This window comes from Schistocerca piceifrons, chromosome X (assembly GCF_021461385.2).
Source record: "Schistocerca piceifrons isolate TAMUIC-IGC-003096 chromosome X, iqSchPice1.1, whole genome shotgun sequence".
In the NCBI taxonomy this organism is placed as follows: Eukaryota; Metazoa; Arthropoda; class Insecta; order Orthoptera; family Acrididae; genus Schistocerca; species Schistocerca piceifrons.
Window position 1 is genome coordinate 300210391 of NC_060149.1, and position 72089 is coordinate 300282479.

Consider the following 72089-nt stretch of genomic DNA (forward strand, 5'->3'; position numbering starts at 1 on the left):
GTTCTAACTATGAACTCTCCTGAGAGCAAAGACAGCAAGTCCACCTGTACCAACAAAGCTGATACTGAGCAGCCGTCACACACGGTCGCTCAAAAACGGAAGGCCCTTTCTCTTCACTGCTGGCTTCCCAGCATGTCTCGGCTCCCCTCCTTTGTAACTGCAGAAGGCGAATTCTATTCTCAAAACCCTGGAATATTCTCCCTCTCTACAGATTCTTCTGAACGCCAACCAGCCATATTGTAGTCTTTTGTCGTCCAGCGCGGAAAGTTTGCGAGGGAATACCTATACTCATACAATGGTACGCTTCTGAGTGAAAATCCTTTGGAAATAACCCCGCCTGCGTGATTTCCGAGGTGACGCTTCCTCATTCCTCTCAGCTGCGTCCAAGATTTGCAGAGTTCCTGGTTATCCTTCTGATCCGGCTACATTACCGGCCGGCCACGTCTCTTTTGTGCTGCAGTGCTCAGGTGCCTAACGTCCGTATTGCTACTTCCTGTGTTTGAGCAGGAACAACACACTTGTGTGGGTCTTTCATCTCCACTGCCGTTTCATCTCCACTGGCATTCCAACCTCTACTAGTATAGGCAATGACTCATTACGCTGTTTTGATAATAAAGACACTGCGTAGCCATTCATGCAAAAGCATTAACAATTATTTACACAATGTACGTGACAATGTCAGTCTCTTTAAATATTCATACATATGATGTACAACCTATCAAATGATACCTAATTGTGGTATTAGATCACAGCAAAGTATGTAGATGAGTGCTTGTAAGGTGCGAAATCATAGCCACCTTACAATACTCCCACCTAATGAACTATTTTGTACTAGGATGGGGTAATTCTTACAGTATTATCTCATCCAGTATAAAATAAAATAATCATCAATTGCCTGTACAAGCGAACTAACAAGAATATGAGTGCAGTGGAACACTTGAATCATGATATGTTCTTCTACAGTCATTCTGCGTTCATTCATGGGTTTACTGCCATAAATTTACTTATTATATGTTTATTATAATCTGTCTGCCCCTTATGTTTGGAACATCAATGATGTGACAATTGGAATATACGATATCAAACGAAATTTAACTAACATTACAAAAAAATTATGCTCTTGCAAAAGTGGTAGTTCCCATCTTTCTTTAGACTTAAGGCCCATGCTCTCTGTCATTCATCCATCCCTAAGACATAGGTTGAGGCAAGAAATATTAAAGTAAAGTATCCTAATCTTTCCAAAGTGGTCGTCCAATAAATTACATGTTCTTCATTTAGCCCTGAATATGCAAAACAAACAGTTATGTCAATTATCCTAGAGGTTATCTATTGGTTATTATACAATGACACAACATTCTGTGAAACATCCTGCGTATTTTTTTTTACTTGGCCATGTTTATTCTCTTGGCTTGTATTAAAAAAAAAAAAAAAAGAAAGAAAGAAAAAAAAAACATCATTTCACGAACTGGTTGACCAAGTCTGGTGCTTACCTAAATATTTCAAAAATCTTAGGTTCTAAAGCGTTTTTTGACAAACTGCATTTACATTTACTGTGACAACTAGTATTTGTAATAAGAGTTCGGATCGATCATCAGTTTTAACAAATGTGTTTGTTCTCAGTATAAAGAATGTAATACATTAAAACATTAAAGCCCATAGACTCATTAACAAAGAAAATGACAAACAATAATTTTACATAAATACATACACAAATAAAATTCTGGAAATACACAAATATATAAAAGCAGTGGAGGACATCACATAATTATCATAGAGAATGATGTACAATAATTTTACATGAAGAAATACACAAATATTTTCTTAATACTACCCTGAAAAATAAGTACAAGATGTTTACAAACTGCTAAATATCGGAAACTGTTAGTTTGTGGGTGTAACTGTTCAGTGTTCACTAAATTTTGCGCCTTTTTTTTTATCAAGTGTCATACACTGATTCGGATTTCACAACACACTTTCATCTTCATTTGTGTATGGGGATGAAAGCTACAATTTTTTTTGTGAAGTTTAGGAAGCGACGATTGTTTGAGATCGGTCATGGTGGCTTTGCAAGTCAGTCTTCGGACCCTCAGCCCATTGTTGATCCCGTCAGGTTACGACTCTCTCGCAGAGTTGATGAGTTGGAAGGATCCCCAGAATATACATCCAGGTAAGTGGGTGTATGTTTTGAAACAGCCAAGTTTTCGTCGAGTTTGCACACAGTATGATAGAGGTACATTCAGGTAGGATCTTTATATGTCACCTAAATGTCTTCTGTGTTTGCTAAGATAAGTGTACTTGTATCTAGTCTCCAGTTCTTTGTGTTTCTTCTTTTACTGTGTTTGTGTTCCTACTCTTCTGTTCTTTATGTTGCTTCTTTCTCTTGATATAAATATAGTGTTTTGTATAAGGGTATTGGTAATTTTGGACGTAGGTTATCTGTTTAGTGACAGTATACATGGAGCTTAAGTCGTTGTCTGTGACTCAGATTCCGCAGCAGTCAGTGCCAGGTGACTGACTGTTTCACATTATGATATTTATCAGCCTCTGTCTGGCAGAGAACAGCCGAAGGAAAAGCAAATAGTTTACAGGCCCGTACAGCTATTATCATTTGCACTGTGGGCTTAACTGACTTTATTATGTGTGCAATTGGTTTATCTCGTCTCCATCGTGTACTCCAACAGTGGAGACAAGTCATTAGGGGCCATTTAAACACCATCTTGACTCGTCCCAGCAGGGTTGCTGCAGATGCCCGTTTGTTACCTGCTCCGCCACTGTCTGCTGCCCGAGGACTTCTGGTAGCCACATCAATAGGCTAGCTGTATGCCCATGTCCGCGACATGGTCGACGGCGTTCCTTGCTTCCAGTCCGTTCCAACACCACATCACGTTGTTGCTTCCAGTGTGTCTTGCAAAGTTTTTGGTGCATCCTGTGCCCACTGTTATCCACAATTAGTTTCTGGTTTACAAAAACACTATCAATGCATAACACAAAATCATTGACATTTCTCTGTTATGAAATATAAAAATTTTAGATGCATTTGCTAGTGAGGATATTTATCTTTACATTTATTATTGTTCTATTTGTACAATCAGCCAAGACGCTCACTTATTTATTATTACTATTTTGATCAAAATTTCATGTACAAAGTTAATGTTAATTAATTATTAAATATCTGTGGACACCCGTATACCTATGAAAAATACATGTTCATTATTTGTCCATACAACAACAGCATTATAATCCTCACCAAATCCCAATGTTAATATTTGCAAATACTACTTGTTAAACTATTTGTTAAGCTACTGGCCAGTAGGATCTTCATGCTAGTCTAACTACTACCCAATTCAAATTACTACTGTCGTTGGGTATCCCAAGATCGTCCAGTCTCATGGCTCTTGGTTTCATCGTGGATGTAGTTGTGAATATCTGTGGACAATAAAGTGTATGTCTGCACAAACATACACAAATGAATGATTAGACGGGCCTCTTCTTCATTTCATGCTTTGGCGTGCTTCCTGTGGAAAATCATAAACTACATAGCAAGTGTAGCACAAAATTCCTGATTCTTTCTTTATTCATATTTCACGTACCTTTTCTCATGGTTTTACTTAGTAATACCTTCTCTGTCGCTTTCCCCTTTTTCCGGAGCTGCTGTCATTACCTTTATCTGGTGTTCTCTTCTTCTCGTGTTTATAAGGTTACTTTTATTTTTACTAGTGTACCTGGAAAATTAAAGATTTTAGTGCATTATATAAAATCACTGCTCATCAACAAGACTGCCATTCCCTTATGTATTATCTACTATGTCATGTGCTTTGAAGTAGAGCATTATTATTTTCCTTTATTAAATTTTACGTGTCTATATCCCTTTATTACACTTCCATTTCATGTCGCTGTAACACTCAAACAATATTTCAGTGCGCTCATACGGTATTCCGCAGAACTGGCCACCACGTACACAATTATTCCGTCTCTCTGACAAGCATAAATACAACATTTCCATATACAAATAACGGTGCACTCTCGCGTAGCCACGTGGAGCAGGTCGCCTATTAAACTTTCGTTTCTCTTAATGGAGACAAATCATACTTGGATGACACACCTGCGTGTCACCACAAACCGCTACTAGCAACTCACTTATTTGTGATCCCATTGATAAACATGTAAAATAGACACTCATTTCACGAAGTAGTTCTAAAATTTCTTTTTCAAAATGCTGACGTTCTCTGCTAATACGTTCCACATCAATTGGGTAACCTATTCACACATCTTTACAACACTTTGCAGTACCACACGTTTCTCATTTTTTACTTTATTCCTTCACGGACAGATAGCACACCTTAAACTCTACACACCGTCTAAAATTGTGTGCTGAGCTTGCTGTGCACATAGTTATAGTATACACAAAGAAACATACACTAATTTTCTCACCCTCGACATCCTGCCCTTTTATGTACTGTAGTACCTCTTTTAACATGATAATAGCACAGAAAATATTTATAAATCTACATATCCGTTCGGTGTGATAACTTAACTCAATTGCTAACTATATAGATTATACTTTACTTTCGCCATACAAGCTAATTCTTCCGATTTATTCTATAAATGGCTTGAGATGGCTCATATGATGGAGTCCCAAAGATTTTCCTGGTTTCAGACACACAATTTCAACCGTATTTGCGTGCGCTAGTCTTCTTATACGTACAGTGCTGCTGTATCTCTTGAAGAACTTTTGACATAGCTTCATTTGTTTATTGGGCAACCTATAAGACTTACTAAGAATTTTTGTCCAACTACAAATTCCCTTACGTGCGCGTTTTGGTCTGTGCGCAGGTTGCGCTTCTCTCCAGCGACCCGAGTATTGCGCAAAGCCCCCTCCACTATGACTTCATGTTGTCCGCGCGTCCTTTGTGGGAAATCGATCAGTCCTCGAATTTTGTCTGGAGGGTCGCTATTCTTCAGAACAGTCATAGGTAGCATCAGTGTAGTACTGTGTGGGAGCTCGTTTATCACATCCTGAAAATCTTTAAGAAATACATCCCAGCTAGCATGATTCTTTCCACAGTATAGTCTACATAAATTACCCATCTCTTTCATTGTTCTCACCATGGGGTTCGAACCCGAATGAAATCTACTAATAAATATGGGCTTTATTTTATATCTTCTTAGTGTTCTTTTCCATACCTCAGGTTTATATTGAGGTCCATTATCTGAGATAATACAATCTACAATTCCCACTTGGTTTATGAAGTCTCTGCACAGGGCTCTACTCACAGTTGCACCAGTCGCCCTTTTTAGTGGTGTCAACGTCACAAATTTGGATGTCAGCTCCGGTACTACCAATATATATTGATAGCCCCTCGGTGTGTTGGGTACTGGTCCCATTAAATCCGTCGATGCCATATGCCATAGCTTCTCAGGAATAATAGGGTATAAAGGAGCCTGGGTACCTACAGTTGTGGATTTCGCGTTATGGCAGTTTTTACAGATGGCTGGTACTTTCCTCCTATGTTTCTCCATGTTTTAAAAATAGCAGACACTCCTCATTTTCATAAAACATTTTCGTGGACCGAAATGTGCGTAATTTAGGTGTGTATACCGTATAAGCTTATTTATTAACTCATTTGGTATGCACATCACCCACAACGAATCATTAACGCTTGTCCTATAAAACAGAGTCCCTTTTCTCAAGAGGTAGTGCTGTCTTATGCAGGCATCCGTCAGATCCTTCCATTCTTCTTTCATTTTGACTAAATCTGGGTCCTTGTCCTGCTCATTCTGGATATTCTGCATCATTACAGTAACGAAATTTTTAGATGCCATGCCTTTGAGGTAGAATAACTAAAAGTGCTCTTGATCTAATGCTTCAGCCGTCTCTTCTGTTATACCAATAGGTGAGCGGGACAAATGGCTCAAATGGCTCTGAGCACTATGGGTCTTAACTTCTGAGGTCATCAGTCCCCTAGAATTTAGAACTACTTAAACCTAACTAACCTAAGGACACCACACACATCCATGCCCGAGGCAGGATTCGAACCTGCGACCGCAGCGGTCTCGCGGTTCCAGACTGTAGCGCCTGAGCGGGACAGGGAGTCAGCAATGACATTTGTTGGACAGGCACATAGATCGTTGAAAACTGGTATTCCTGAAGCACAGCTACCCATCTCTCTAGTCTTCCATGCGGAAGTTTGGCGGCTAGGAGAAATTCTAGCGCCCTATGATCCGTATAGACTTCTGTTTTTCTACCGAACAGGAAGTATCTCAACTTTTTAAATCCCCACACTATTACAAGGGCTTCAAGTTCGGTAACAGAGTAATCACTTTCAGTTTTGGATAGTACCCTGCTACCAAAGGCGATTGTTCTGTGTACTAATTTGTCATCTTTTTCAAACTCCTGAAACAGCATAACTCCCAGACTGGTCTTCGCGTTGTCGGTGGCCATACAAAAATCCTGTGACAGTCACGATGTGATAAAATAGGTTCGATTCCCGGCGGGGTCAGGGATTTTCTCTGCCTCGTGATGACTGGATGTTGTGTGATGTCCTTAGGTTAGTTAGGTTTAAGTAGTTCTAAGTTCTAGGGGACTGATGACCATAGATGTTAAGTCCCATAGTGCTCAGAGCCATTTGATAAAATAGGAGCATTGACAAGTGCCGCCTTCAAATTATTGAATTCTCGATCTGCACACTCATCCCACACCCAGGATGTTCCTTTTCCCGTCAATTGGCAGAGTCCCCCGACGTGCTAATGTTTCCACATAAATAAACTTTTTATAAAAATTTATTATTCCTAGAAACCCTCTCAGTTGTTTTCTGGTTGTGGGAGTGGTAAACTTTGCAATTGCTGCCATCCTCTCTGGGTCGGGACTAATCCTTTCTCCTGTTATCACGTGTCCCAGAAAGTTAACCCAACTGATCCCAATACAGGATTTATCAATGTTTGCTGTCACCCCATACCTTTTCAAACTGCTTAACACTTCCTCTAAGAGTTTGTTATGTCTTTCACAGCTATTTTCTGCAATCAGTACATCGTCAGCATAACGCGTGAGCTTCTCTTTTAAATCTTCACTCAATATTTTGCTAAAACCCCTGATAAATGCAGCTGAAGATATATTCAATCCAAAAGGGAGCCTTTTGAATTGAAAACACCTTCAGAAAACAATAAAGGCCGTGTACTTTTGGCAGTCAGGATCGAGCTCTATCTGCCAAAAGCTCGATCGTAAATCAAGTGAGGAAAACACTGAAACCCTGTGAAATCTTTGAAGCAGCTCCTCAAGCCTTTCAGGGCGATCCGCCTCTGGCACAATAATGGTATTTACTTGGCGTGAGTCTAACACCAGCCGAATACCACCGTTCTTTTTGTCTACTATGCGTAGTGGACTATATTATACTCAAATCTCGCGGCCTCAATTACACCTTCGTCCTCCATTCTTCATATTTCACATAGAAACCTTTCCCGGTATGACCATGGGATGGCATAAGGAGGCACCCAAAATGGTCTATATTTCTTTACCTCAAATTTATATTGATACCCTTTAATGCATCCGGTTTTAGGTAAGAAGATCTCTGCGTCATTTTTGAGTGCAAGCTTCAACCCTTTCCTGTTCTTATTGTCTATCTTTTCTAGATTCTGGAGTTTCGAATCAAATGGTTCAAATGGCTCTGAGCACTATGGGACTTAACATCGGAGGTCATCAGTCCTCTAGAACTTAAAACTACTTAAACCTAACTAACCTAAGGACATCACACACATCCATGCCCGAGGCAGGATTCGAACCTGCGACCGTAGCAGTCGCGCGGTTCCGGACTGAAGTGCCTAGAACCGCTCGGCCACCGCGGCCGGCGTTTCGAATCAATCTTACTGTTAATTTCATTAATCTTCTCACGTTCTGACTTGAACTCTGCTCTATTCTCATTATTTTTTCTACACTCTTCCCTCTGAACTGCATGTTGGTCCGTGAATTGTAGTTTTAAACAGCCCGCCGGAATTTGAGTTTTTATTGCCTTCTCATAAACTCTGATTTTTATTTTATTCTCTTTCCCTAACGTTAACTCCTCTCTTCCTAGGTCAACGATAGCTTTCTGCGCTGAAAGAAAATCTACACCGATTATTATATCAGCTGTTAGTTTCGGTATTATGAACAGATTTGGAGTCATCTGGTGTCCTCGGCATTCAAAGTCTAGACGTGTTTGCTGCGATATTTCCATACCCCTTCCAACTAACGCGCCTTGTACCTTTGCTTTTTGTACTGTGAGCATAGGTGGGTTAACTGAATCCTTGCATTTAGCGAACAGCCTATCTGAAATAGCTGAGAGTTCGCTTCCACTATCTATTACAGCAGTACCCATAATCCTCCTATTAGTACTTTTACCACCGGATAGATTTTCTGTTTGGGCAACTTTTCCTTTTCATCAAGTAATATCTCCCTCGTGTCCTCATGTTGTATAATATTTATATTATCACTTCTGAGACGGTTTACGGGAGCATTTTCTCTAGTGCCCATCGTCTGGCCTAGTCATTGTTCATTTTCCATGGTATTCTGGCGTACTCTCCCAGGGTTAGGTGGTCTAATTTCAATCGATGGTTCCCGATTCCTGTTGTTATCCATCCCACCCCATCCTTGGTCAGACCGTTGACGAGTTTCTCTATTGTCGTCCCATGATGCTCCATTATTTTGTGACTCCCATCTGCATTCATTTTGTTGCGTATATTTTCTGCCATAGTTCCTCCACTGTACATTGTTCCCACTACGATATCGTGAGGCGGCCGATTTACATTGTTTTGCCACTTATGGCCTCTATTGTTCCCTCCGTTGTTCTCCCTTCTTTCACTTTGCACGTCTCTCAGATTACGTTTCTCCCGCGCCTGCTGCTCGTTGAAAGTGAACTCCGACTCTCTTAGGATACTCTTGAATCCTTCTGCATCACTTCCACATCGTCTGACGAGCGTTTGCTGGGGGGAAATTGGCAACTTCATGTAGCACAATCTTATGATTACAGCCGGTGTCCATGGATCGTCCAAATACTGATTTTTCTTGGTCAAGTTGTCGAAATACTTCACCGAGCTACGGAACCCTGAACCCTCCAAGTCTCTGTTCATCATTATTTCCTGCTTGATCCTGTCCTGTGTCTCTTTGAACCAGTATTTGTTTAAAAATGCGTCACGAAGCTCTTCATATGGCGTGCACGTTTCTGCAATGTTCCGCATGCATTCGGCCGATGTTCCGTCGATATGTGAACATACAAAGTCCAGTTTGCACATCAGAGATCAGTCATGAGGTAATGATAAACCAAATTGTCCAATGAAAGTTTCTGGGCGTAAAACATTACCCTCCTCTTTGTAATGCTGGAATTTTCGTACAGAAATAAAATGCTTAAAATCGAAAATTTCATTAGAATTTCTTCCTGCTCGGCCTACCACATTCTCACTTGGCGCTAAAGTTTTCGGTCTACCGCAACTTTGGCTATCCTCTTTTCTACTCCCTGTTAAACAGTGGAAACATGTCCCATGGTGCGCATTATCGGGAAACAATTATGCATATGAAATATCTCATTGCCGTTCTCTGTATTCGCAATTTGCGACCCAGTCGTGCGCTGTGTAGACGTGGGGGCCATATCTCTAGCGATATTTCGTTACTCTGCAGATACGCTACCAGTGTATAGTTGACGAGCAACTCTTACATTCGAGCACATTCTAATATCGTCTGGGCTTGGACATGATCCTGTTGAGTTTGAACTGGCTCTTTCGGTTTCTATTGTTTCCAAATCGCCTACTATTTCTTTTCTGAGATGATTTTTGACTTGGTTGCGACCTGACTTCCTGAGATAATTGTTTAATTTCGCTTTCTATGTGCTGTTTAAATTGGGAGAGCTCCGCGGTCAATGCCTTATTTGGTGCAATTTCTGTCTTTTGCAGATGTGTTATTTCTATTTGTTTCACGCGCCTCTGGAACTTCGTTAATGCACCTCTATCTATCTTTGTCGTGTTTTCTGTCTTCTCTAATGTTTCAAGAGCAATCTGCTTTGCGCCCCTCGCCAGTAATCGCGCCTCGTTGGCGGTTCTTCTGACCTCCGCAGTATCTCGTTCTGGTTTTGTTCGGAGCGTCATTACCTCATTTTTCACTTCCCCCGTTTCATGTTTTATCGACTTAATTTTGGCACTAACGTTTTGAATTTTACTTCTTATTTCAGAGCTTACTTCATCATTCCCCTTTTTTTATTTGATCTCCCAATTCAGCGCGTACTTTTTCATTCCCCCTTTTTATTTCGCTTCCCAAATCAGAGCTGACCTTTTGAATTTTATTTCACATTTCTGAGCTGATCTGTTGAATTTTCCTTCGCATTTCACTTCCCATAACTTTTAGGTATGCAAGGATTTCCGACACACCAGTGTTATCTAAATATTCTCTCCTATTGTGACTATCTCTTCCTCTACTCTGAGGCGATCTTCTTCCATTTTCCCTTACCATTTCTTGGTATTCAAGCAAGTCACTACTACACTACTTTAAAAGATGATCTGCAGTAGTGTGGAACCTCAGTGTTAATAAACTAGCGTGATCACAGCTGTTTAGCTTTATGGTCCTAATAAGCCGAAGCAGTTAGCAATATCACCATATGTACTACGTTCGGTTCGTCGGAGTGATGGTTTTTGTACACATCTGCGACGATGGAAGAACTCCAGCCACAAAATAAAACTCTTTCAAACAGTAGGATGGCAGAAGGCGGGTCCTCTGACTAATATACTCTAAAACTGTCTTCGTCTCTCTGTGTTGTACAGACGAGAAATGTGAACTCCCAGACACAAGGGCGGAGTTCAAATAATGTCTCGACGTAAGTATAGGCAGAAGAAGTGCTCTCAATCACTGAACGCCGCGTACTCAATGGTGCCTACCAACCTGGAGTCGAAGTCTACAATCGTGTAAGTTCGCAACAGTACAGTGCCTAACCGTTCTAACTATAAACTCTCCTGAGAGCAAAGACAGCAAGTCCACCTGTACCAACAAAGCTGATACTGAGCAGCCGTCACACACGGTCGCTCAAAAACGGAAGGCCCTTTCTCTTCACTGCTGGCTTCCCAGCATGTCTCGGCTCCCCTCCTTTGTAACTGCAGAAGGCGAATTCTATTCTCAAAACCCTGGAATATTCTCCCTCTCTACAGATTCTTCTGAACGCCAACCAGCCATATTGTAGTCTTTTGTCGTCCAGCGCGGAAAGTTTGCGAGGGAATACCTATACTCATACAATGGTACGCTTCTGAGTGAAAATCCTTGGAAATAACCCCGCCTGCGTGATTTCCGAGGTGACGCTTCCTCATTCCTCTCAGCTGCGTCCAAGATTTGCAGAGTTCCTGGTTATCCTTATGGTCCGGCTACAATACCGGCCAGCCACGACTCTATTGTGCGCCAGCGTTCAGGTGTCCCAACGTCTGTCTTTCTACTTCCTGTGTTTAAGCAGGACCAACACACCTGCGTGGGCCTTCCACCCAGGGCTGCCGTTTCATCTCCACTGGCATTCGAACCTCTACTAATAGAGGCAATCATTCATTACGCTGTTTTCATAATAAAGACACTCTATCACCTTTCATGCAAAAGCGATAACAATTATTTATACAGTGTACATGACAATTTGTTTCTTTAAATATTCATATATACGATGTACAACCTATCAAATGATACCTAATTGTGGTTGTAGATCATGGAAAAGTATGTAGATGAGTGCTTGTAATGTGCGAAATTATAGCCACCTTTCAAAGTGAGTCTGAACAATGAATCTGTGCGCTCTAAGCTTTACAATGGGAGTGCCGTCACAGGCTACATGTCTACATCAAGCATCCCTTTTTTTGTGACCTTGGACTTCATCCACTCAGCCAGCCTCTGATACATAATGCACTACAAATCTTCTCTACATACATAAATTGAAATCCTCTGCTCGCTTCTTTTTGTATATCAGGGCAAATGTTAGGAACTACGATAGTCATTGTGATACAGTTTATATTAATAGGTATACTGATTTATGAGGAAGGGTTTGTATGTAATTTATAAATATTTAATAGCTAATTGGCAGAACAATGTAGTAGTAATCAACAGGAGGTGTAAAAACCATTCTATTGCCGTCTAGCAGTGAATGGCAGAACTCTTGAAGCACATAGCTCTGTGCGGCATGATTCTTCCTTTGATGTACCGACAATAGATAGGACGTGTTTTGGTGCGTGAGCTCAGCATGTGCGCTCCATAATGTATTCAGATAGTATTTGTTTGGACATTTTTAAATTATTCAGAAGACTGGTAAACGAGTCTTCAGTGGCGAAAAATAGTTTTAGGTCATTTAAAGATCATAATGACATGGGAAAGATTCTCGTGAATGGGCAATTCACACTACTCATTCACTGCAAATTCTTCAAACAACAGGCGGTGAGCTACACAACTTTACAGTGTTGCAATGACCAATAACGGAAAGATAACCTCCTGTCATCAGGCTGTGATGTGAGACTAACAACTTGATAGAAACAAATAATTTTAAGAAATAATTTCCCTGCAATCACCTGAGAACAACTGCACAGCGAAAAACCATGGGAGTCCAAAATATGAGGTGTTTCATTTTTTTAATTTGCAAGCAAAACGTTTTCCGTAAAACTGCTTCAGCCACTTAACCAACTTTGCGTTGTTTACACACAATTTCTTCTTTCAGCAGCGCAGTAGATGAGTCAACTTTCAGCTTTCTGGTTTACTTCAATCAAACCTAGATGTGGACACGATCTTTGCGTGGCACCGCTGGGTCAGCGACAAAGAACTGTGGCAATGCGCCAACAATGTATTACAATGCGTACTAAGCTTCACAAGAGGAAAGCTGTAGCACGAGATAAACATGTAGAGCATAGGATTTTTTCTTTTTATTATTGTTATTTGTGCCAACTCAGCCAGCCTCTGATACATATCGAATCACTCACTCACTCACACACATTCACCCAGGATTCGGATGCCGTATGTTGTGCCGGCCGCGGTGACCGTGCGGTTCTGGCGCTGCAGTCCGGAACCGCTGGACTGCTACGGTCGCAGGTTCGAATCCTGCCTCGGGCATGGATGTGTGTGATGTCCTTAGGTTAGTTAGGTTTAAGTAGTTCTAAGTTCTGGGGGACTTATGACCGAAGATGTTGAGTCCCATAGTGCTCAGAGCCATTTGAACCATTTGCAGTATGTTGTAAACATATTACTTACATCTCGATATACTCCCATCATTGCCATGAAATGTCACTCCTAACGCCAATTCAGTATGGAATACATAACATTCATTCGTACAGACAACTTTCCAGGAGTGCGCTTACATCGCTTAAGTTATGTGAAAGTGGTGCAGGGCTGTTGCCAAGTGTTTTGTCGCCCTAAGCGAGAACTGAAAAATGACGCCCCCTCTTTTTTACTACCTTCGATCTCCTCTATATCTCCCGTCCCACCCCTTCAGCTAATTATTTGATGAAAGAAAGGCATGCAGTTAGGGTTCGGAGCATACGTAGCGAAGAATTCTTACATGTTCTAATATTCTTATTTGATATAAGATATAGTTACTTAAAACTGTAATGTAAATTATAATTTAATGATTAAATTAAAAAATACAGAAATTTTTTCTGCATTGTTATTGTACATGGTTAATTTGATTGAAACATGAATAATCAATAACTTCGTCAAATTTTCGAATGACGCAGCAACTAATTTATAACTATATCATGAAATACAACATCAAAGTTATTAATAATGCTTGTTTCAGTGTTCAAGATTACGAACGCTTCTAAGAGCAACTTGTCCTAACAGTGCACGAAGCTTAGTCTCTATACATTTTAAAGCAAAAAATGTCCTTTCACAAGGTGCTTGTGTTAATGCAACGGTCAGCAGAGTGGAGTATGCAACATAGAGATTGCAGTATGCTCTAATGTGTAAATTGTACTGAGACAACAGTTTGAAAGCACATGGCACACAATTTCTACAGTTATGTCCAGTCGATAAACAAGTCATTACACTCGCTTCCGAGTGTTATTTAAGAAAATGACTATTCATTTGTTTTAGAAAAGACAATGTACTTCTTTTCTCGTGCTGTGAGTCTCAGTCACTCAAGAGACAGGCTTGCAGACCGACACCAACTCATTTTTATTTTATAGGTATCAAGAACTGAACTTAACCTTCTACTCCTTTCACATATGTTGCAAGAGAAGTACAAATCCTAGCTTGTGAATACGTGAGCAATTATCCACAGGAAATAATAGTAGAACTAAAAACCATCAACCGAACCACCATTACAACTTACGCTTGACAGATCATCTGCACAGACAAAAACAAAGAGAGAGACCGATGGAGGTATAGTATAAAGTCGCAACGCGATCGCAAGCCAGCGCACAGGGCCCGCTCCAGCGCTCGACGGAGATGGATTGTTTTCCCGTTTCGTACTCAGTAGCGGCTGCTTTAGTTTTGAGGTAGGTAAAGGCAATGTGTTTACTTTCGTCAAAGTAATTAAGGATTTATTAAGTAACTGTTCCTTATGCTTTTGAAAAAAAATTCGGAGTTTTAATTTTTTCTCTTTTTCATTTTCTTCTCATTTGCTCAATTTTTTCGTTGTTTGATTTGAAATCAGTTTCTTCCACCCTTTGCTGCCCTAAAAATTTTTGCCGCCCTAGGAGGCCGCCTAGTCTTGCCTAACGGTAAAAACAGGCTTGAAGTTGAAACTTCCTGGCAGATTAAAACTGTGTGCCAGACCGAGAATCGAACTCGCAGAAGAGCTTCTGTGAAGCTTGGAAGGTAGGAGACGAGGTATTGGCAGAACTGAAGCTGTGGGGACGGGTTGTCAGTCGTGCTTGGGTAGCTCATCAGTCTGCTTTCGGCTGCGGTGGGGCGAGGACGTCGGCTGCGCCCCGCCGTGCGCGACCGTGAGCGCTTGCTTGTGTTTACCTTCTCGCGGCGCGAGTGGTATTTGTTCCAAGTTCAGTGCGACTATGGCGCCACGATAAGATCAAAATTACTTTCCAACCAGATCACGCGCGTCCTCGAGCCTATGAAATATAACGGTTCATACGCGACGATCTACGTGTAGATCCCGCGACTGTCGTCGGAATACATTTTTCTATAACGGCGAGCGTGGTTTATGTTAAAATGACCAGTGCAGAGGTCTGCGCGACAATGGTGTCTAAATACTCGAACCCACTCAGATTCAAACATTACGACGGGCATATCGGTGCAGTGACGGTGGATCATGCAGGCATGGGTCTAAGGACTGTAAGGGTTTCTGAGCTCTCCTTCGAGGTCCCAGAGGAAGTTGTCAAGGACGCCTTCCGACCATATGGCAGTGTTATCAACCACGTTGCAGGAAAGTGGCAAACTTTCTCGACGTATAAGGTCTACAATGGTGTGCGCCAAATTAAACTTGAGCTCAAGAAACATGTGCCGTCCTATTTGAACATCGATGACTGTCGAGCAATCATAATGTACGACGGTCAACCGCGTACCTGTTCCGGATGTGGGCAGGAAGGCCATGTTCGATCGAGCTGCTTACAAAGTAGAATTACGCAGACACTGGTGGGAGACTCCGTTTCCCCGACGGGGACGACAATCCTGCCCCTCACGTAAGCTCAGACGATGATGCGTACCATAGATGAGGACGAAACGGGCGATCAGGCACATCCATCGACGTCAGAAGGACCAAGGGAGGAAGAGGAAGGACCCCCGATGCCAACCCATATGTCGCCCCCTCCACAGCAACAACAGCTGCAACAGTCCCACGGAATCCAGACGCAACATAACATTCAGGACGCGATGGACGTGGACGCGAACATTGTCCCGACCGCGGCTTTCCTAGCGGAAGGTGATACGACGCTGGATTGCCTCCCACATTCGGATACGGATGTCCACGTTCGAAAGCAACATTCGCCTCGACGACGCAAGCGACGTGGGCGGACCCCTTCTGACGATTGCCTTCTACACATGGCCGGTCAAGAAGGTGACATCTCGTCAGGCGGCGTGGATGCTGCGCCTGCTGAGGATCTAAGTGGTGTAGACGGTTCACTTTCCCATACTACGAGTGCCCAGTTACTTCTGGCACCACAGATGCAGGAGGTCGCGTCGATAGATGGCGCTCCGTCTACCTCTACCAGAGACGACGTGCGTGAGAGAGATTTAGGTGCCGATCAGCTACACAGCATCGTTGTGCACCCACTGCGGTCGGACGATGTTGAGGAACTTCCTGGGGAGGACACGGGTGACAGCGGAGGGGGTGGCATTGGGGATGCCACTCCTAGCGTGAAAGACTCATAATTTGTAAAGGGTTCGGTGGGTCCGGCATCTCTTGCGGTTACCTTCGATTGTCATGGCGTCTACCCTAGGTGAAGAGGCTAGGCAGCACACCTTTCGCCTTGCCACAATCAATATGAACGCGATAAGGGCACCATACAAACTGACAATGCTACAACGCATGCTCGATGCGGCGGACATCGACGTGGCCCTCTTACAGGAAGTATGTGTCGCTTGTTTCCCTGACTTCTACGGATATACCGCCCACATCTCCCACGCCTCTTCTACCGATTGTGGTGTGGCTGTCCTGCTACGGGACGGCTTGGCGGCTCCGGACGTACTGTACTTACCGAGTGCAAGAGCCATGGCAGTAACTGTCAACGGTGTACGACTCATCAATGTATACGCCCCATCAGGATCAGGGAGACGGAGAGATCGGGCCCGCTTTTTTTTTCGGAAGATATTACGCGTCTATTTACGGGTCGCATAGACGGTATGGTGATCAGAGGAGATTTTAACTGTACTTTATCTCCGTCTGGTCAGCAGCCACATCACGTGCCGTGTGCGGAATTGGAAATGCTAGTGCGTGACCTCCACCTGATCGACACGTGGCGCCACATCCATGGCCCTGCTCCTTGTTACACCCATTATACAAGTCACTCATCAAATCTGTTAGACAGGATTTACGTCACAAGCACCCTTTCGACGGCGACGAGAGGAGCAGAGCTCTGGCCCACTGGATTCACCGACCACACAGCCTATATTTGCACCATTGCGCTCCAACCTGCACGTGTGTGGCGCAGTAGGCCCCCCTGGAAACTGAACATCGCCCATCTGGATGAGCCGACATGTAAAGGTGCTATCGAAGAGTCGTGGAACGCGTACTTACAGCGTCGTGGTCGTTACCGATCGACCCTCAGTTGGTGGATTGAATGTGCGAAGCCTGCTCTTAGGCGCACCTTCATGGCTTACGGCCGGGAAGCGGCGTCATGCAGGAGGAGCACGGAAAACTTTTATTACACCGTCCTACGGGAATGTCTTGCTATGGAGCCCTCACCTGACAGGCAGATCATAGTCAATCGCGCGAAAGCGCAGCTCGTCTCCTTAGCACGCCATCATTTACAGGGCGCTGTTATACGGTCTCATACTCCAGACATTAATCAATCAGAAAGGCCATCTATGCACCACGTGCTCCTAGAACGCAGGAGGCGCCGTAGGGCACTGGTAACCGACGTGACGACGGACGACGGCCGACACGTGGTAGAACAAGCAGATAGAGCAGAAGCCTTCTATGGGCATTACGCTCAACTTCATTCAGCAGTGCTCCCTGATATGGCGACGGTAGACGCCGTTTCAGCACATGTCCACGGTACTGTTCCACCAGACATGGTACCGACTTTACCGGAAGAAGTGACAGAAGAGGAAGTGCTCGACGCCGTTGGTAAAGGTGCTCCCCATAAATCACCAGGAATCGATGGATTACCATTAGAGTTCTATCGAGCCTTTAAACAACTGTTGGTACCGTGTTGGGTTGAAATTTGTCAGGAATTGATGTCCCCGGGTATACCGTTGCCTGCATCGTTCTTGGAAGGACTGATTGTCCCCATCCATAAGCCGAAGGGACGGAATCATGTCCGCGATTATCTCCCCTTAACGTTATTGAACAGCGACTTCAAGATCTTTTCGAGGCTGCTATCAGAACGTATTCGCAGCACACTATTGCACGTCCTGTCCAGCGATCAGACGTCCATGGGGGGGGGGGGGGGGGGGGGAACCAACAACATCAGAACTGCGTTATGTCGTTACAGAGATCTCATCTCCCCTGCACGGGTGAGACGTTTGCCGGCAGCCCTGGCGTCTATCGACTTTAGCCAGGCTTTTGACCGTGTGGGCCACACTGTCCTCACGGCCGTTCTACGACGCATGGAGTCCCCGACACCTTTATCACAGTGTTGACACGCCTTCTACATGGGACTACTTCTCGAGTCCTTGTTAATGGAAGACTGACGGCACCCATTCCGATCCGCCGATCAGCTCGACAGGGATGTCCATTATCAACATTGTTATTTGCATTGGCCTTAGAACCTTTGTTGTGTGGTCTCCGAGACAGGCTCACTGGGATACAGTTCGGCGGCTCCATCTATCGCTGCATCGCATATGCGGATGATTTGATGATCGTCATACGTGGAGCTGACGATATGGCCGCGGCTTTGGACTGGATTACAACCTACGGTACAGCTCCTGGTAGCCAAATCAACGTTGACAAGTCCGTCGCCTTGAGCATCGGGATTGGGCTACCGCAGGAACACGTTGCCCCCTTACGCTTCAGTGATACTGTCCGCTGCTTGGGCTTAGATTTCAAGAACGACATGCGACGCGCGACGACGCTCAATTATCGACACCTTCTTAACCAAATTAGGGCCGGAATTGCACATCAGCGCTTGCGATCCCTCAACATCGTTCAACGAGCGTATTATGCCAATGTATACCTTGCGTCCCGCATACCGCATGTCGCCCAAACGCTACCCATTCCGAAACCCTTGGCTTGTAGCATTATGGCAGCGCTGGGATACTTCGTCACCGCTGGTATATTACTGAAGATCAAATACGTATCTCTTACTCTCCCCAAGGAAAAAGGTGGTCTCGGCCTAGTTAACGTCCACGATAGGGCCATTGCCCTCTATGTTAGCTCACATTTTTGTCTGCTGCGCTGTTGTCCTACGAGCCTCACGAGTCTGCTTCTGACGGCGCTACGACCTGCTTCACTAAGAGCGCCGGTGCCGCTACAGGACATCCCAGCGCCCCTCTTTTATATAGGACGTTTCTATTTAGAACAAAGTTATTGCAGTGTAGCGCTCACGACACCACGAATGGTCACAGCTCGACGCCTATATCACGATATGCTGCAACGGCGCCCCCTAAATGTGGTCGAACTAAAATATCCTGACGTACGGTGGCGCGTGGTGTGGAAGACTGTACACGATGCCATGCTTGATTCCGTAGTCGTTGATGGGAAGCTGGTGACGCAAGAATGTCTCTACAATATCCACATGGCAGAATCTCCCAATTGTGTGGGTTGTAATACAGTAGATTCTGACGAGCACCGCCTCAACTGTGGAGAGGCGGAACCGGTTTGGCACCTAGTGCGGCAGATGCTGGCATATCTCTTACGAGTTAGGCCGGAGCATATATCTGCACGCACGTTATTGTTCCCGGATGAGACGTTTTACCCCATACTCGAACCAACTTCGTCACCTGGACACGTGGACATGCGGTCCATTACCTCTGTCGTGACGGACAAAAGAATTTACTTGACTTCTGGCTCTATTTGCAAGAAAGACATCATGCTATTTCCGGGCACACCAGATATCGACAATGCTTCGCAAACTACCTATGGAGTGCCTTTCACAGCCCGCCGTGTAGCTGGATTGTTCCAGGCAGTGGCAGATGAGGTCAGAACGAACTGCAAACGATCATATATTGAACAATCTTTATCAGTGGGCGCAGTCGCTGGGAAGCCTAACTACGAAGTGGTAGCTTATTTTCATGTTATTTATGTTTACTATCTTCGTATGGTGTCTTCATTCTGTTTTTGTTTTCCAGGCATGATTAACTATGACTGTTCGCACATTGATATCTATATAAATGAAAAAATAAAAAAAATAAATAAAAAAATACCTTCCGCACCCTACTAGAAATACCCTTCCCCCCTTCCTTTCATCGTATTTTTGTGGGTTGATGCACACACGTTAGTCCCGTATAGTGTAGTTTCTTCACATTTTAGATGGAGGGTGGTTACGTATAGTTAGGAAGGCTACGCCTGTAGAAGTAAGTGTTCATTTTTGTTTGGCAGGGACACAAGTGGCTGTGCCAAGTAGGAATGGCTATTGATTTTGTTTTATTTCTTTTGTTAGGAAAGCGGTCAAAAAAAAGCGCTAATGTAAAAAAAGTGAAAAGTTTAATTTTTTATTTTCAGTTTATGTGGGAAAAAATAGAAAAAATAAAAAAATGTTGGTAGAGCACTTGCCCGCGAAAGGCATAGGTCCCAAGTTCGATTCTCAGTCCGGCACACAGGTTTAATCTTCCAGCAAGTTTCATATCAGCGCACACTCCGCTGCAAAGTGAAAATCTCAATTCAGGCTTGAAGTTACTTAACGTTCTCTGAATTTTATTCATGACTGCACACAGTGCTCCTCAAACAAAATACGCTACGCCAGCCAAGTTACCTGGCGGTAGATACTTAATGCAACGTGTGCAAAGCTTGGCCGCGCCCCTAACAAACGTAGATCACGACTGATGATCTGCCACAGATCGCTACCTATCCTGCTTTACAGAGTCCGCAAGCCTGTGGCCTCCACCTTCTGTGACGAGAGTAGGACGCCTGACACCTTTTCGCCTATTCGTGGTTTCAGAACCCTTCAACCACTCTCTGCAGTTTCCCACAGCAATAGCAATCAAACAGCAGATCATGTCTGCCATTTCCAATAGGCCTGTTCCCAGGTTCCAACGCTTAAAATCTGCGTTTTGTAAAACCCACGCATGTCCGTGGATTTCCCCCATTTACTGTCCTGTCGTCCCTAGCACAGAATATACTCTCTGTTCTGTGTCCGTAGTATGATCCCACATTCGTCTCTACTTCGTTTATATACTTTCCTTTCCCGCAACTCCACCAGCTGGCATTCAGTCTCGCAGGCAGGCAGAGTGACGGAGAGGGGAGAGGGAGGGGGGTGGTGGAGAGAGAGAGAGAGAGAGAGAGAGAGAGAGAGAGAGAGATATGGGGGTAGGAAGAGTAGCAGCTCATGTAAGTAGAGCGTCCACATAACCGTAAAATTAATAGCATCAATGTATGACAATTCTCCGCTGTAGTCATGTGACGATCAGCTCGGCCTCACAAGAAAAATGTAACGCAGGCTGTAAAACAAATTACTTGAAACAAATTACTTGCCTTTCTTCCATCAAAACTATTTTGTCGATTGTTTTCAACGTGTTGCGCCAATTTCCTTCCTAAATACTTCGCTCCGTCGGAGAATGATTTTGCTATGTCCTCCATAATTTTCTCTACCTCTCGAAACATCTTCAATTTGTATTGTAGGCCTGCAGTGTGTGTAAGTGGCAGTTTACTTTCTTTTTCCATTCTTCCGTAAGATGAATTTCGAAAATCCGTTTTTTTGTGCTGTCTTGTCAATGAAACAAACTGAAGGAAAGTGTACACAGCAGACCTTTGTATACCACTAACGCTAAGCACGAGTGCACGGTTAACGAGTGCCAACCTCATCATACCGGCTCAAGGGCGCCCATACCCTGGTTGGGGGGGGGGGGGGGGGGAGGGCAAGGCGACGGGGCCGCTCCGCCCCACCCCCTCCCAACCCCGACCTCTCGGGGAAACGAAAAATTCAGTGCAGTTTGGTGTTTCCCTTTCGAGAATATGATTCAAAGATCGGTATTACGCAGGTTTTTAACAGAATCGGAATAGGCACGTTTTTATGGCTACTTACGAGTTGCTATTCGTCTTCTAAAATATTGAAAATTCTCCATACCTCCAGATTTTCCTCCTCCCCCCGACAAATTAGAGCACGGGCATCTTTGTACCGGCTGCAGAGGCAATTTGCCGCTATGTTAATGCCAGTGATACAGCGTAGTGGCGAAACACACGTTTTTAATAATTTACCGGCCCTAAGAAAAAACATCTTAAAACACTCGGTTCATCCTCTCTTTGTCTATCTGTGAACGAAAATGCTGGCCGTTAGCACCAAAACAAACACGTTATGTTAAGAAACTGCCTGTGCAAAACCGTTACAGTGACACGGCACGTTCATGCTATATCCACCCCCCCGCCTAGAGAGGGATACTATACTCTGCATTTTTAACTTCTAGAATATAGCCAACACAGTGTATAACAACCAAATAGAAATAGTAACATTTTCATTGTGGAAGCCCTTGATGTTAGCCTAATATTCAGTATGTCTAAATTGAGCCTGCTCAAAATATTCAGAGATAACATTTGACATTCTAGAGAGGATACACTGTGTTAAATCCCGATACGGTCCAGCAGTTATCACCTAAATGATACAGAAATACCCTCCTATTTAATGCTAAACAGTCATTAATTTTTCATGCATGAACTACATGCAGCAGTATATTGCTGGCACTATAGTCATGAATCTATGTTTGAAGAAACTGAGGCATTTGTCTTCAAGAAGCACCTGACACAGAGAGCTCGTGCCAAACAATTCATCACATGTGAAATCCAACAACATCCGACCCTAAAAAAAAAAGTGAAGCACCCAGAAGACATGATCGACTGTCAAATTAATGTAGCGCATGTACACACCATTGGTGAGTATGTAAATTATTAGAGTTGCAACATTCTGCAACAGGTAGAATGACCACAAGAGTTAATTAGTGTTGCTCATATCTAAAGTTGTTGCTAGGCATGATGGGTATCTAAGGGGCGTGAACAGTGTCAGATCTCGAGTGATCACTATCACGGCATGGAGAAGTCACGTACTTGTGTGAGACTGCATTAACAGCGCCCAACAGAGTTTGAAAGGGGTTTCATTGTGGGTCTCCATTTGGCAATCTAGTTGAGTTGTTCAATACCCAGATGTAAGGGGCATCTGATGTGACAGTGGCCTGATGTTGGACCACATTGGAACACAAGGACAAACTTACTCATCATCAGGATTCTTGTTAACTGCGTCTGATGCTCACAAGGGAGGATAGCAGTACTGTGCACCAAGGACATCATATCCCTTCACATCTGCACCTGCCATCAGATAACAAGTAATGGACTCACCTTACAATTCTGTGTCATCCCACAACAGTGGATGGAGACTAGCTGCAGCAAGACTAGAGGATTAACATCCCACCTGTGGGCTGCTGTTAACACCACAACACAAAAAGCTGCATTTGGAATGGTGCTATGACTGGTAAGTGTGAACTGCTAATGAATGGTGTCATACTGTGTTCAGCAGTAAATCAAAATTCTTCTCTACCTCAGGTAAGGTATGGTGGCAACCAGGGATGTGGTCCTATTCTTATAGTGTTTTCAAGAGACACAGTGTGTTGCTCCAAATGACACTGTGTGGGGAGCCATTGAGCATGGCTTCAGGTCACGGCTGGTAGTGACCGAGGGAACTGTAATGGCACAATGGTACGTCATGGACAGCCTGAAACCTCATGTGTTACCTCTCATGCAACAGTATTGTGCCATTTTTCAACAGGACAGTGCTTGTCCACACATGGTAAGTGTCTCTGTGAACTGTCTGTTTACTGTTAAGGTGTTCATATGGGCAGCAAGATCTCCAGATCAGTCACTAAAAGAAAATGGTGTAGGTACAGCTCAGACATAAACTCCATCCCAGTGATAGTATCCAGGATATTAATGACAAGTTACAATAGTTGTGAACCAGCTTTACTCAGGAGAGAATACAGCAGCTTCAGATCACCCCTTCACAGCTACTAAAGAAACTGGACTGGCAGATTATTTGAAGACAGATGTAAACTACCGCTAGAAAATCTACTAACACAGTTTCCTGAATTGGCTTTAGTTGATGACTCAATTAATATACTATAACCCCCTATGTGTATCTCACATAGGGATCATGACAACAAGATTATAATAATTACAGCATGCACAGAGGCATTCAAACAATCGACATTCCCACACTCCATATGTGAATGAAATGGGAAGAAACCCTAGTAACTGTTACAATGGGACATACCCTCTGCCATGTGCTTTCTGGTAGTTTGCAGTATATGGATGTACATGTCAATGTGGATGTAGGGGTGCATCATCATACTGGTAAGTGAACTCATACTGCCCAGTTCCTTGTAAATTTGACTATTTTATTATCACTACAATGGAGTTTCATTTTGTTTCCTCCTTCCCTTACAGGTGCTTAACTTTTTTGTCTGTGTGTTTCATTGAATATACTTATTTACTTTAATGTTTCATGGATCATTTTGCGTGATAGATCACAATGATGTAGAATGAGTCATTTTACATACTCAGCTCAAATTAATTTGTACACATGGTTACATTCTGAAAATTTCTAAGTTTTTTTCCCAAAAAGAAATAATATATACAGACACTGAATTAGTAACTCCTATCCACTACCTTCTACACATTATAGTTTAGAAATTCTTCTACAGAATAGGAAGAGTTGTAAAGGAGAACCTTTCTCAGTTTCTTTTCAAAATTTATTTTGCTGTCTGTCAGGCATTTTATATCACTGGGTAAGAGATCAAAAATTTTTGTTACAGCATTCTGCATCTATTTTTGTGCTAAAGTCAACCTTAATGTGGAGTAATGAAAGTCATTTTTCCCTCTGGTATTGTAATTATGTACATTTTTGTTCCTGTTCAATTGAGTGAATTATTTACAACAAATTTCATGAGAGAATAAATATACTGTGAAACAGTAGTCAGAATGCCCAACTCCTTGAACAGATATCTGCAAGATGATTGTGGGCGAACTGCACATATTAGTCTTTCAGCATGTTTTTGCACAATGAAGACTTTCTTTCTTAAAGATGAGTTACCCCAGAACATTACTCCCTATGACATTACTGAATGAAAATATGAAAAATACATCAACTTACTGATTTGTCTCTCCCCAATATTTGCAATGATTCCAAGTGCAAATGTGGCTGAACCAAGTTGTTTTAGGAGTTTCAAAATGGTCTTTTTTTCAATTTAAATTCTTGTCAGTATGGGCACCTAAGAATTCTGAAGCTTCCATCCTATTTATTATTCCCTCACCATGTGTTACACTTATCATTGGTGTAGTACCTATAGATGTGCATAATTGAGTATGTTGAGTCTTTTTTTAAAAATTGAGGGTAAAACCATTTGCAGAACACCAGTCAATCATACTTTTAAGAACTTTGTGTACCATAACTTCTGTTTCTGCACATATCCTTGGACTGATTACAATGCTAGTGTGATCTGCAAAAAGAACTAATTGATTCCAGGATGTATATTAGACTGAAGATTGTAGACACATGTAAGGAACAATAATGGACTTAAGATTGAACCTTGGTGAACCCCATACATGATTTCTCCCATCAGATTTATGTCTCCAGATTATTTCTGCATTCTTTAGGTTAGATATAACATTATCCATTGGTTAGCTACAGCATCAATACTGTAAAACTTCCATTTATATTTGAGAATACTGTGATTCACACAGCCAAAAGCCTTAAATAAGTTGCAGAAAATATCAACTACTGCTATTTCATTGTTTAATTCTTGTAAAATCTGGTGAGTGGACATGTAAATGGCATTCTCAGTAGAACAACCCTTCTGAAACCCAAACTTTGATTTGTTGAGGCTATTATTGTTCATAGATACTATTCTAGACAACATCACCTTCTCAAAAATTTTGAAAAGGATGTCAGCAGTGAAACAGGTCAGTAGTTATTGAGAACTTTCTTAGAGAGGGGCTTAACAATGGAATATTTCTGTCTCTCTGGAAAAATGCCCTGAGTTCGCGATACATTACATATTTCAGACAAGACCACACTTGTTATGTGGGAGCAGATCTTTAATGCTCTATTGGAAACACCATCAAAAACAGATGAACTTTTATTTTGGAGAAATGTATAACTTTCTTAATTGTGAGTGAATTTTATGAGAGTTACTTTTTTATTATACTGCTGCGATTTTTCTCTTGAACTGTTTGTCCCTATGCATTCTATTATATTTGAGAAATGTTCATTAAATATATTTTCTACCTGTCACTCATCATTTATTGGCCTTTCATTCAGTTCATCAGTGGTCTTATCCTGTTCTGTGGCTGGTTGCCTGTCTCCTATTTCATTACATTCCATATAGCCTAAGTCTGAATTACTGGTTTCTGACATGTGCATGTTCCTTGATGTTTTAATACCCTTTCCTCTGCATTAAACTATAAAAACAGTTTTTCCACCCTACAACACTCACCATGCCATTTATGCTTTTTTCTACTGGATCTAGGTGTATTGGTTTCTAGGCGATGTACCCTTACATCCTACATCATCATTTGTTCTTTCCTAAAATCAATCTGATCAGGACCAGGGTCCACTGTTGTTCATGATTTGGCAAATTTACTTTAACACTGTGACCAACTGCACTTACTATTGCAACAATCAGAAGTTAACATAAGGGAGGAAAGTTGTGTGTGTTATCTAGTCTCTGTGCTGTGTGAACTTAGTTCTATGCCTTATGATATTTTAACTGTTTGTGTGTAGTTTTTTCTGGGATGGAGATTGGGGACTATCCCAAATTTTAAACAGAATGCGGGCAGAAAACAGCCTAAAAACCACACTTATGCTGGTTGCTGTGCCAGACCAAAGGTGATATGCTGTGCTGACATGATCCAGTTCTGGTTAACTTCTCTGTCTCACAAGATATGGTGCAGTGCATTAAGCTATAAATGCAGTTTTTCCACCCTACAACATTTACTGTGCCATTTACGTTCAATGTGTGGTAGTGTATGAAATATGCCACTCCTTTGCTTCCCATAGAGTTTTAACTTGTTTCAGAACTATGTCATAAGCCCTTCCACTACATTCAATTTAAGTAACAATTTAATGTAGCAACCATAGGAAAGAGTGAAAAATACTGCCTATACAGTTCATTTCCATGCATATCTGTGGAGTGTTGTCACTCAAATAAACAAGTAGGCACTTAACTACCACCTTGCTGTATGATACAAAAATCTAAATGAACCATTAGATTTATTAAAAATTCTAATAAATGTGTTGATAAAATATCTAAATTTTCACTGGTTTAAGTGTGAAGATACTGTAGAAACAGATGTGTGTAGTTACGTGTAATCTTGTTCACCCACCTTCAGATTACAAGAAATACCACAGCTTGCAAGGTGTCAAAATTTAGGAATTTCAAAATCTTTCATTGGCCAGTAAGGGGGTTACTGTAAAGGTGGAAGTGACAAAATTTAAGTCAGGTATGTCATTTAGGGAGATGTGTCAGGAGATCAAACACTTACAATACAATGTCTCCGACTCAGAATTTTGCTAAATATTAAATTTAAGTTGATGTTCTCATTTTCTGAACAATAATTCAATTTCCACTCACGTTTCATCCTTTCCTTCCAAACCTTCACTATCTAAGTAGAGAATTTTCACAAAATTGATAAAAATAGGATAGGTTGCCATATCTTTTTCAGACCTAATCATGAAAGTGGAAAACAAACGTTTCAGGCCAGCGATCTAGATGAAGATTGGGAAAAGAGGAAAAAAGGAAATTTGTAACCACATGGACTGTCTTTCAAAAAGGAAGATTTGATGTTGACATTCCAACATCAACAAGGAGACCCTCAGACAGAGAGCATATGCTCAGGAATGAGGAAAGATGGTGAAAGAAATTATCTGTGCCCTTTAAAAGGAACCATCTCAGCATTCATCTTAAATGATTTAGGCAAATCACAAAAAACCTAAATCTGGATGGGTGGATGGGGAACTGAACTGCCGTCCTCCCACATATGTGTCCCATGTCTTACCATGGCACCACCTCACTCAGTACTTATAGTCTTAAATGTGAATGGCTGTGACCTAAATCTGTTCTTCAGTATCACCCTAAACTGGATATGATGTAAAGCACAGTGTGATCCAGCAGAATGCCAACTCAATGCATCTGTAGATATTAAAACACGAGTATAAAATGCCTGCCTTACAGATGCTGCATTAGCTTGACAGAAACAAGTCATATTGTGCTTATTTGGTACACAGACCAATTAAAATTATGACATGGGGACTGGCAAGTCAGCATACAGGGGAACTCAAAATGAAAAATTTGGGGCAGCTTTACATGTAAAATTGTTAGCAGTATAATTTTTTTTACACAAAAAAGGTCACAGGTTCCCAATAAATATACATATTCAAGCTTTATGCTTTTTCTCTCTTTCAGAAGACGTGCAATTGTAGGTCTTTTCCAGAAGCACATAGTTTCAACCCTCTGGCCACAGTGTGCTTTGAATTCTGGAAGACAATTTACTAGAACACAAAAGTTGTATCACTGTCATAGGAACATTGCAGGAATAAATTAAGATACCAACACATCACCAATGAAGATTACATACAAAGTTTTTCCCCATTATTATTAAAATCATGTGTAATGCTGGTTTTATGCAAATATCTACGACATACTTTTTCTGTACTTCATGGAGAGCAATCACTATTGGACTTACTGAAAGTAAAGCTCTAAACAGGAATAGTTGGAAAGGAGGAAACTCAGTTCGCATTGTATACAGAAGAAACACTGTATCTGAAAAAAGTGATGTTTTGAAGTTAGTGTACCAGGATTGTATCTATCTCACTTTCTTAGCTTAAATGTTGTTAATTTCCACCTGTATCTTTCAGTGAATCTAACTAAAACAGCATTCTCATTCTCAGCTCAGTCTAAACAAGCTTCAAAGAAATGGAACAAAAGTGACAGTCTACTTGTTTTATTCATCTCCACAACCACAACAATATTATACAGCATCTCTCTCTCCACAGAATTCATGTGGCCACAGTTGTCATCTGCAGATGGTGCATTATTTACAATATTTCTTTATTAATGGTATCAGATTTTAGCTGACAACACACAAGTTATGAAGACAAAATTTCAGACTCTTTACTATCCTACAAGCAGGTATCACTCCTGTTATAATTTTATTACAGTTACCTTATGTGGCAATGTTCTCATTTCTGCTATTACTTTTACACTGTTTTATAACAATTGTATGCACAACTGTAGTCAGAAGTTTTATGTTTGCTTGTCATTTTCTGATAGCTGGAAGGTTTGATGGCTTGTCCTCATGCATGTCAACTGCCACTTGAAAATGGAATAATAAACTAAATTGTCCAATAGTGGAAAATAAACCATAATTACAGTGAATGGTGGAACTGCTGCCATTTCAGAATGTATCTGTTTCAGTTTCATTCATACATTAAATGCAAAAGCATCTCAACCAGTGAATTAGTCAGAGGCTGCAAAACAATAATTAATAAACAGATAATTTTAAACCTTATTTATTGCAAAAAATTATACAATATGTTTAAAAATAACAATTATTTTGGCATGACTAACACAGGAAAATATGTTCTGATTAATTAAAGAGTTCTCTGTGGCATATAAATAAATGTTTAAAATTCAGGAACTTTTAGTTCAAATTATAATTATCTTCCAACACTTATTACAGAACTGAAGCACCAACACTGGTGTAACAAGCACAGAATATACCAATCTCAGAGAAGTTGTGGTGCAAACACCAACGAACATTCACAATAACGAGTCACAACTAAAGAAATGAAAACTGCTGCACTAATGAGTTACCATTCTGTTAAAGAAACTTGTCATGGATTGAAGGTTATTTGCTGCTACTTAATGTAGAAAATTAACACACATTAAGATAAGACTAATGTAATGTAGCAATCCTGTAGTCATGTTTAAAGTTTGTATTCAATGTAAGACTGTCAGAGTGACTGTATAAATTTCAAAATCTGTAAATGATTAAAATGTTTTAGTTTCTGTTACAAAAATGTCTATAAAAACACTGAAAGAAATTTGTCCTTAAACTTTTTAACTTAAAGGTAGCAATAATGGTGAATTTAATCCATATGGTGCCAAATCTTAAACAAAGAAACTTATCAACCAGCAGCTGTCACAGTCTCCTTCTGTCTTCATGACAGTAACACCAATGACCTAGCGTCATACCCATTTTAGATTTCGTAAGTCTTCTAATTTCATATGATCTCAATTATTACTACTATTCTTCAGCAGTGAAGCCAGTCTCCATGTGCATAATGGAACACAGAAAAAGTGCCCATGCAAGTGTGCATGTGTGTGTGTGTGTGTGTGTGTGTGTGTGTGTGTGTGTGTGTGTGAGAGAGAGAGAGAGAGAGAGAGAGAGAGAGAGAGAGAGAGAGAGAACAAACAAACCAGATAAAGCTCCACACACTGACACGTGATAGAAGATTAGACACAATATCAGAATTTTACAAAGCTTACTGATCATCATCAGTAAGTTTTGCTATGAACCAATTCCCATTCAAAGAGACACATTTTGTGCAATGTCTTATAATGTTCAGTCAGTTTCCAGAAACTTTACAATCAGTCTGATGTAAGTCAGTGAAATGTGATATACATAAAAAAATAAAGAAACTGTAATTTATGTGTTTACAGAGAACATTAAAAAAACATTAACTTGACAAAGTTATCAATAAACTGAAAATTCTTGTAATTGTTCAGGACCACACTTTTAAGGCTGTATGACCAACACAAAAATTTATTAGTGGGACAGTTGCATGTCTAAATCTGATCTTCAGAATGTCTTTTCTGCAGAGTGCTTTTCCTGTAATAACTAAAGATAACTGCTGTGTAGTGTGTTCAAGTCGCAATTGCTTACTTTATGCAGGGCAGACATCGTTGCATGAGAAAAGGTCACACTGCTAATAGTATCAAGCCTGGGAAGCAGCACGGAGTATATACCAATACTAATAAAGACTAGAAGGCCTACAACTTGACATCACAATATGTATTTTATGTGTGCATACCATTTTCAGCTATCATAGTAGGAACTATTAAATGCACAGCTGCAAAAATGAAGCACAAACTGAAATATGTTGTTGAGAAAAATGTTAAATTAATTGACCTTGTATAATTTAAAGTGCAGTGTGCGTGCTTGCAAGACAAGATGGGTCACACTGATTGATTAGCACACCAGAGTAACAACCAATGGTTTGGTAAACTGGCAAGGCAGGGTGTATTTTACAGGTAGTTTTTCACGCAAACTATTGAAAGATGACAATAAAAACATTAAAATTTACACAAGTCACAGAAAGGAAGCATACACAACTCTTTCATCCTGAGTTACAATGTGGTGACAGGTATGGCACTCAGGCACAAAAAAAAAATAATAATTTCCAAAGTAAATATAGGTGATTAGTCATCACATGCAAAACTTAACAGTATTTTGAAAAGGTTAGATTGCCACTAACTTTCTCTGGCTGCCGAGAATAATGTGACTAAACACGGTAAAATGTTAAACTAAGACTTTATAAGACTGCCATAAACTTGTGGAAAATATTACGCTATTAATAGTACATGTTAAGAATGAAAGAAAGATCAAACATAACAGTTTAATAAATTGATAGATTCATTCACTCTCAGTATTTCCAGTGAAACACTGATGAAAATTTTGAGAGAAAGGGCCACTATCAATAACTGGTCTTACAGCTTGATAATGAATGCTACATGAAATTCTGCTCACAAAAAGTCAATGTTTCCTGCTTGGCAATATGTTTCCCATAGGAGTATCCAAGCATACACAGTCAACTTAAGTAGAAATTCTGTTTAAATATGCCAGGATAGTTTACTCAGTGCAGTTAAATAATGTATTTTTTACAATACCCCTGGTACAAAAAAAACACAAAACCCACTGTAAATAAAACATTCCAATGGCAGCATTGGTGACCCCGCCTCTCTCTGAACCAGACAAATGAGCTACCAACCACAGCACTGGTACCTCCATTAAAACAAGTAGTATTCTTGTGGGAGCGATGTCACTACAATTTATGTTGCATTGTCTTTGAAAAGTTTGTGGTGTCTGTAAAATTTAGATGATCCTCATAGTACAACTAGAATATCTGTGATACTTCTGCACATGCATTCTCTCTTTTTATTAATTATTTTATTTTGATGTTTTTGGTTTACACTTGCTATGCTCAGTATTAAATATAACAACTACCAGTACGATGAAAGACATCTCATGGGAAAGCTGAAAAGTGGAAGTCTATAATATCATATATAATAGGAAATAATGAAGGAAATGGTACTTCCTGTAAATACTTGTATCAGACTTATAGTAACAAAATTGCCCTATTCTGTAATTTTACAATGTGCAAACTTTGTCTTAACAATAGTAAACTCCCATCACCTCAAAATAACAGAGGCTAGAAAATGGTTCGAAAGAAATCTTACTGAACCTTCTAACATTATAAATGGAGTAGTTCTGAATACATTTCAGATTTAAGCAGTGGGAAGCACGCTTTGTTAAACATGTGAGCTATGTGGCAAGATTCTTTTGAAAAAAGATTCGCACAAGCTATCACATGATACTGAAACAGACAATATAACAATCATTACAGAACAATCATAGGCAGTGGATATTACATATATGAAACGTATTAAGCATGTATGCAATCACTAATTACAAATCTGTTGTTTTCACACCAAAATGATTTGTACAGAAATTTGCACCAAGTTTCCATTTAATTATAATCAGTGGTGATGTACTCACCAACAGAGCAAAGCTCTTAGGTAATGTCAGTCAGTTTTCTGTATCACTGCTTCATTTTCAACTTGAGCAAATATGAAAGGTTAGCTCTCCTTCCAGTAACAGGAACACATCGAAAGCTTACATTATTATGCTCACTTTGCATTTCTGGACAGTCTGTTTGATAACATCACTGCCAACACTGCATAATTATTGTGTTATTACATTTGTACAGGAATTTAGCAGGAGATTTTCAGATCATACACTGAACACTAAACAGCTGTACAAGAAACAGATCTTTAATTCATTGCATTAGCAATTGTGCCATAAAAAAATCTACAGTCATAGTTTCAAACAGTTAATACAAAGTTCATCAATGCTGAATACATGTAAATTTTTTTATCAAAAATAGCTGATTATACTTTATAAAAGAGAGTATAAATGACAAAGATTTTAAAAATTTTGTACTTACTACCAATAGATAATACATAATTTTATTTCACTTTAGAAACAAGCAGTTTCAAAGCAAAGAACTCCGAGGCAAGAAGATGGGGAAGGAAATCACGTCAGTCACATAATTCCTTAAAATTTGTGGAATGAAACAAGTATGAAATACATGTATGAAATGTATCTTAGTGTCTTACGAATGTGCAGGAAATGACTGCACAGTTACAAGAAAATAATATAAATAATACTCTTCAGTTGGTGTTTCATTTACTGAAAATTATAGCTGATGTAGTAATACAGTTACACACACAAAAATTATATAAATTATAAAAAGCCGACTCTTTGTCAGATCACATACAATCCTAAATTGCCTTCAAAATGATTAATTACACATGCCACATGCTTTAGAAAACCAGAATGAGCCAACTGAAATAGCATAGACAACACAAAATATTTCATTACAAATTTATTCTAATTACCAGGTGCAATAATAGTGACAACACAGTATGGCAGTACCGTATTCAGTCAACATCTTGAGTATGAAGCACAACTGAATTTTTGAGTAGAGTCAGTAACACTTCAGTCAAGGATTATTACTCGAAGGAGTCTCAATTTTCTTTGCAAGGTCAGCTATAACTTCTCCATAAATCATAGGATCCATGTTACGTCCAAGCATATACAGAATCCACCAGTCTCCAACATCTGTCTTACGACATATTGCATTTGTGACCTCCTTTGGTACCATACGGTTACGTGCGTGCAATAGTATTGGCCGTACAGAAGGTACAGCTAAAATAACTGCTCTATAAACAACTAGTACAGATAAAAGTGCTGCTAGTATAATGTACCAAAACCACAGGAAAATGTAAGTTTTCTCATTGACTATATTGAGAGGAAGTACACAAAGTGAATCATGTTTCTGTATAGAGCCTGAAGCACCATATTTGTGGAATGTGCACTTTGTTACACGCGGAAACACATAAACCATTGGGTCAACACGTTCCTCTTGAGACTGTTCTGAGAATGCCACCACACGCAAGCCATAACTGAAGAACTCTCCATCAAAGAAGTGGTTCATTAGGTACAACTGGCCAATTATGTTTACCAGGCACAAAGTTTCACAGAACCAGTATTTCAGTGCGTACATGTTGTGTCTCTGCAGAGAAAGAAAACACATTATTAGTAGATGCAATGATCCTTAAACTACTGCTAATGCTTTTTCTCAAGTATTCAATCAATAATCTTCAGTAATCAACACAGTATCCAGTAGTACACAGCATTTTGACATGGGTATTCAAGATATTATTACTTATATCTAAGCTGAATCTGAAGATTGTTGAATCTCTATGATCGTATGATACTACAGCATACAAGAAGTAAATTTGATGAAGACATTGTTTCAAATTCAGCATCCTCCAGAAATGTCGGGAGCAACCTTCAACACCCTGAAAGCAGAAGATTGAAAGTAATGAATTCTCTATGAATTCAAGCAAATGATTTCTCATTGCTGCTTCTTCCTAGGACGACACAAATTTTCATTTATGCTTACGAGCGTATCACCATTACAAAAGCCAAATATCACCATTACAAAAGCCAATACAGGAGAAGCTAAATGCACTAGACACCCCCTCTAGATCTGTATATACATATACATTCCACAAACCACTGAACAGTGCATGGCAGAGGGTAATTTGCACTAGTGTTAGTGATTTTCTGTACTATTCCATTCATGCATTCAGCAAGGGAAAAATGGTTATCTGTATGCCTCTGCGCATGCCCTTTCTAAGATGGTGGCAGCATGATGTTTGCAATATTTCTTGATTAACAGTTCTATAATTTTAACCAATATGATTTCATGAGAACTATGTCACCTTTTTTTCAAGGATTCTCATTTAAGCTCTTCAAGCATCTCTCTTATACTTTCATACGAGATATACCAAGCTGTCACAATCCTAGCAGTGTGTCTTTATGCTTGTCCAATATCTGTTGTCATGCTTATGTGTTAAGGACTCTGAACATTGGGACTGTACTTTAGAACAGGTCACCCTAGCATCTTTTATGCTTCTTTACTTGCACATGCACTGCATTTTTTCCTACAATCCTTCTAAGAAGTTTTCCATTCACTTCTCCTTAACACTGACTTTGTTACAGCATAACAATAAGTAACAGCTCAAAGATGATGAATGCGAGAGCAAAGAAGGCTGTGAGACAATGTCAGCCAATAGCCCACTGACAAGAACCATACCACGACAGGAGCGCCCTCTAGCCAAAGAGAATATAAGCGCCGCTTCTGCCAACCTCTGCCACAGTGTCAGACCAGGACTCGCAGACCAGCAAAGTTGTAGGCTGGCACAACGACAGCAGTTATTAGTGATCCATATCAATTGCTTACATGGACATTGTCTATAGCCAAGAACATTTTTTGTTTGCATGTCACCCATCGCTTGCGACAACCCGTTGTAAATACAAAGTTAAGTATTGTCAGTCTGCTTATTTGTAATAAAAACTATTAAAGTTATTTGCTTGAATTGTTGAATAGTTATCCGAGCATGCAGCGTCCTTCAGGCAGCCTATACGAGACAAGTGGCAGGATCCCACAGACTTTACGTGTGTCTCATTTAACATTGCTTCTTAGTAGCACCACAAAATACTTCCAATATGTGATATGCTCGGGATGTTCACCATTAATCTTTTATCTGGATACTAATAGGTTCTCTCTCATCATTACATGCAGTATCTTACATTTATTCACATTTAAATAGACCTTCAATTCATCACACCAAATGAAAATTTTGTCCAAGTCTCTGCATTATTTACTATGGACCAACGCTGATATTTTCCTGTAGACAACAGCATCGTCCACAATCAATCTTACAGTGCTGCCGGTCCTATCTCATTAATCATTTATGTATTTGGAGAATATTAGCAGTGCTATTACACTTTTTTGGAGAACATCTGATGTTACTTCTATTTCTATTCAACATTCAGTTTCCAACATAACATACTTGATACATTTATGGAGTCAACCAGATATTATGGAAGATACTCTGTACGATCTTATCTCAGTAGTCAGCAACCTAGCACATCTGCATGCCTTTTTGAAATCTAAGAAGACAGAAACTACCTATTCCACTGCATCTGCTCTTTGCAAGACATTGTGTAAAAATAAAGCAAGTGAAGTTTCATAGGAGAGGTTTCTGCAAAATCCATACCAAATCTTTGAAAGAAGAGTCTTTCCTTCTAGAAGTCCTATTTTTTCAGCTTGGAATAGGCTACAGGATCCCGCAACAGCCAGACATAAACAACATTGGTCAGAAGATCTGAACATCTGATATTTTTGAACCCCTTTCTAAACAGGAATGACCATCATTCTCTTCCTGTCGTTCTCAATACATCTGAGCTAGGAAAGTGGCCAACTCAACAGTGTATGCAAATCTAATTGAAATCCTGTCAGGGGCTAATGTTTTGCTTGCATCTGAGTCAACTTAATTGTTTTTCAACACTGAGGTGCTTGATTCAATCTCTTATATTTTAGTCTGTGCAGCAAATGTTGCTATGGTACTATCTTCATGTGTAAATATATTTTTGAAGGCAGTATTTAATATTTCTACTTTCCATATGACCAGGATGTCCTAGGATTTCACTTACATCTTCTGTCAGGATGTATTGGTGAAGATTATTGTAGACGTAACACACAGACCTTTTTGTGGATGCACAAGTTTTCTCTATCAGTTTCCCTGCAGTCTTTTTGGCACCATTCTCCAATATTTACTATTAAACCAAGGTGGATCTTTGTCGTATTTTATTACTTTACTTGGTCCATCTTTATGTAGACTGCAATTTATAATGATCTTCAGCTTTAACCATAATTGTTCTCCATTTGCCACATCTGCACTAAATGATCTCTGTTCATATTTTATATTTATGTAGATTGTTAATGATTGCCTGTCACATTTGACCTAACCCAAATACTCACTCCTAGCTTTCTTGTTCACAATTTTGCCTCCAATGATAACTGTTTGTGTAACAGTAAATGTTGTTTATACCCTTGTCATTGGTGACACACTCAAATGATCAAATCTGTTTGTAACCAAGAGATCTAAAGTATTTCTTTCAGAGCGAGTTTTCTGACTAGTTATTTGCAGCAGTTGACAATGTAGTCAGCATTACTTGGCAAGACTGTTTGCCTGTACCACCAATAGCGTGTGTGTGGTTTTCCCAGCTGATACAGTACAGGCTGAAGTTGCAATATTACAACCATATACAGGGGGCATTTCTGTGCTATCAGATTTGAATGAGTCTATGATTGATGTGGTTTGACAGTTAGTGTAAACATCTGATTATTGGTCCAAGTCTACTGATACAGAAAACTTGTCCAAATTTGCGAGCAGGTGTATTTCATTTTGAACCTCATCACACCTAATGTTTCTGTTTTTGCTAAAAAGAGTCGTCCTACTCCTCCTGAGGAGTTAACTATCTTTTAGATACACAGTCCAAGTGCCACAAATTTCCCTACGTTCAACTATGAGTTTCAGTAACTTTCCATTCCTAAAGTGCTATGTGGATGACTGCTTTCTAAGACAGGGTTGAGGTCTGAGACTTTGTTGTTAATACTGCAGCAGCTTTATTTTTAAGATTCTTATGTCCCACATTTTGAGTCCAGTCTGTTGGAGGAACAGGGGACCTCAAAGTTTTACATAAAAAAAAATAAAGAAAGCACACAATAAACAAGGCAACTTTACAAGTCTCCACCAAGCACTGTAGTTAATGGAACCTATAACAGAGCTCATTACAGAACTGAGAATACCGCTGGTTTAAAACCTCCATCCCGTCCAGACTAGAGGGCCCTGGTCAGATCTCAGAATAATGTTGAAAATCTAAAGTTATGCAGGGACCTCACTAGTGAAACTATCTGTACTGGGCATTTTTGCCAGTTGCAATTAAGAGCTGACTTGTTTCCACATATTATGAGAGGAAGCAAAGAAAATTGAACCGATTGGAAACAGAAATGTCTCTTTCATCTGAGGAACAAGGAAGAAAATCTAAGTTCAAACCTCTTATGGAAAGAAAAAAACACTGTAAAACGTAACTCTGGAATAACTTGCACCAAAACTTATTTTTTAAACAGCACTGTCCAAATAAGCTGAAAATGGCCACCAGGAGTAATAATGTGCACAAACGTACATACACAGGAGAGCCCAACAAGAAACTGTGAGGGCTTCTGCATTTGCTTTTTGCTACTCTACAGCTGAATGTGTGTGCCATGTATGGTACAGTTTCCACCATACCTGGGAAGTGGATGCAGCTATTAAAGAAACATGCCACATCATTATAGGCTGTTTATAGCCCACTATGCTGGAGGAGCTATGTTTTGCTGGAATTGCTGTTTCTAACATTCAACAAACAGTACCCACAAAAGAGTAAACCAAAACATCTTACATTCATTCTCAGTTTAAATACCAGCAAGCACCTTCATGATTGATGATTACACAGAGTTTCCTTAATAAAGGCAGCTAAGGCATTCACAGGATCACCACGGCAACTGAGACTGATGTTGTGACATTTTAGAATCAAGTATTTTCAGTTAAGGGTCATACTTGGAGGTGAACTGTCTAATGGCCACACTTAAGAATGTGCAAGTTAGATGTCACCCAACCAAAACAATTCAGGGGTTACGAAGAGCCAACTAATGTCCAGAAATGCAGCACCAGTATGGAGTATGTTTTGTGAAAGGGGTGCTGAAGAGATCTCTGCCCTCTTCTTGCATTGTCACTTATGCCAATCTTGTGCATTGTGGAGTACTTTGGGAAAACCTACTATTAATATACTAACTAGCCATGTCCCTGTCTACAACTGTTTCATTTTTGTAATGTTTATTTCTTGTCATTAGATAAGATGTGAATCCTTGTACTTTGTATTGTTTGTTTCTCAGAAGATAAATAAACAAACTAACTCAGGAATCAATGAAAGGTTGGAAACCTTAAGTAAATAACTCTGTTCTCATTTTTCTCCATTCATCTCATTTTCTACTCTTTCCTCTTCTAAAACTACGAAGAGTACTCAAACATGTAATTGCAGTGTGACTATAAACATTTATGGCTGTTCCAACTAGTGTGCCTGTCAGCTGACAGCTGGGCACCCACAAGGATAGGTGAGCAAACAACTGACACGTGGGCAGTCAGACAGCTTAGCTTCAGTGTTCATGATCATACCACACCAGCCAGATGCCTGTGGACAGGGGTAATCATGTTGCTAGTCACATGTGCATAATGAATGAGGTGGTCAATAAGTCTTTTGTGAACCAATTTCTCAAGAGTTTCAGATAAGGTTACTAAAAGGGAGATAGGCCGATAGAGAGGTCTGACAATAGCGTACTTTAGCCCCTCACGAACAATCCTGTGCTGGATGGATTCATTGGATGTACAGCACAGTATTTTGCTTATAGCATTCCCTCAGTAATCTTTAAGAGATACCATCAATGCCAACAGAATTCTTGCTTTTGATCTCTCTAATTATACTTTCAATTCATGCACTGTGACAGGAGATATTTTAATCAGCTTGTGTTTTTTTTTAATTGATAGCATTTTGAAGGGATAACATGGCTTGATTAACAGAATGTGTTTTTCCAGTTTGGGCTGCTGATACATCAAAGTGTTTGTTAAAAATGTCGTGTCGGTAATTCCTACCCCCCACCTACCAACAAAAATTCTTCTATGGAATAGGAGGAGTTCCCAAGGAGAAACTTTCTCTGTTTCTTATCAGATTTTATTTTTCTGTCTGTTGTACATTTTATATCACTGTGTAAATGATCAAAAATTTTTGTTGCGCCATTGTGCACCCCTGTTTGTGCTAAAGACAACCTTCATGTGGAGTAATGAATGTCATTTTTCCTTCTGGTATTGTAATTATGAACCTCACTGTTCCTCTTGAACTGTAGTGGATTATTTATAACAAACTTCATGCTGTGAAGCAGCAGTCAGAATGCCCAACTCCTTAAACAAATGTGTACAAGATGATCGTGGTTGAGTGCCACATATTCTCACAGCCCGTTTTTGTCCAATGAAAGATAAGTTACCCCAGAACATTATTCAATATGACATTACTTAATGAAAATATTCTCTCGCCCAAGAATTTGCAGTGTTTCTAACAAGGGAACCTCCCCATCGCACCCCCCTCAGATTTAGTTATAAGTTGGCACAGTGGATAGGCCTTGAAAAACTGAACACAGATCAATCGAGAAAACAGGAAGAAGTTGTGTGGAACTACGAAAAAAATTAGTAAAATATACAAACTGAGTAGTCCATGCGTAAGATACGCAACATCAAGAATAGTGCGAGCCCAGGAGCGCCGTGGTCCCGTGGTTAGCGTGAGTAGCTGTGGAACGAGAGGTCCTTGGATCAAATCTTCCCTCCAGCGAAATGTTTAATTTTTTATTTTCAGTTTATGTGACAAACTCTTATGTTTTCATCACTTTTTTGGCAGTGATTATCACATCCACAAGAAAAATTGAATCGGGTAAGGTAGAAGAATCTTTTTACCCATTCGCTAAGTGTACAAGTTAGGTGGGTCGACAACATATTCCTGTCATGTGACGCACATGCCGTCACAAGTGTCGTATAGAATATATCAGATGTGTTTTCCTGTGGAGGAATCGGTTGACCTATGACCTTGTGATCAAATGTTTTCGGTTCCCATTGGAGAGGCACGTCCTTTCGTCCACCAATCGCACGGTTTTGCGGTGCGGTCGCAAAACACAGACACTAAACTTATTACAGTGAACAGAGACGTCAATGAACAAACGGACAGATCATAACTTTGTGAAAATAAAGAAAGTAAAATTTTCAGTCGAGGGAAGACTTGAACCAAGGGCCTCTCGTTTCGCAGCTACTCACGCTAACCACGGGACCACGGCGCTCTTGAGCTTACATGTTCCTTGATGTTGCCTATCTTGCACATGGACTACTACGTTTGTATATTTTACTAATTTTTTTCATAGTTCCACACAACTTCTTCCTGTTTTCTCGATTGATCTGTGTTCAGTTCTTCAAGGCCTATCCACTGTGCCAACTTATAACTAAATCTGAGGGGGGTGCGATGGGGAGGTTCCCTTGTAAGCACAAATGTGGCTGAATTAAGTTGTTTTAGGAGTTCCAAAATGTATTTTTTTTAAATTTAAATTCTCATCAATATGGACCCCAAAGAATTTTGAACTTTCCATCCGACTTAGTATTTCCTCAGTATGTGTTGCACTTATCATTGGTGTAGTACATATAGATGTGCAGAACTGAATATGTTGGGTCTTTTTAAAATTGAGGCCGAGACCATTTGCAGAAAATCAGTTAATGACACATTTAAGAACTTCATTTATCATTTCCTCTGTTTCTGTATGTATACTCAAATTGATTACAATACTAGTATCATCTGCAAAAGGAACTAGTTCAGCTTGTTGTATACTAGACTGAAGATCATTTACATATATGTGGAACAGTAATGGACCTAAGATCAAACATTTGGGAAACCAATGCGTGATTTCTCCCCAGTCAGAATTATAGCTTCAGATTATTATATAATGTGAATTTGTCGCACACAGTTCATTAAATATTAAACTTGACTGTCATTGTAAATTGTAATGGATGTACAAGATAATGCTTATTGTAAGATTTTGATTAGGCCTACAATGGACCACTTAATTCCTGCTGAGCTTTCCTCTTAGTCTAGTGCTCCCTCATCTGGCAATATGGGTATTTTTCACTTTTGGGCCCATTAAATTCCAATTTTCAGGCAAACTTTTACCTCTGTTACTGACTGGAGAGGATCTGATGTTCTTATGGGCAATTTGTATTGTTTTGTGTCTGGAATGAAGTTTTAGTCAATTTCTAGTTCCTTGAGGCATCTCCCAACTATTCTTGCATACTTTGCATACATCGCCTTCTGTCTAGAGAGAGTGCTGAAGATCACTGATGTGAGCCCCTATGGACAATATGACCCCAAAAGAGTATCCTTTTCTTAGTCATTGCTGTTTTAATGCACACTGTATGTTGACAGAGTTCATTGTTGCCTCATATTGTGAAAAAAAGACCTTATTTTACTATCTGCAATTACATAATTATAGGCCTGCAGCTTCTAATCTCTATCAGATGGCAACTATGTTGCAAGGAATGCATGATGGTCCTTAGCAACCAATACTATCAGTATTTCAAGTGACTGCTTAAAAAGTCACGACAGACAGCTAAGCATAGTGTTTAAAAGCTTACTACTTATTCGAATCGCAGACCACAATTCTAGGCAAACTCCACGGATGACAAAACACTTGCTACAAGGAAGAGGTCTCAACCTAGAATGAAAACTCACCATAACTTAATAAACTAATATTGCTTCTTCCCACAAAATATGCTTCATTGTGAAGAGGAACAAACACCAGGCAACTCCCAAAATCTTGTAAGTGCACATCTTTATTAATACTTCAAAAAAGTATAGAATGTCCAACAATTATGAGAAACAACTCATTTAAGATAAAAAAAAGAAGTTATGGCCTTTTGCATTAACATCAAGGTTATTAGTTTAGTTTGAGAAATATGAAGGAAAAAACTAGCCACATGGAGAGAAAAGAAAAAATCTAGCCATAACTATATCAAACAACGAATTTTATCAGTTAATCTATGTTCTTTCCGGAATCCATAGTGTCTTAATAAGTGTACCAACTCACTCTATGCTCTATACGAATTGTATCTCAATAAAAAATTTAACTCTTGGATTTGTTTAAGTTGTGTTGGAGCAGCTTAGTGTAAGTGTACTCTGTTGTTCATTTAAACTGCAATACGATAAAGGAAGCTAGCAAATTACACATAACTTAAGGGCCATTCAAGCATAGCATGCCATGAACATGATTACATCTTGAGTGATACTGCATACATAAACCATATAGCCACAGTAAATATTTTATACAGATAAAAGTTGTGCAGGAGTCTTGAATGTTTTGTTTTACATCCTGTAAATAGTAAACATTGCTTGAGAGATCCACATGTGTTATTCACACTGTGCAATACCAGTGTATCTGAACAATCAGCCTGCAACACAAAGATGCATGTGTGTCTGTGTTATGTGGTTTCCCATGCTGCAACACTCATCTGAAGATGGTTGCACATCCTAACTCAAACCACTAATGCTAAAAGTAGAACCAATCACTCTGAATGAATGAGTGTATGGCATTGTTATAACTTTTTAGTAAACACAGTTGTGATTGCATTTAAGTTTTTTATTATTTGATGACTGATTTCAATCTTATAAGATATCATCATCAGATCTACATTCCCTGATGACAGTAGGATTTGCTGGCGTGTAGCAGGTCCATCTGCGCTAGTATGGTGCAGAACTGAGCACTGTACTCCACCCCAGCACTGATGGGGATCTGCTCCACATCAGCCACTCCTACTGCCATCAAGGAGTGTAGATCTGATGATGATCTCTTAGAAGATCAAAACCGGTCACCTAAAAATAGAAATTAAAAACTTAGATGCGATCAGAACTGTGTTTACTAAATAAGTTATAATATTAATAGCTCACAGTTTTCCCGGAACAGTGTTATAAAATAATTTTGTATGGCATTAGTGGCTGGGAGACCCCATGTGAGGCACTTTGGCAGCCAGGAGCAAGTCTTCCTATTTGGCGGCACTTCGGCAACTTTCACATTGTTACAGATGAGATGAAATGATTAGGAAAAAACAAATATCCCTTCCCCAAGCAAAGAAAAATCTCTGATCAGGCTGGAAATTGAACCCAGGACCCCACAACTGAGAAGCTTTCACTCTCAGCTGGTTAAATAAAAGAAGAGAACAAAAATATTTTTTTCAGCCACAGCATCCTCTTAAGTGACATATGTCATATTTTCCAAAATTAGTTAAAAATTGCAAGGGATTACCTGAAAATAATGGATAAAATTGATCCCATTTATTGGAGAAATTTTACTGTTGCTGTAAATGAAAGAATACAGAAGAGTTGGTCTGGATCCAGTCTCTGCTGGTCTTTTGTTAAAGACTGTGGCAAGCATGTGGTTCGCATATAGTGTAAAGTCACAGCAGTCTCTAAAAATGGTATGTTTTTGAACTTTTCACTGCCAAGTGTGTTCACAGTTTGCACACTGTCACAAGCAAGCATGTGGAATGGTGGATACAGATAACCAGTTAACCAGATTTGTATTTAAAGTGGGCTATCATCCTCAACTTGTCAGTAAAAAAAACCAACAGTGTCATCAAACATGATGATACCGGGTGTATTTACTGTCATTATAACAGAAAAAAACATTCAACAGTTTTCATCTCATCTTGCTACGTGCCACAACAAAGAAAGAGTTGCACATCATCATGTGGAAACATTCATTTGACGTAGTGTGGTGTATTTTCAAGACTTTACATGGTCAGTTTAACAACTTGCCTTGAACTTTTGTTAAACAACTAGTGAACTTCAGAATGGATAAACACAAGCTGCATATTACATTGCAACTAATACAGCTCAAAACATTAATCTAATGAATGTAAAGAGAGATAATTGGTAAACAACAGCTGCTGACAATGTGGCATTATCATGAGTGCAGTTATCTATGGAACCTAGAAGCCAACCCTCTGTGCATCTGAAAATCAAGCACCCACAATTGAGCAAGATGGAGCTCCAGTCGCTTGCCTGCACACTATTCCAAATCAAACTGCATGACATATATGCACTGGGAGCAGGAATCGTGTTTAATTGTCTTGGTGAATAAACAGTCATAGTGAGTGTTAACATCAGTACAACATAATTTTGTGCATCCAGCAGCTTCTGCATTTTAAGTTCAGTATGTGTTGCCATTAGTTATACACAAAGACACTTTCAGTGCATACATAGTTTACAATGATCTTAGTTAGTTCCCTGTTCCACGATTCATTTGTGCAATAAATCTTAATGCTGTGAAACAAGACATTTTACTTACACAACACAAATTAATTTTTAAATGTGGCCCTTTTTTTAAATATGCAGATGTGACTTGGTAATTCCTACCCACTGTCTTTTACACGTTACAGTAATAGAATTATTTCTATGGAATAGAAGGAGTTGTCAAAGAGAAGCTTTTACAACAGGTTTTTAAATTTTACTTTGCTATCTGTCAGAGATTTTACAGCACTGGGTAAGTGATCAAAAATTTTATTTGCAGCATTGTGCAGCCCTTTTGTGCTACAGGCAATCTCAATGTGGAGTAACAAATGTCATTTTTCTTCTGATATTGCAATTATGTATGCAATTGTTTCTTTTGAACTGCAGTGGATTATTTACAACAAATTTCATGAGGAAATAAATATGCTGTAGCAGTAGTCAGAGTGCCCGACTACTTTAACAGATGTCTGCAAGAAGATTGTGGATGTGCACCACAGATTACTCTTACAGCACGTTTTTGAGTGATTAAGACTTTCTTAAAACTGAGCTGCCCAGAACATTATTCCATATGACATAACTGAATGAAAATATGCAAAATATGTCAACTTACTGGTTTGTCTCTCTGCAAGATTTGCAATGATTCTAAGTGCAAATTTGTCAGTTATACTTTTAAGAACATTGTTTATTATTACTTTTGTTTCTGTATATATACTTGCTTGGTATGAATACAGTACTAGTGCATTCTGAATAATAATAATAATAATAATAATAATAATAATAATAATAATAATAATAATAAAACTAGTTAACTGCTTGTTGTATATTACATGGGATATAATTTAAATATATGAGGAACAACAGTGGATCTAAGACTGAACCTTGGGTAACCCTATACATGTTCTCTCTCCAGTCAGAGTTATGTCTCCAGACTATTTTGGCTGAATTACTAAGCACAACTTTCCGCTCTGCATTCTTTTGGCCATTTTGGCTGAATTACTAAGCACAACTTTCTGCTCTGCATTCTTTTGGTTATGTATGACATTACCCATTGGTTGGCTATACCATCAATCCCCTATAACTTCAAATTATCTAGGAGAATACTGTGCTTCAGACAGAAAATTTCTACATAGGTCACAGAATGCACTAACTGGTGCTATTTTATTATTTGATGCTTGTAAAATCTGGTGAGTGAACATGTAAATCGCATTCTCAGTAGAACAACCCTTTTGAAACCCCAGTTGTGATTTGCTGAGGATAACATTCTTGCTTAGGGAAATACTATTCTACAATACACAACCTTATGAAACATTTTGGAAAATGATGTTATTAGTGGAACAGGTCAGTAGTTTTTCACATCTCTCCTATCACCTTTCAAATGGAGAGGTTTGAGAGTGGCATATTTCAGTCTCTCTGAAAAAAAAATGCCTTGAGATAGTGATGTGTTACTTATCTCAGATATGCCTGGACTTGTTATATAGGAACAAATATTTAGTACTCTGATGGTAACAACATCAGAACCAGATGAGTTTTTATGAGAATACATAATTTTCTTAATATAAGAAGGAGAAGTTGATGATACATTGATTTGACTGAATTCTATGAGAGTTGCTTTTTCAATCTGAAAGCAGTATGTTACATCTACCATTTGTAGAGCTTTTACAAGGGCATGCTGAGAAGTAATGCCTCCAATTTTTCTGTGTTAACTCTTAATGCATTTTAAATAAAACTAACCGTATTAACATTTCACATCTTTACTCGTCGTGTCTAAAAGCTTATTTCTCAACGTACTCACCTTGCCAATGAACACATTTCTCCCAATGAGACATGTGCTTGTTGATACCATCACTATAGAATGTTTGATTTTGTTGACAGAGCCACAACCTCACCTCTGCTCACACCACTTCGTCACTATCAAAGTGAAGTCCTCAAAGGAGTTCTTTAAGTTGTGGAAACAGGTGGAAATTGGATGGTGTCAAGTCGGAACTGCACGGAGGATGATTGATGACAGTGAACTCACTGGACTGTTGCAGGTGTCACAACGCTCTTTTGTGGTCTGGCATTGTCATGCTGAAGGAGAGGGTGCTCCATGGTAGACAAACTTTTCTGCATTTAGAAACTTGATTACAGCACTGTCTCTCATGTATCTGCACAGTTACGTTACATACTGTCACCTTATATGCTACAAATCAGAGCCCTCTAGTGGCTGAGGGTTACAACTTGTGTCAGTGAAGCAGGAAAGATGACCGAGTAATACCCATGGGAACAGAATAAAAAATTCTGAGACAATACTTTTCGGCACACCCTCATAGTAGTGTGCAAGTCCATATGCTGTTCCATCGAAACTGAAGTTTTGGAAGACATCAGACACCAAACCTCATCCAGAAATATTGCCTGACCTGTCAACAATTGACAAATAGTGTAGTAAGGTGAAATGCAGTCTTTGTCAGACATCTACCTTATCATCAGGAAAATGCTGGACATTTGTGGGAGGAATGCTTGAATGTTCTGCAGGACAGTATTTGGATTCTGTCTGGTTCTAAGATGTGTACAGTTGCCACCTGGTTAGTTTCTTCAGGGGGAATCTGGTCTGATGCCTTCACTGGGGTGTTTGGTATTTCCCATGTCTGCTGTCCTGTTACACAGTGAAATATCCTTGCCACGGCACTGTAGCATGCTGCTAGAGGGGTAAAAACAAATGTTGTATCCCACTGATAACTGGAGGATCACGTGGTAATTAGTTTCTTGTCTTTGAAGTGAACAACACTGCAACAATCAGAGTTGATTTGGTGGAACTGTACAGCGACAATATACCATGAGCTGACATTAGTTGGTTCAAATGGTTCTAAGCACTATGGGACTTAACATCTGAGGTCATCAGTTCCCTACACTTAGAACTACCTAAACCTAACTAACCTAAGGACATCACGCACATCCATGCCTGAGGCATGATATGAACCTATGACCGTAGCAGTCGCATGGTTCTGGACTGAAGCACCTAGAACGGCTCGGCCATAGCGGCTGGCCCATTAGCTGGTACAAATACTACCACTGCAGTCAAACATATTATCTCAATGCCTAAGAATGAAGTGGTAGACCACCTCTGTGAAGAACCAGATATTACAAGGGAACTGAAGGCCCCGACACTATACGATCAGTATATTACAACTGAGACAAAGCGTAACATGTAAAAATCAGTCGTGGATCAGGTTTAAGTGTTTTGCATGACATTTTAAATACAGCAAAAACTTTCAGGGGTTGGGTCGTTTGGCGGAGGAAACCAGACAGCGAGGTCATCGGTCTGATCAGATTAGGGAAAGACAGGGAAAGAAGTCGGCTGTGCCCTTTCAAAGGAACCATCCTGGCATTTGCCTGAAGCGATTTATGGAAATCATGGAAAACCTAAATCAGGATGGCCGGACGCGGGATTGAACCGTCGTCCTCCCGAATGCGAGTCCAGTGTGCTAGCGACTGTGCCACCTCGCTCAGTAAAAGCTATCACCCACTAGATTCTGCAACTGCTCACACCAATTCAGAAGCTCCACTGAATCGAAGGAGCAACATAAATATTGCAGCTGATTCAGACATTATACAGGTGACTTCTGTAACCACCTCATTATGGACGAGTGTTCAGTTTATCACTTTGGCCCCAGGTGAAGGAGAAAAGGGAGCATTGGAAATGTGAATTCACTACTAGCAAAACAGGCATAAACCCAACCATCATTAGGCAAGATGATGAATGTTTTTTGGGACTGCCATGCTGTGTTTTTACCAGATCATGTTCACAAGGGGGCAAACCATCACATGAGTGTACCCCAAAATCTCCTGACAAGGTTGCAGGAAGCTGTGCTTTTGCTCCATAATGTGTTAGCTGATTCTGCAGGATACTGTCACACTTGCTACTTCTTTGGGCTATCAAATTCTCAACCCCCATCCCTGCATATCTCCTAGCACAGCATCCAATGACCTTCTCCTACCAAGATGAAGAAACAATTACATGGCAGGCATTCCCAAAACTAACAATGAGATGATTCTCGAGGAATAACACTTCTTGAATTGCCAAAATGCATGCTTCTATACCCAAGGGCTTCACCAATTCATATGTCTTTGTGAAAAATGTGTCGCACTGAATGTGGAATTTGTATAGAGGGAAAAACATCACGATCATGTTTTGTGGTCACAACCTGGTTTTTTTTCAGGTGAAAAAACTTTATGACTACACCTTGTAAACACTTAAAACTGCACCCATTTGAACCTGCTTGTTGTATTCAAACCTTGGTCTCCGTATACAATCCTATTTCACCACCCACTTTCCCCGTATTACCATAGTGATGATTCACTGATGACACAGTAATTCAGTACTGCACAATGCCATACCAACCTTTATAAACAATGCTTAAGGAAAAAACCAACGTTGTTAGATGTTTGTAGTGAAAAGAACCTCAAGCTGAAGTCACATTTTACAAATCACCTTAAATATCTAAGCTCTGTAACCCAACTTTTGCATTGTGGATAAAATCAGATTCTGTAGATACGAACATCAAAGCAGACTTACTTTTCCTATTTTCATTCACTAATGTCTAGAGCCATCAAACCCTCAGATAACTCACCACTAAGGAGGAAAGCAATTGCCACACAGAAGTGTGTAATAAGAGTAATATTTGATGTCTGCTCTAGAATCTCTTGCACACAGCTGTTTCAGCAGTTGGGCATGCTGACAACAGCTTTTCAGCAGATTTAAGCCCTTATCAAGTTTTTTGTGAACAATCAATCACAGTTTGAAAACAACAACATTCATAAGAACAATATTTCAGGAAATCAGCCATAAAACTGACTGGATACACATCATAGTGAGATCTTGCAATTATGATCCACAGAACAAGCAAATAACTAACTAACTGTCCACATTTCAGTCTAGTTACCGCATACATTTCATTGTATTGCATTTCAGTTCAATACGTCTCATTAGTTATTTGATCTATCTACATAATCTTCAGTATTCTTCTCTAGCATCATACTTCAAATTCCTCTACTCTCTTCTTGTCTGTACTGTTTATTGTCCACATTTCACCTCCATACAAGGCAAACACCTCCATAAAATACATCCAAACAATTTTATACTCAATATTAACAAACTTCTCTTTCTTCAAAAATGCTTTTCTTGCTACCGCCAGTCTGTATTTTATATACTCTTTACTTGAGTTATCATCAGATATTTTGCTGCCCAAGCAGCTAAACTCATCTACTACTTTTAGTGTGTCATTCCCTAATTTCCTCAGCACTACCTGATTTAACTCCACGACATTCCATTAGCTTTGAGGTACCTTTGTCGATTTTCACGTTGTGTCTTTGGATTGTAATTGCAGTCTTATTTCTGTACCAATTTTATATAATCTTTTGCTCTCTCTACTTCATTCCTGCTACCTCCAGAATTTCAAAGGTTTATTCCAGTCTCCACTGTAGAAAGCTTTCTCTAAATGTATGAATCTTCCATATTAGTTATACTGTCAGTACTGCCTCCTGTGTTCATACATTGTTCCAGAACCGAAACAGATCTTCCAGAGCTCAGCTTCTGTCGGTCCTTCCACTGTATTACAATTAATTCATGTCACTATTTTACAACCATGGCTTATTATAGTGACAGTTCTGTGATATACACTCCTATCAACACCCATCTCCTTTGGCACAGAAATTAGGGTATTTTTCCTGTCACATACCTTAGATACCAGGGAACTAGTTTTATTGATAATTCTGACAACACTGTATACACCATGTACCTTGTTTCGACTTAAGTCTTCCAGCAAATAATTCTCACAGTATCATATGTCCCACCTAACATTCATCTAAATTCTCTTTCTTTTCCTTTATATTGCTTTCAAGCTTGTTTCTTTTGTACAGCCATTACATGCATTTCTTCCATCCTTAAGACTTCCCTCCTTTGCTTAAAAGTGGCTTGTCATCTAAGCTCTTGATACTTTTAGTTAAGCGCCCACAAACCAAACATCGTCACCGTCTTCATCATCATTGTTGTTGTTGTCGTTGTCATGATGCTCTTACTGCTACATTCTTTTCTCCACAGATTTCTTCAATTTTCTACTGGTTGGCATCCAGTTTTCTCATGATCATTCACACTGCTAGAGTTTCACATTAATCCTTTATTAATTTCTGCCTTGCCATTTTGCATTTCTTCTCACTCTAATCTTTTAGATATCTTGACTTCTGCCTGTTCCACTTGCTGTGTTTTTATGTTTTCTCAGTTAAATTCATTATCTTTCATATTATTCAAGGATTTCTACTGGCCCTTGTTTTTTGCCTATGTGGTCATCCCATTCAAATCCTGTTTTATTCCCGTCCATTTTCTAATCAATCGTCGTCTAATGCTCCCTTTTTTCCTGCCTTCTTGCAATTTCTTCAGTTTATATCTGCTGATCATAACCAATAAATTATGGGTGGTCCAGATCAGAATCTATAATGTTTTGCGGTTTAAAATCTTGTTTAGATATCTCTGTATGCCTACTATCAATCCATAATCCATCTAAAACATTCCAGTGTCTCAGCTAAGATTATTAAAGTTCTACTAGATGCTTTCCTCTAAGTCCTTTCTCCTGATACATATTCTCCTACAACCCCCCCCCCCTTTTCTTTCTCTTCTTACTCTCAAACTCCAGCCCCCTCCCCCAAATCACAATTAAATTTTCGGTTCTCTTAAAGATCTGAATAATTTCTTTTATTTCATCATATGTTATTTAATCTCTCTCATATGTTATTTAATCTGCAGAGCTATTACACATAAAAGCTGTTACTACTGTGGCTATGACTATATTCATTATGCTGTTCACACTAGTACATCCCAATTTGTATCTTCTCATTCATCACGAGATATACTCTGGCATTAAGCTTATTTGGTTGTGTGTTAATAACAGTGCACTAAACTGAACTGATGGCCTGCTCTTTCTGTCAATGCACTTCATTTACTCCCACGTAACTTCAAGTTATCCTTTTCACTTTTTAACTTCTTTAACCTAATTACCCAATTAAGTGATCAAACAATCCACACTTTGATGCATGGAATACAAGATTTGTTTTTCCTGACAACACCCTCCTGAACTTTTACCTCCAGAATATTCCACCCAAAAGGATGTTATTATCAATCAGCCATACAGCAGAGTTCCTTGTCCTTGTGTAATCTACAAATGTAGTTTCCATTTTCTTTCAACCATTCACAGTACCAACGTAACGAGACCATCTTGGGTAATGTTAGGAGGCCAGATCAGTCAATTATTCAGACTAATGCCCTATTTACATGAAGCATTCTGTAGTGTCTCGCTGTGAGGACTGCTGACTAACCCTACTCTTCTTTCAATTTTCACCTCTTCTACTAACTGAAATAGATAGGTATGGGCCACAGACCAGAACAAAGCATGGCTTTAAGCACATTTCGCCGATTAAGGAAGTACAGGACAGTTACAATTCAGGGAAAGAGAGAAATATCTCTCATTATTACAACACATGCAACACTGGCACATGCCCAATTCTAAAATTATAGAACTAAATAATGTAAACATATGAGAAAAACAACAGGTCTACCAGTCTTTGATGTGAGTGATGTGATGTGTCTACCAATATTCACCCATCTACCTCCACTTTTTTACTTCTTTTACGGCACTAGGAAGTATGTCAGACTGGGGATCAGAGTCAAACCAAACACCGAAATGTTCAATCACCACTTGGTTCTAGAGCTTTTGCATGGAGTTAACATGACGGTCTGGGATGAGAACAATCCAGCTACATCAGGTTTCTTATTTCAAAATACACTAAATCCCACCATACCTGACTGAATGAGGTATTTTTGATAACTTCTTTACTTAGGTCATTACATATTTCATTGTCTTCGAAAGTTCAGACATCCTTACATTTATTACCACCTATGGTACAAATAAATTGTTGTCATGAAAAGAATATATGCACATCAGAAATTGAGTCCTCATATACATTCCTTAAGTTTTGGAACACTAAAGAGAGAAAGATTTTTTTTTCTTACATTAGAAAAAAGAGCAACTATGAATTGATACACAAAGCAATCAGTGAAAGAAGGTACCTGATACACAAGAAGTAAACACATCAACATGACCACTCTGCAAGCCACACTTATGTGCCTGGTAGAGGGTTCTTTGAGCCACTTCAGACAATTTCTCTACTGTTCCAAACTCTTACAGCACTTGGGGAAAATGAACACTTAAATCTGTTTGTACAAGCTCTGATTTCTCTTATTTTATTAAGATGATCATTTCTCCTCGTGTAAACCGGTGAAAATAAATTATTTTTACATACAGAGAAGAAAGCTGGTTTTTGAAAATTTTAGGAAATATCTCACCACAATTAAAAATGTCTTTGTTTTAATTATTACCAACTCACTTACGTATTGTATCATAATGGTAATAATGGGTCATCGTAGATAAGTTTTGGATGTTGCATAAATTTGTGCCAATTTGAGCAATTCAGGAAAACTGGTCACATAAATTCAGTCTAAACAAGAAACAAGATGAGTAATACAATAAAACAGATTATTTTTTCCTTGAACAGTGTTCACAATCAAGCAGAATTTTATTTTGAAAGGTAATATTTTCACATTTAACTGGCAACATTTATTATGATCAACACAATTGTGATTTCAACTGTAAAATCATTTCAGTGTGAAAAATAATACTGCAAGGCACTATTATTGGGAATGTACAAAGCAGTGTACTCAGTTGCTGGGATTTGTTAAGCTGCAGTGGAAATGATGTTGGAGGTGAATTATGTTTATATAAGCTCGACAAATGCCTCAGCATGAAATTTTCCATTTAACAAGGATAATACTGCTAAACTGTCATCACAATTACTGGAAATAAAGCTGACAAACAAATATGAAAATTTTGTCCTAAAAACTGTAAATACATATTTCGAAATTTTAGAAGCTAAAAATTGACACTGTAGTTTATGAATCACTGCTACTTTTCAGGTAGAATCCTGTGTACAATGTGGTCCTATAGCAGGCTCACTGTTCACCATGAATATAAAGGACAAGACAGATAATACTTGAGGTCAACTGAACTTACTGGTACCCAACGTCTGATGTCACTTCATAGTGTTACAAAATAATGTTGAGATGTGTGACACTACAGATGTGCAGACAGGAAAAGAGTAGAACACTGACAACATTTTTTATACAATTTTTAAGTAGGTTGCGGTGACAGACTGATAGGCAGTGTAGTCAGGGGACTGGGTGATTTTGATTGCGAGCTGATAGAGTGGTATCAAAAGCTACAGTTAATCCAATGTTTGTAGTCCTATGAAGGTATTCCCAGATGAAGTAGATGAACTGATTTGGTATTGTTTGACGATGTGACTGGTAATCCACCGTAAGTTTCAAGTACTTAGTGGTATCTGTCCATAATGATTTAAGGCAGAATGGCCACACAATACTGGAAACAAAAAGGAGGATGCTGAGGTGATAATGATCATCAAACTAACATCTAACCAATCCTTGAGTGCTTTTCCAGGCTTTTGGACACTTAAGTTGTAAGAGGCCATCAAATGAAAATGAGACACATGGGAAAATGCAAGTAAACTATTATTTTAAAAGTAATCACAATAACTGTTCATACATTTATCCCACTACAAGGTAAGATGGTCATTGCCTTCATGGAAAAATATTTGCAGTTGCCTGAAGAACCATTACTGTGTCCAGGCACACTCCTCTTTGTCCCAGGCAAATTGATGGCTGTGAGTGCCTTTCTTCAGGGCTCCAAAAATATGGAAATTGTATGGTGAGAGATCGGTACTTTATAGAAGATGTGTAAAAGCTTCCCAGCAAAACTTCTGCAGCATACTCTGAAAAACCTTGGGGATACATGTGCCAGCTGTAGAAGTTTTTCTGCAAAGCCCTCGCACATCCTCTATACAGTCCTGATCTCTCCCCATGCAATTTAAATATTTTTAGAGCCCTGAAGAAAGACATTCAACTCTATCAATTTGCTTCAGACAAAGATGTGCACATCTGGGTACACTCATGGTTCCGTAGGCGATCACAAACATTTGTCTGTGAAGGCAATGACGATGTTGTCTCACAGTGGGGTAAATGTGTTAACAGTTATGGTGATTACATTTGAAATAATAAATGATTTACTTACTTTTTTCCTTCTGTCTTGTTTTCATTGGATGTCCCTTAGAGATCAACAGAGGAGATACAAAACATTCAAAGAAGAGCTGCACAATACATCATGCATTTATTTACGCAGTGCAAGGGTATCACAGAAATGTTCAACAAACACAGTGTTGAGATGTTGCAGGAAAGATATTGTGAATCACAGAGAACCTTTAAAATTCTGTGAGACTTTATTTCAAAATGGCTGAAGAAACATAGCATTTCCTTCCAAAAGTGTCACCTGTGGTAACCACAACACTAAAATTAGATAAACCCAGGTGCCTAGAGGGGCAATACAGCCTTTCTGCCCACATCAGCCTATGTCAGTGAAAAGGATTTGTGGGGGCACTGAAGTGGCTCACAGATTACATATGTGGATCAAATGCAGCTGTGTCTTTTACCTGTTTTAGAAATACAATCTTACTTATTTTTTAAAAATAATTTGCCGTTTAATGTGCTATGTATTATAATTTCCACAACTGCAGATGTGACCTGCAAGTCATTTTCAAGTGATTAATGTTACAATTAATATATTTTCAGCACCTTAACCACCCTATCGAAAATGAGGAAATGATAATAGGTTTAAATAGTACACTCAATGGCAAACATGTCATTTAAACAGAGCCTTACTCTTAATCTGTTCCACACTTTCCTCTATTATAAATCATACATGAGTAAAATTATTGATCTCTCTTTTTTTTATTTATTTTTTTTTTATTCACCGAACAGTGTGATTGTAATCTTTATCTAGGTTATGTTGGAAGACAATAATTTGGTTAAGAGTTGGCAAAGCCGCTGAATATGAATGTCAAATAAATCCTGCTACCAGGCTATCAACTGAATAATATTTTAGCACCCTATACATGGAAAGAGGATTTCTTTATTCAAGCAGTGGCTGCTCAGATTACTGGGTGAGAATGAGTGGACCTAATTCCAGACCATTCCACTACATTCTCAATACACAAATAAAAAATCTATTTCAGCAGCCAGCAAGCTAACAACTAAACTTGGGTAACTGTATAGATTGTTAAGGTTGGTATGAATCTTTCAAATTAAGACTACACATGAAATGGGCCACTACTCAGCAAACATCATGCTTATGAGACTTCATAATATTATCACAGATGCTCATCGTCAATATCCACCACAGGTGCTCATAATCAATATCTACACAACAAAACAGATTCCAGGAAAAATATTTACCTATGTCACTCATAAAACATGGCTACAGTTCTTGTTTCTGCAGCGTTATTATTGGCTTTGTAACCGTCAGTCAAAATCAAATATACACTTGTTTTATGATACTCTGCCGTTCAATACTAAACACTGTCTGTGCCTCTTAATACAAATTCTGTAACACAAACATTTTCCACTTGTCCGCAGTGTCTATAATACATTCAACAATATTTACTTTTGAATTATACTTCTGTGTAAAGGTACGAGAGGGTAGCCTATGAAAGTGCTGTCTTATACTTGGAATCGCTATTTCTGTCTCAAATTATGATACACTGATTTAAAATCTCTAATATTACTGCCGCATGGAACACAATTACAAAAACTACGAAAGATATTAATTATGACATATGTGTATATTCTCAGGTAGGTGCACTCCCTTTGGTTTTCATCATAAATAAATGTTTTAACAATGACATGGCCCATATAATATAGTCCAGAATATGTACGAAAAAACTAGCGAATTCAAAAGATTATAATCAACATCATTTTCATGCACGTTTACGTTAAATAAACATTTTATTCGCAATATTCTAGTGTTTGTATTTTTTGTGTATGAAATCATTTCCTGCAGTTTTTCTCCACTCACGTGTAAGAAACGAAAATTACTTGTGTGAGAATATATAATACTTGAAGACATCTGAATCCTCCATGTACTCTTTCTCAGTATCATCAGAAATCAGACAGCACCAGTTTATTTAACTTAGAAACTGGTTATATTAAAGGCTATGATTATCTGGGATTAATGTCAACGCAAACACAACTGATTGTCTCAACAACTTTGTCTTCCATTCATAGGGTACAATAGCGCGTGTTAGTTTCCGCTCTGAGCGCAGCTGTCAATAGTATCATATTTATTACAGAACCAGGTAGAACGTTGGAAAGGTAGTTATCTCAATTTGCCTGTTACTATCTGACAGTCAAGGCCTTTCTGTTTAATTTATGTATTGTTTAGATGGGACATGCCTATAAAAAACGGGTTGTCAAATCATCTACCTATCCTTTTTAGCTATACAGCAAGGTGTTACATAATCAAATTACGGTACCGCTTCTCACATGTTTTGATGTTGCGATTACGTTTCCTATCGAAACAAATGAACGTTGCAACAGTGCTTCAGCAACAATGAGTCAAGAAATTTAGACATTTACATTAAACAGCACCAACCTTGATATGACGTAACAGATATTCAATTAAGGCCTTCTTCTTCATACATTTCTCGTCATCTTGGCACAGTCCACGATTTAAACCCATGATCAGAGTTCTTAACAATCCTCCTTCGATGCTGTCCCATATCCACTTCGGAGTATAGCATAACATAGCTTGAAAGAAAAGCACGAAACACACCCACTGATAGTAAGTGTAATACTTCTTGGCATCTTCGTCGCCGAAGTCGTTTGCGACTCCAGGGTGTGCCACTTCACTGCCCACTTGTCTTAGGAAAGCATCCGGCATCGTAAACGTTGATGTAATCCAACAATACGTGTTTATTGGCCTGACTGGTAATCCATTTACAATGCAATGTATGGGGTTGCCAACATACTGCGTGGCCGTAATAATGAGAGAACATGTCAGTAGCAAAACTGTGGTGAACAAGTTATGAAGTCTGAAAATGGCATTATCAGTAACGATGTCCTGCCACTTCAGGTATTCCTTCAGCCCTCCCAATAATTTATACATGTTGACAGCACACGATCAAGATGGCGTCAGAAAACAACCCCTGAATTAATTTCCTCTCAGCAGTTCCTGATAATACACAAAATTTTTAGCATTTCCGTTGGTCTGCAGAACTGTAACAAGCTCTTTTCCCCGTGTAGGCGATATTTACATCCGCGAATGCTGTTCGACACACAAGCGAAAACGCACACACTGCCACCACACTCCACGCTTGCAACTGGACGCTACACCGAGCGCCTCACGCTTTCTTCTCGTAGTGATTCCAGTTACTGCGTGAAGCGGTCGCCACCACTACCCTCCCCACTCCGCGGGATCCATTCTACTCGCTAGCCTCGCGCCAGGCGCCGCACAAATCACATGGAGAATGCTACAGCTTTTCCGTAACTCATACCGTTGCCTGTGCTGTAAAACTGTACAATCACTTCTCAAAAAAGTCACCTGTTAACAGTACCGAATTATGTTTTGTTTTGTTGCGTTGTTGATGAATGACGTTGCGTGGACGTGTTGGACAAGGCGACTTCCGCGTCAGCTGGGGTGGTTTGTTATTGTTTACTCATTTTGGCGCGACGATTCGAACTCACGTGTGTGCAATCCTCAAACGCGGCGTAATGTTTGAGATGTGATACCAGTTAAACATTTCGCAATGTTGCTAAAAAAGGTTTATAAACGCGGTCCTGATTCGTTTTGCTAGTTATATCAATAGACTAGCACTTCCAGTAAGATCGTGTTTAGGATTGAAATGAAGCTCTGTGGTATCCAAACAAACTTTTCTGTGAAATATATGTGCGGAAGTCACACTCGCCAGGACCATCATCACACTGTAAAACCAGTCCGCTTTTTACTTATCAAAAATTTGATTCGTAAGTGGGAGTATGAGGGCTCCTGTTTTGGCCTGGTTAACCAAATACAAGAGCTTTGTGATTTCCCTGAGTAGCTCTTCGTGCATGTCATAATAACATAGTAATTTTAATTATTCGAACATATAAATATATTCAGATTGTGAAGGGAGACGAAAATTTAATAGTCATGGGTGACTGGAATTCGAGTGTAGGAAAAGGGAGAGAAGGAAACATAGTAGGTGAATATGGATTGGGGGACAGAAATGAAAGAGGAAGCCGCCTGGTAGAATTTTGCACAGAGCACAACATAATCATAACTAACACTTGGTTTAAGAATCATGAAAGAAGGTTATATACATGTATGGAAGTGAAACATGGACGATAAATAGTTTGGACAAGAAAAGAATAGAAGCTTTCGAAATGTGGTGCTACAGAAGAATGCTGAAGATTAGATGGGTAGATCACATAACTAATGAGGAAGTATTGAATAGGATTGGGGAGAAGAGAAGTTTGTGGCACAACTTGACCAGAAGAAGGGATCGGTTGGTAGGACATGTTCTGAGGCATCAAGGGATCACCAATTTAGTATTGGAGGGCAGCGTGGAGGGTAAAAATCGTAGAGGGAGACCAAGAGATGAATACACTAAGCAGATTCAGAAGGATGTAGGTTGCAGTAGGTACTGGGAGATGAAAAAGCTTGCACAGGATAGAGTAGCATGGAGAGCTGCATCAAACCAGTCTCAGGACTGAAGACCACAACAACAACAACAACAACAACATAAATATATTTACTCTTGAAGTTAGTCTGGATGCTAATCGAACCCTGCAAATTTTAATTTTTATGGGAAATAGAATACGTGAACAACTTTCAACAAGAGAATGCACGGGGCACCAAACACAGTGATATGATAAACAGCCGTCAGATTCCAGTGTACAAAAAGTGTTATGCCAATTACCCAAGCTATCTATCCTTTCCCTTTCCGAGATAGCAATTTAACTCAAACGACGTCGTTGCTGATGGGACGTTAAACACTAATTTTCCTTCCTTCCTTTCCGGCTTGGAAAGTTACTTCAAGACAAATTATTCTGACACTGAGAACAAAATGCGCGCGACTACTCCACGGATAATCATCTTGCAGCTGCAGAAGACCTACCTCTCCAGGGTAAAAAATCGATTGTTTCCTGTTCTCAGTTACTAAGTGTTTAAAATCTCCATTTTTATTTTGTTCTTGTAAATCAAATGTAATTCAACCGTTCGTTGCAGCAAAGGGGCAGTCATGTTTATTACATTGTCTTATTGCGTTTGTTAGAAAAAAACTGATATGAAGATATCTCCAAATTCTAGAAATAAGACTAATACTTTTAAAGAGTGAAATGTCATTAAAATGAGTGACGTGTCCTTTTCCGTACAGTTGAAACGTTTATTCCTGTGAAGCCTAGGAATATGGTGAAGGTGTAGCAAGCTCTCACAAACTGTAAGTTAAAAAAGACAATTACCAAGCAATGGAAAAACTGCTTTTGTGTTAAACTTCAGTTTTCGCTGTATTTTCTGTGTGTAAGAACGCTATACAGTTTTTTTTTAATTTAATATTAGGACTGTTTTCTTTCAGCAAGAATATAACGTTAAATATTAAGATTTCCAAGGAATGCAAGAACTAATTAACGATTTGTAACAGCCAAACTATAACAACATTTTATTATTCGTCACCTCCTCGTTCCATTTTTGTAAAACCGTATAAGTTAAGACTGTTCCGGTAGTTTGAGTTCTGATTTAGAAGTTTGGTGACTTCTTGTCGAAACAAGAAACTAAAGAGTTCCAGACTTAAAATTACTTTCGCACCAAATAATGAAAAACACGTACATTGTGATTTTACATTATTGACCCAATCAAATATAGCAGACTAACAGTTGAATTTGCGGGCTCTTTAAAAGAGGCATGGAGCAGAGGCAGCAAGGAGACTGAAAAGTCTCCCCAGACGCCAGTTACCCTAGTTACACCACTGCGCTACAGTTTCCTGATTTAAATTCTATACAAAGAGTGGAATGAGTATGAACGACACACTGATCATGAAAAGGGCGAGACCAAAACGTGTGTTTGACTTGCTGAAACAATGCTCTGTTGTTGAAAGCGTCGTTCGGACTTACTAAGTGCTGTAGTCACGCGATGACGTCACTGACGAGCACAAATTAGGACCCATGTTGCTCCCAGAATGTCAGCTAGGACAAGCAGGGACAGTTCGCTGGAAGCTGAGCTGCGACAACTGGTGCAGTTTCCCCTCATTTCTCAATTCAACACCGCGCACCCTGCTTGTGATGGACTAGCAGACGACGAAATGCTATCTTGGTACATAGCTAGGCTCTTTGCAAAACATGTCAAAATTTAGAGGAGCCGTCTTGTATCTGGCGAGGTGGGGTAGCTGGTTTAAGAAATCTCCCAGGAAACATATTATCTCACTGCGAACAAAAGGTAGTCCTGATTCTCAATAATGTTTGTAATGTCAGGCATAATTTCCAAAAATGAAATCAAAAGCGAAAGTAAACTTATTAGAATGAAACGAGACGGGTCATTTTAAGCATTTAATGGTGTTGCTAGAAATATGTGTTGTGTTACATCAGAACCAACTTTAATTAGATGAACAGTTAGCTTTATGCATAAAGAAATGGATTAGGTATCGACCTTTGATGACCGAAGAGAACGGTAATTTCACATACATTTACATTATTACTCTGCATTTCACAACACGATGCTTGGCAGAGGCTTCATCGAATCACCTTCAAGCTATTTCTCTTACATTCCACTCTCGCCCAGAGTGCGGGAAAATCGAACTCTTAAATATTTCCGTGCGAGCTCTGAGTTCTCTTATTTTGTTATGATGCTCCTTCTCCTTACGCAGTTGGGCACAAACAAAACATTTCGGAGGAAAAAATTGGTGATTGAAATTTCACGAGGAGAGCCTGCTGCTATGAAAAACGCCTTTGTTTTAATGAATTCCACCCTAATTCGCGTATCATACCTGTGGTACTCTCCGCTTTCGCTATAGTACAAAACGAGCTGTCCATCTTTAAACGTTTTCGATGTCCTCCGTCAATCCTGTTTGGTGTGGATCCTACATCGCCCAACAACAATCCGCAAGAGGAAGGACAAATATAGTGTAGGCAATCTCTTTAGCAGACCTGTTGCATCCTCCAAGTGTTCTTCTTCTTCTTGCGTTACGCCCTCTGTAGGGCCACGAGTAACCCCTTCTTGGACTGCATTTTCCTCTTCTTCTCCCAGAACCTCTTCATTCTTGCTCTTCTTCTCTCCCGCTATTCTTCCGAGATCTTCAGTGTCCGTTTCTCCTGTTGGCTCCAGTGGTGACACTCTAATCTTTTCCTGTATTCTTTTCTGTCATTGATCTCCGGCATATTGGTCGATGTATATTTGTTCCTCCAATTTTCCTTTCCTTCAACCTTGATCCCCAATTCCAACCAGTCCTTCCGAAGTTCAACAACCCACTTGGGTCCTGTCTTTCCCCTTGTCCTCCCTGTTGTTTACCACACTCTCTTCGTCATTCTGTCCATACTCATCCTAACCACATGTCCAGCACCTTGCCCTTTTGAGTCTGATTTCCCCGGATATTGCTCTCATGTGCCGGTACAATTCTTCCCTAGGTCTTCGCATCCACCTCTCTCCACCTCCTTTGGGACCTAGTATTTTTCTCAGTATTTTTCTCTCTTCTTTCTCTAGTTGTTCTGCCCCATTTCTTCCTAGTGTCATCGTCTCAGCAGCATATAATACTGCATTCCTCACCGTTGCCTTGTAGTGGCTTAATTTTGCCTCTGTGGATATATTATTTTTATTGTATATCTCTTTCGTCATGCAGAAGGCTGACATCATCTTCTTCACCCTCTCTGTTATTCCCTCCTTGCTCCTGTTCCTTCCTGTTATAAATTCTCCCAGGTATTTAAATTTGTCCACCATTTGCACAGTGCCTTGCGGTCTTTCCCAGTCTGCAGTGGTATTTAATGTCTTTGTCTTGTTATAGGCGATCCTCAATCCCACCTTTCTGGTCACCTTACTTAAGTTGTCGAGTTTTGTCTTTGCGTCTTCTCCCGTGTCACTATTGCTATGTCATCTGCAAAGGCTAGGCAGTCCACTTGAGCCCTGTTGTCCTTTTTGTCCCCCACATTGGTCTTTGGTATTCCCATTTCCTCGTTTATTGCTCTCCATTGCCTGATCACTTCGTCCAGTGCTATACTGAATAACAATGGTGACAATCCATCTCGCTGTTTAACACCAGTCGTGATCTCAAATTCTTCTGACAGTTCTCCTCTGAATCTCACTCTTGCTTTTGTGTCTGTCAGAATTTCTTTTATGAGTTCTTGTGTAGTTCTTGCCCAAGTGTTCTGTCGATAAATCGCAGTTTTCGATTCGCTTTCCCCGCAAAATTATCTGCGTGACCGTTCCAATTTAAGTTAGTCATAAATGTAATCCCTAAGTACTTGGTTGTATTCACAGCCTTTAGATTTGTGTGATCTATCTTGTAACCGAACTACACCAAAAGAATTATATCGCAACCATAGCACTAATTCCTCCCGGCTTCAATGCTTTACCATCAGCTCTCACTGGTATATCTTGTCTCAGAAATTCTGTTCCTTCATTTCTCACTGGATCTATTTTTTGTACGAATGCTCTGCACAGACGACACAAACAAGTTCCTGGCCATGCCGCAAACGCCCTGTTGATGCCTAGCAGCCGCTGTGTTATCCTTTGCCTTACTGCGTCGTGCGGATGTGGCAAAAAGGGACATGTAGTCTGCACACCGCTCTCTAGGCCGTTTTGCAGACTTCCCAAACCGTACAAATGACACACGTAACCTACAAATACGAACAGTTTTATTACTAACCTTTTCTGGCCACTTCGATAACGGTTCCTTTTTTTACTTCTTTCTCTTTCGTTCCTTTCGTCGTTTTGACTGCCGTCCACCGTTAACAGTCGCCGGTACTACCAACCATTTAGTTTAACGTGTAAAATACGCGCACGGGTAGTACTTGGTAACTTTAGTCAGGAAATGGGTTAGTTTACAGCAAGATAAGTACGCGTACGGGCAGTGCGACGACAACTGGATCATCAGGGACTCAGCACGGCGACCGTTATGATGGTTCCCCTTGACGCAGTACCAGAGCTATGCGTCGTTAGCACCGCACCCAACAACAACACTATTGCTGGGCTACGAAGCTCCTGTTGATGTTTTTGCCGTGTTTGCGAATTAAAATCAAATTTTTAAAAACCGACTTCTGTATTTCTTTTCCTACGAGTTTTTACCCAAACATGTTTTCGACACCTAGTGTCATCACCTGTGGGTCTCGATTTCTGTCTGAAACTACGTTACTTGTGAAAGTGAATTTATACAGGTCGGCTTGTTTTTATGCCTTTTATTGCTCGACAGCATGTCATCTGCAAAGTAGTCGGAAGAATTTGCTTAAAGGACTTGTTAATTTGGAAAATATTTATTCGTGAGAGTGGTGATTGTGCATGTCTCGTACTTATGCTTTCAGTCCAGTTCTGCATCTTTGGCGTGTTTCCGTTTCCTGCTGTATTTATACATTGGTGAGCCAAAATATTATGGCCGCCTACTTACACTACTGGCCATTAAAATTGCTACACCAAGGAGAAATGCAGATGATAAACGCGCATACATTGGACAAATATATTATATTACAACTGACATGTGATTACATTTTCACGCAATTTGGGTGCATTGATTCTGAGAAATCAGTACCCGGAACAACCACCTCTGGCCGTAATAAGGACCTTGATACGCCTGGGCATTGTGTCAAACAGAGCTTGGATGGCGTGTACAGGTGCAGGTGCCCATGCAGCTTTAACACGATACCACAGTTCATCAAGACTAGTGACTGGCGTATTGTGACAAGCCAGTTGCTCGGCCACCATTCACCAAACGTTTTCAGTTGGTGAGAGATCTGGAGAATGCGTTGGCCAGCGCAGCAGTCGAACATTTTCTGTATCCAGAAAGGCCCGTACAGGACCTGCAACATGCGGTCGTGCATTATCCTTCTGAACTGTAGGGTTTCGCAGGGATCGAATGAAGGGTAGAGCTACGGGTCGTAACACATCAGAAACGTAACGTCCATTGTTCAAAGTGCCGTCAATGCGAACAAGAGGTGACCGAGACGTGTAACCAATGGCACCCCATACAATCACGCTGGGTGATGCGCCAGTATGGCGATGACGAATACACGCTTCCAAAATGCGTTCGCCGCGATGTCGCCAAACACGGATGCGACCATCATGATGCCGTAAACAGAACCTGGATTCATCCGAAAAAATGACGTTTTGCCATTCGTACACCCAGGTTCGTCGTTGAGTACACCATCGCAGGCGCTCCTGTCTGAGATGCAGCGTCAAGGGTAACCGAAGCCATGGTCTCCGAGCTGATAGTCCATGCTGGTGCGAACGTCGTCGAACTGTTCGCGCAGATGGTTGTCGTCTTGCAAACGTCCCCATCTGTTGACTCAGGGATCGAGAAGTGGCTGCACGATCCGTGCCATGCGGATAAGTTGCCCGTCATCTCGACTGCTACTGATACGAGGCCGTTGGGATCCAGCACGGCGTTTCGTATTACCCTCCCGAACCCACCGGTTCCATATTCTGTCATTGGCTCTCGACCAACGCCAGCAGAAATGTCGCGATACGATGAACAGCAATCGCGATAGGCTACTACCCGACCTTTATCAAAGTCGGAAACGTGATGGTACGCATTTCTCCTCCTTACACGAGGCGTCACAACAACGTTTCACCAGGCAACGCCGGTCAACTGCTGTTTGTGTATGAGAAATCGGTCGGAAACTTTCCTCATGTCAACACGTTGTAGCCGGCCGCGGTGGTCTAGCGGTTCTAGGCGCTCAGTCCGGAACCGCGCGACTGCTACGGTCGCAGATTCGAATCCTGCCTCGGGCATGGATGTGTGTGACGTCTTTAGGTTAGTTAGGTTTAAGTAGTTCTAAGTTCTAGGGGACTGATGACCACAGATGTTAAGTCCCATAGTGCTCAGAGCCAACACGTTGTAGGTGTCGCCACGGGCGCCAACCTTGTGTGAATGCTCTGAAAAGCTAATCATTTGCATATCACAGCATGTTCTTCCTGCCGGTTAAATTTCGCGTGTATAGCACGTCATCTTCGTGGTGTAGCAATTTTAATGGCAAGTAGTGTAGTAGCGTGTTCATCCAGCAGTGGAACGCATTACATTAGTAATTCTGCGTGTTACAGATCCGAAATGCACTTGGTAGGTTTCCAGAGGTTTTTGGCACCAGATGCCTACGCAGAGGTCACACAATCCCCGTGTTCTACGGGCGAGTTGTTTGTGGGTTCGGAGCTGGCGCCCGATGGGGTCCCAGATGTATTTCATCTGATTCAGACAAGTCGAATTTTCTGGCCAAGACATCACGTGAGTTTCCTATCATGCTCCTTAAACCACTGCGGTACGATTTTGACCTTGTGACACAGAAAGTCACTTTGCTGGAAGATGCCATCGATTTTGATGAAGATATCAAGCATAAAGGGTTAACCGGTGGTCCCTAATAATATTAATGTAATCCGCAGCTGTCATAGTGCCTTCGATTACTACTGCAGGTCCCATGGAAGCCCAGACGAATGCCCCTCACAACATAATACAGCTCCCACCCGCCTGCGTCCGTGGCGCGGTGCATCTTACGAGCAGCCGTTCGCTGGATGACGGCGTATCCGAACACGACCATCGACCTGGTTTAAGAAGAAACGTGGTTCGTGACACCAGGCGACACGATTCCACTGATGCGCTGTCGGATCTCGGTGATCCCGCACACACTACAATTGTAACTGACGATGCTGTTGGATCAACAGCTGGAACACGTAGAGGTCCTTCTGCAGTGGAACACTATGTTCAACAATGTGCGCTGAACAGTGTGCTCCGAAGCACGTGTGTCTCTGCCAGCATCGTAATCTGTCGTCAGATCAGCCACAGATCGCCGTCTACATCTACATCTACATTTAAACTCCGCAAGCCACCCAGCGGTGTGTGGCGGAGGGCACTTTACGTGCCACTGTCATTACCTCCCTTTCCTGTTTCGCGGGAAGAACGACTGCCGGAAAGCCTCCGTGCGCACTCGAATCTCTCTCATTTTACATTCGTGATCTCCCCGGAGGTATAAGTAGGGGGAAGCAATATATTCGATACCTCATCCAGAAACGCACCCTCTCGAAACCTGGACAGCAAGCTACACCGCGATGCAGAGCGCCTCTCTTGCAGAGTCTGCCAGTTGAGTTTGCTAAACATCTCCGTAACGCTATCACGCTTACCAAATAACCCTGTGACGAAACTCGCCGTTCTTCTTTGGACCTTCTCTATCTCCTCTGTCAACCCGACCTGTTACGAATCCCACACTGATGAGCAATACTCAAGTATAGTTCGAACAAGTGTTTTGTAAGCCACCTCCTTTGTTGATGGACTACATTTTCTAAGGACTCTCCCAATGAATCTCAACCTGGCACCCACCTTACCAACAATTAATTTTATATGATCATTCCACTTCAAATCGTTCCGCATGCATACTCCCGGATATTTTACAGAAGTAACTGCTACCAGTGTTTGTTCCGCTATCATATAATCATACAATAAAGGATCCTTCTTTCTATGTACTCGCAATACATTACATTTGTCTATGTTAAGGGTCAGTTGCCACACCCTGCACCAAGTGCCTATCCGCTGCAGATCTTCCTGCATTTCGCTGCAATTTTCTAATGCTGCAACTTCTCTGTATACTACATCATCATCCGCGAAAAGCCGCATGGAATTTCCGACGCTATATACTAGGTCATTTATATATATATATATATATATATATATATATATATATATATATATATATATATATATATATATAGTGAAAAGAAAAGCAATGGTCCCATAACACTCCCCTGTGGCACGCCAGAGGTTACTTTAACGTCTGTAGACGTCTCTCCATTGCGAACAACATGCTGTGTTCTGTTTGCTAAAAACTCTTCAATCCAGCCACACAGCTGGTCTGATATTCCGTAGGTTCTTACTTTGTTTATCAGGCGACAGTGCGGAACTGTATCGAACGCCTTCCGGAAGTCGAGGAAAATGGCATCTACCTGGGAGCCTGTATCTAATATTTTTTGGGTCTCATGAACAAATAAAGCGAGTTGGGTCTCACACGATCGCTGTTTCCGGAATCCATGTTGATTCCTACAGAGTAGATTCTGGGTTTCCAGAAATGACATGATACGCGAGCAAAAAACATGTTCTAAATTCTACGACAGATCGATGTCAGAGATATAAGTCTATAGATTTGCGCATCTGCTCGACGACCCTCCTTGAAGGCTGGGATTACCTGTGCTCTTTTCCAGTCATTTGGAGCCTTCCATTCCTCTAGAGACTTGCGGTACACGGCTGTTAGAAGGGGGACAGGTTCTTTCGCGTACTCTGTATAGAATCAAATTGGTATCCTGTCAGGTCCAGTGGACTTTCCTCTGTTGAGTGATTTCAGGTGCTTTTCTATTCCTTGGACACTTATTTCGATGTCAGAGGATTTAGAGAACGTGCAAGCATTTGATCCCTCTTTTCTGTCATGAGATATGGACGTCGAACGTCTTGTGGCATTCTCGTGGTTTCTTGATCCTTCATCCATTTTCTATAGATGCTGAACACAGGAGTACGCGAACAGCCGACTAGCTTCGCCGTTTTCGAGATGCTGTGCCAAAACAATTTGGCCTTTGTAAAAGCCGCTTACGTGAGTGTATTTCCCCATTTGCGCCACTTATCGTCGCTAGAATGATTCCCCATTCGTCTCTACTCGGCTCTAATACTTCCCTTACCGCGTAACACCCCTCAGGGTCACGAGACAGCATTCAGTTCAAATGGCTCTGAGCACTACAGGAGCTCTGAGCACTACAGGACTTAACATCTGTGGTCATCAGTCCCCTAGAACTTAGAACCACTTAAAACTAACTAACCTAAGGACATCACACACATCCATGCCCGAGGCAGGATTCGAACCTGCGACCGAAGCGGTCGCGCGGTTCCAGACTGAAGCGCCTAGAAACGCTCGGTCATTCCGGCCGGCCAGCATTCAGTCTCGCGGTGGCCAGTGGTCATAATGTTTTGGCTCATCGGTAGATGTATTGATTGCCACATCTTTCTATACTTCAGTCTCATCCGTTTTCACAAGATTGTTACACAAAAACGAGATTTGAGGAAACACTTACAGAAGATAGGTAAAATAATGTAAACAGTAGTAGTAATGTGATGGTTATGTTTGACGGTCAACAACCTAGGTAAGGCACGTGTCGTGCTGGACCGTGCGTGTCCAGTACGGACTAGACATCAGTGCAGTTTTTTTACGAGCAGTACACACCTCGTATTTGCATTCAGAGGTCGATGTCGACGTGCAATGGAGACCTAACAGGGTTCCAAAGAGGACAGATTGTGGGGGCCTGATTAGCTGGAGAATCAGTAACCAAGACAGCCAACTTATTGAATGTTTCAAGAGCAACGAAGCCATTAGTGATGACAACCAACGCAAAGAAACGTAAAGCATGGTGTCGAGAGCATAAATGCTGGCCGACTGATCAGTGGAAACGCGTCATACGGTCCGACGAGTCAACGTTTTCGTTATTTCCAACATGTGGCTGGGTTTACGTCTGCAGAATGCCAAAAGAAGCCTACAGTCCTGACTGCTTGATTCCAACGGTTAAGCATGGAAGTGAAGGTGTGGTGGTATGGGCAGCCATATCTTGGTATTCTGTTGTTCCCATCATTGTTTTCAACATTTTAGGTGATCAAGTGTACCCCATGATTCAAACGTTGTTCCCCAACAATGATGCCATATTTCACGACGATAATGCACGCATTCACACAGCCAGGACAGTACAAGCGTGGTATGAGGAGCACGCAACTGAAGTTCAGCGTCTTTCCTGGCCAGCACAGTTCCCATACTTGAACATTATCGAACCCTTGTGGGCGATGTTGGAGCACAGACTCTAGAAGAGGTTCTGATCGAAGAGAGGCATGAATTCCACTGGAGACTATACAACCATTATATGCCAGTATTCCAAGAAGAATCGCAGCTGTATTACGGGAAAGTGGGGCCCAACGTCTTATTAATAAGCCATTCCCAAGTAAGTACAGGTATTCACATTGTTTTGCCTATACCCTGTATGTCAGTGTACTCATAGAGATATGACGCGTTATTGTCGTCACTCACTTGTTCGACATTTTGTTTCTGTACAAAGTGGTGCTAACTTTGAATGTTTGGTGAAAACTTTTTGTGGTCTCTATACTGGGGAGCACTTATTTCATGTGTGTGTGTGTGTGTGTGTGTGTGTGTGTGTGTGTGTGTGTGTGAAGAGACAGCCACAGGAGTGGCATCACGTCATATTTTCAGATTAGTTTCCGTTCAGCATACAGCATCATGAAGGACGTATCCATGTGTAGAGGCTCCGAGAAGAACGAGAGTGCGCCAGATTACATTCGTCATCGGCATAAAAGTCACTGTGGTATGGGATTTCATTGTATACACAACACGACCACCTCTGGTTCGCCTAATCGGTCACTTGGACAACAGCCACTACATTTGTGATGCGTTAAGGCCGGTGGCTGTGCCCTGTTTTCGAAGTTCCCATGACGTTATCTTCCAACAAGATAACGCAAGACCACAATTTGCCGATGCTGTCCTGATCTACCTCGATATAGATAGTGATGGACTGTTGCCCAGGCTTGCATGTTCTCCAGATCTATCACCTATTGCAATCATCTGCTCGTGGCTTGCCAAGAGACTGGCATCTCAGACATAGAGGTGAAGCAGCATGGAGTGAAGTACATATATCTGTCAAGAAAGCTCAGTTCGTCTCGATGATTTCTTCCTACTATACTGTTTACAAACGTTAACTACAGTCAACAGTGATGTCGCTCCAGTTTCAAAGGGTTACAAGCCTTTGGAAATATACACTGATCAGCCAGGACATTATGACCACCCATCTAATAGCCTGTTGACATCCTTTGTCACTAATAACAGAGGGCACACGCCGTGGCATGGAAGAAATAAGGGTGGAGGGAGTTGGCACCGCAACTGCACAATAAGTCACGTAATTCCCGTGAATTCCAGGCAGAGGGACGATGAGCTCTGACGCCACATTCAATTGCGTCCCAGATGTGTTCGATTGGTTTCAGAGCTGGCGGGTTGGGGGGGGGGGGGGGGGGCAGCACATCAGTTGGAACTCGTCACTGTGTTCCTCGAACCACTCCACCACATTCCTGGCCTTGTGACATTGCACATTATCTTGTTGAAAACTACGGGAAACATGATCGTCATCGAGGGGTTTACGTGGTGTGCAACCAGTGTACGATACTCCTTGGCCGTCATGGTGACTTCCACGACCTCCACTGGCACATGGTTACCCACGTGAATGTTCCCCAGAGCATAATAGTGCCGTCGTTAGCTTGTTTCCCTCCTGCAGTACAGGTGTCAAAGAGCCGTTATCCTGGAAAACGATGGGTTCGCACCCTCCCAGAGACATTATGAAGAAGTTATCTTGATTCATCAGACCATGAAATGCTCCGCCACTGCTCCGAGGTCCAGTGCCGATGGTCACATGCCCATTTCAGTCATAGTTGCCAACGACATTGTGTTAACATTGTCACATGCATGGGTCGTCGGTTCCAGAGGCCCATCATTAGGAGTGTCTGGTGCACCGTATGTTCAGACACATTTGTACTCTGCCCACCATTAAAGTCTGATGTTAGTTCCACCACAGTTCGCCACCTGGCCTGTTTTTAACAGTCCGTCCAGCCTACGACGTCCAACATCTGTAATGAGGGGTGGCCGCCCAACCCCATGACGTCTGGTAGTGGTTTCACATTGATTTGGCCACGTGTTGAAAACAATCGCCGCAGCACTCCTCCATCACCCGACAAGTCGTGCAGTTTCAGAAATGTTCGTGCCGAGCCTTTAGGCCATCACAACCTGCATTTGGTCAAACTCAGACAGAGCGCGCCTTCCCTATTCTACATAAGGACAGCACACTCACTGATACTACATGCACCATGCTTGTGTCTGACTAGAAGTCATTCACGCCAGGCGACGGTGCTATCGCCTGGACTGGTATATACACTCCTGGAAATGGAAAAAAGAACACATTGACACCGGTGTGTCAGACCCACCATACTTTCTCCGGACACTGCGAGAGGGCTGTACAAGCAATGATCACACGCACGCCACAG

At 40.6% G+C, this 72089-nt stretch overlaps 1 protein-coding gene across 1 annotated transcript; it reads right to left on the reverse strand.

Moving 5' to 3' along the window:
• Window positions 1-29267: 29267 nt before the first annotated feature.
• On the reverse strand, window positions 29268-58247 carry LOC124721427 (innexin inx1). Its single transcript, XM_047246401.1, has 2 exons — window positions 57461-58247; window positions 29268-34131 (listed from the first exon to the last, which is right to left on the reverse strand). The coding sequence occupies exons 1-2, from the start codon at window positions 57971-57973 to the stop codon at window positions 33559-33561; spliced, it is 1086 nt and encodes a 361-aa protein (XP_047102357.1). The 5' UTR covers window positions 57974-58247; the 3' UTR covers window positions 29268-33558.
• Window positions 58248-72089: the final 13842 nt, after the last annotated feature.

Coding starts and splice junctions, on each gene's coding strand:
- LOC124721427 (XM_047246401.1), bottom strand. CDS start 57,973: ATGTATAAATTATTGGGAGGGCTGAAGGAATACCTGAAGTGGCAGGAC. Junction 34,132..57,460: donor ATCTGTTACGTCATATCAAG/GTTGGTGCTGTT, acceptor CTTTCTCTGCAG/AGACACAACATGTACGCACT.